The sequence below is a fragment of the Gossypium hirsutum genome, chromosome A07 (genome assembly GCF_007990345.1).
Source record: "Gossypium hirsutum isolate 1008001.06 chromosome A07, Gossypium_hirsutum_v2.1, whole genome shotgun sequence".
Classification (NCBI taxonomy): domain Eukaryota; kingdom Viridiplantae; phylum Streptophyta; class Magnoliopsida; order Malvales; family Malvaceae; genus Gossypium; species Gossypium hirsutum.
Genome location: NC_053430.1, coordinates 7,091,898 through 7,163,986, shown reverse-complemented (window position 1 = coordinate 7,163,986; position 72,089 = coordinate 7,091,898). Strand labels below are relative to the sequence as shown.

Below are 72,089 nucleotides of genomic sequence, written 5' to 3'. Positions count from 1 at the left end.
AATTTTTAATTTTTTTTTTTAAAAAAAGGGGGTAATCGACTTTTGAAAATCAAATGCATGGAGTTGCCACCGATCTTTTGTTTTGGTGTGATCAGATCACCTAAGAATAAAAACATTTTTAGTTTACTAAAATGACGATTCTGGTCTACGAAAATATGAGAAAACGGGCTCGGGAGTCGGTTACTATGAGGAAGGATTAGCACCCTCACTACGCCCAAAATTGGTACCAAATCAATTAAATACTGTCCTTATGTCTAAAATTAAAAATATTTTTGAAATGTGGTTCATTTTTTTTTAATAATGTTTGAATAACCCGAGTTGGTTGCCAAAACTTTCTTGTTTCGATGTCCGAAAGTTTACAATTTGAACTTGACAAAAGGATGCCCAACTATTCGGTCCAACGAAAAACTGAAAATCAGCACAGTAAGGCACGGTTCTTCGAATTTCTAAACATCGAGTATTATCTCTTTTTTAGAATTTTTTAAGAAACATGAGGGAAATTCTAAAGGGGGTGTTCGATTATTTTGAACCGACAGGAAATTGCAACCCAGCACGATAGGGCACGATTCTCTAAATTGTCGAACATGAACATTACTTCATTTTAAAGAGTTTTTAGAATACATGAATGGAATTCCAGAGGGACATTTGATTGTTTTGAGCAAACGAGAAATTGCAACCCAACACGTTAGGGCACGATTCCTCGAATTGTCAAATATCGAATATCACATTTGTTTTAAAGAATTCTTAAATAATTGTGAAACTAGCTAAAAAAATGCCTTAATATGTTTGAAATAAGATGAAATCAATCATAAAAAAAATGGATTTTATAAAGCCATATTTCATAAATCGAGTGGAAAAACAATGATATGGAATATTCTCAAAAATAAGAATGAATTAATGAACTCGCTAATAGTTTATATGATTGTTGAAATAAACCTTATGAAATAAAAGTTTGAATCAAATTATATGCATATTATTTTAAATACCAATTCATCTAAAAAATGACAGAATACCTAATAACTTAGATAGTGTATATAAAAAAAATTAAAGTAATTATAAAATACATGATAAGATATAATATATATAATATCTTCGTAAAACCCATATGTATATATATTTGGAAATATTTGTTTTAAAAAAATGATATGAAATTGATAATGCATGAAAAATTAAATAAATATATTAATACATAAGCAAATTTAAAAACATCATCATATACTCAAAAAAAGGGGTAAAAACATATTTACAAAATACTTTGATTAGTAATATGTATCTATATGCCTATATTTAATAAGAGAACTTTGAGAACAAGTATAATATAATCTTATATGTAACAAATTGATTTGGGAGTGATGGAACATATAAATAATACATACATAAGGGTAATAAAATATGAAAATATATACAATAAGTGAATTATGCAATTTAAAATATGGTCCTTAAAAATATATATTATACACATGAACAAATTTAAAAGATGATATATGCATAAAAATATTTACGTAAGTTACACGAAATTAATAACTCATATTATCATAAAAATAGTTTAATATGTATTATATTCATGTGAACACATTTTTTAAAAGAATTGAATATTAAAATAATATAGAATAAATAAATGAATTATAAAATTAACTTAAAGTTAGTATAAATTATATATATAATAAATAACATAAAAAAACAATTATATACAAATTTGCTAAAAATTATATTTATATAAAAAAATATTGCTTTGATAATGTATGCAGGTAAAATATAAGTTTAATAATAATTTAAATGATGTATAAAAATAGATGAAATTCTCAAAAGAATATAAACCTTAAGATATGTAAAAAACATAGAATTAATAGCATACCCAAACCAAAATAAATTTTACTTCAAATAATACACTCATTACTAAAACAGTAGAACAAAAACAGAAAAGATTACAAAATTCAACTAGCTAAAACAACCCAAAATATCACGACTAATGATTAAGCATGTAAAAATATACAAAAATAATATTTAATTGAAACAAAATTAAAACAGAAGAAACAATTTACAAATAAGATAATTATAAAATAGGATCAATGTGCCACGTGTGCAAATGTACGGGGACTAGAAGTGAAAATATCCTGCGCCCATAATACTAAACTGGATCGTGGATCAAAGTGAAGCAACGCATGAATTAGCGAGCTAAATTTTAAAACATAAGGGAGGGAAATTGGGGCGCAAATTGAAGGTTGTGCGCAAGGTAAGGATTCAGCGCGCAATTTCCCCATTCACACAACATGGCGCAGATCCATTTTTCTATTCGGGCCCACGCGCGGACCCTCATGGGCAGCACTCTTTCGTATTTCAGACTATTTTAAACCATTTTTCCCTTCCTTTCCTTTCAAATACCCATCCATTTTAACAAAAACCAGCAGCCTTGAAATTAAATTTGCTAGGGTTCCTTTTACAAGCAGCTGAATCTCCATCGGATTTGGTGTCCAGCGGCGCGCAAAACAATTCCTGGTTCTGTTGCTGTAAGTATTCGACCATGCCTTGAGGAAATTAGTAAGTATTTTCTTTTTTACTTGAGAAAAAATAAAACTTCAAATCTCATACATTTTTAAAAAAACGAAGAAAGTTCATAAAATAGAGATTCAACACCACTTGACCCCTCTCCCCTACTTTTGTATCTTAAAGTATTCGGGATCTCATTGGAGTCGATTTACCTACTAAAAGACGATCTAAACCAAACAAAAAAAGAAAAAAAAAGAAAGAACGAAAGAAAACTTGAGATTACCCTTGCAAATTCTTAATTGTTTTTTTTATATTTCTGTGCGTGTATATTCTGTGTGCGTCTGTGTTCGTGTTCCCCTTTTCTTTTATTTACTCTCGAAATAAAAAAAAAAGAAAATAATCACAAAGAGAAAGCCCAGAGATTTCGATCGGAGAAATCACCTTCCAATATTGCTTTTTTTGTATTGCCTATTGTGTATTCGTTCGTAAAAATATGCCCCCCCTTTTACAAAGATTAAAAGCTGGGCTTTTATAATCGAAAAAATATACAATATTTTTGTTTCCATTCGCTGCTGTTTTTGTTTCTTTCTTGCAGGTACAGAGTCTGTTGGCATGCGCACGGGGTGGGGGCGTGGCGTACAAGGGCTGTGGAGGTATGGGACTGCTGTAGTGGAGGTATGGGTCTATTGCCCAGTTGCTGTTGCGGCGCAGGAGAGAGGGGTGACTTAGGGTTTGCCGAAACTTGGCTCAATTTTTGGGGCCGTTTGGGTCTGTTCCAGTTATTGGGCCGTTGTATTAGGGCTATGGGGCATTGGGTATCAATATTGGTTGTAATATTTGGACCTTTATGACAGACTATTAGTTCGGTTTTATTCTTTGGACTTTTGGTTTAATAATTTGGTATTTATTTTGGGTTTTGGTTCTAACATGGGCCCGGGCTAAATTGGCCCATTACAAAATTATTTCTATTTTATTTTTAAAAATTAAAATCAACTAATTTTTTCAACATTAAGTGATAAGTAGCTATCTACATACTTATTTTATTCTATTTTTTTTTTGCTAAAAAAATTGAATTAACTAAAAATTTATTATGGTTATTAAACATATATATAAATTAAATGTTGAAAATTTTCATTTTCGAAAAAATGAAAATTGTCAATGTTTTATCAAATACACCCAATTAACATGACTAAGTTAGTACCCAATTAATTTGTGACACTAAAGATATATTGTATCAACCAGTCTTCTTTTGTGGAAAATGGTGAAATTTCAATTTAGTTCCTATGCTCCAGTTAAATTTTTTATTATATAATAATGGTGAAATTTCAATTTTGATAATTGTGCTACGTTCAAATTTAGGATTCAATCTTTATACTTCAAACTTTTAACATAAATTGGTACATTTGTTTGTTTGTTTGTAATTTATTTATTTATTTATCATTGATTAGTTCAAATACTTTATTTTGATTAAAATGATGATGTAACTTTTAAGAGTTATTGACACTATTACGATTATTTGTTAAATTTAATTCCATTGTAATGCCATTTTTATTTTGTTACATGACTACTAAGTGAATATTTTTTTAATTCAAAATGTCACATAAACAAATTTACCAGAAAAATTTAAGGCATTAACAACTGAATTTGAATTATTAAATTCAAAAAAATTATAACACCCCTCGCCCGACCCAATTGTCGAGTCCGAACTATAAGAAACTACATTCAAATACACAACAATTAATCATTCACACATGCAATTAAGCATCAATTGTTGTCGAAGCAACTACATTCAAATACACAATAATTAATCATTCACACATGCGATTAAACATCAATCATATTCAATTTATGTTAAATAACCATTTTCAGGTCTTATACAAGCTTACGAAAGCTCTTTTGTAAATCTGAATATGAAATAAGACCAAATTGCAAAGTTTTCAAAATTTAAGATCGGCGTTGCGACTTCATCACTTCCACGTCGTGACATTGCCAACACAATAAGCCATATCACAATTTCATGTCATTTGATGTCACGTCGTCACTTATTGTCAGCCGACGTTGCAATGAGAGAGGTTGGTCATCAAAACATGGCTCTTGTTTTTGGAAAAAAATGTACAAATTGATACCTAAACCAAAGTTTCCAACAAAACCTTTCAATATGTTCACCTATTATTCACTACTACTTGATTCAAAACATACCAACACATACCAAACAAGTTTAAACATTCAAATTCAACCTATTATTAAGACATTCAATACTTATTCATCAATTAGATTTAAACAATTCAATGTCATTAAAACATACCAGCTAAGTCATTTAAATACCAGTCTTTACCTATAAAATACCATATTAAAACATTCCATTTCATTTTAATTACATACACGTGTACATTATACATATCAAAGGCTTATAGGCCTTAAGCATGAACATCAAACATACCATTTCAACCTGGCATCAACTTAGCTATTTTACTTATCTCAATCTACCAACTCCAACATACCAAGTTTAATTAGGTTCATGTTTCTCCTTTCTAAAAGCATCAACAAATTGTCAAATCATGCATTAAATAAATCACATGCTAAGACCAACATTCAAAATCAATACATCAAGACACTTATACACATACCACAACCCTATACTCAAAATGATCGCATAACTATCGATTCGGTGATAGTGTGAACTTTAAGACAATCCAACTTGACGAGTTCTGCAAAGAAAGGGAAAACAAATAAGGTAAGCATATAGGATGCTTAGTAAGTTCACACGTATTATACAAAACTTACCTTATTTTTACCTAGCATTTGTAAGTTACTTTAGCTTGACATAAGAATTGGCTAGACATGGCAATCAAAAACACCAACATTGTAAGCATTGACTTATAATCAAAACCATTTGATACCACAGTTACTTAACATGTCAATTCGTGTCACTTTAGGTAACTAATCTCAAAAACACATTCAATCAATAGATAATACAATCACATACATGTCAAAGGCATTACTCCAATCAATTTTTCATACTCAACTCATTCAATATTTTTCCATTTGATATCAAGTTCATTCCATCCCATTCAATTTCTCATTTTCATATAAATTGTATTGCCCGATGAACCCTAGTAAACAAACTTGGATACACAGGTATCTACAATACACCAATTGTTCATCTGAGTTGAATATATATACATATCAGGTTACCCGTCCAAGCTAAACCTTTATAGCGACACATCAAGTTACTCGTTTGAGTTAAATCTGTGCCACATATACTTGAAAATCCGCAACGAATGCTGGGCCTCGATAACATTTGTAATAAATCCCATACAAGTGTGAACAAGATCCCATTGGCATGTCAATCGTATCCCAACTTTTACTAAGTTCACACGAGCATCTTTACACATATAAGCGTGTTTAATTTAGTCTAATTCTAGCCTTTCATATCAATTCACAATTAATTAATCCACAATCAAACATAAATAAAAACCTAAGTAAATAGATATCATATGAACTTACCTGATCAAAAAACCAAACAAGTTAATTCTTTAGGGACTAATCATTAATTTTAGCTTTTCCTCGATTAACTTCGCTTTGATCTGGTTCTTACTCTAAATAATTATTTTATACAAACCATCAATTCTAAAAATTTTCATATTATGATATGCCATGAATGAACCTATATAATTTTATTTTTATACCCTTAAAGTTTTACATTTTTTTCATTTTAGTCCCTGAATTCGAAATAGCCATAACTTTCAACTTTTAGCATTGGTTTAAAATTTGACTTCACATACATTCATTAGGGACCCTTTACTTTCTATTTATACCAAAATTTCATAATAATTTCAAATTTTATTCACTTTGGTCCCTATGTACAAAACTAACAATTAAACTTTACAATCTAGTCCTTTTTTATAATCTAAACTTAAAATCTATCAATTTCAAGCCTAATTATTCAAGAAATAAATAACGACAACTTTAAAAAACTTTAACAGATTTACAAATTGGTACATGGGCTAGCTAAATCAAGCACCCATGGCTTCAAAAACATAAAAATTTAAAGAAAAAGACTTGAATTTACTTACCTATTAGATGGTCGAATGTTTGAGCTTCAAAAATGGTTTTTCTTTAGGTTTTTATGTTTGACCGGTTAAAAAAGAGAGGAAGAAGATGGAATATCCCACTATCATAGGTCTTTTATACTTTTACTAGTCATTAATTAACCTAAATTAATTAAATTAATTAAATTAATCAAACTTAATTAACATAATAAGCTTTTAAATTTCCAACAGTGGAGAACACCATCATCAAGTACTATCTATAACAACTTATTTTTTAGTGGTGTAGGAAACAGTGGTTTTGGGGCCATCAAATCCGACGAGTAAGTTCGTAAATATTTTTATTTAATATTTACGAGTCAAATGTGATTTTTAAAAAATATTTTTGATTTGATAATTTATGTTATATAAGTGATTTATTAAGGTCAAGTGATTTTAGAAAATGAGGCATCGGGACATTGTTTTTATAAACTGAGCTGTAAATATTTTTATAAATATATACGGAGTGTCATTAAGGTGGTTTTAAAGTTTTGTTAATAAATTTTAATGTTTCGATAGTTAATTAATTAAAAAGGACCAAATTTAAAAAATGCATTCTCGGGACTCCGTTCCCGTAAATCGAACTCGTAAATATTTTTAATAAATATTTACAAATCTAGTTGTGTAGTTAATTAAGATTTGGTTAAGTGAATTTACTTGAATTAAAAGTAATTAGGTATAATGACTAAATTGCATATAAAGTGAAAGTTGAATTATAGATTAAAAAAAATTAAAGGGACTAAAGAAGCAATTGTGTGCCATTGACATTAATTGAGGCTAAGTAAGATATTTATGAATTTATTATATATATTATAAAATAAAAACCTTTAAGTATTAAGTATATATTATATTATATAATAATAAATTAATGTACAATAAAACAAAATAAAAGAAATAGAAAAAGAAACAAAGTGAAACGAAACAGAAAGAAAAAAGAAAGAAAGAAGGAGAAAGGAGAAATTTAGGGTTTTAATTGTTCAAAGTTTAATTGATTAGTCAATTTAGTCTTTTTTTTGTAGTTTTTATGTTTTTGAAATCTCGGTATTAAATACTACCCGACCTATGTCAAAATTTTAGAAATGATTGAGTTTTTAAATGTTGTCTATGTTGAACAATTAGAGTATTAGGGACTAAATTGGTAGATTTTTAAGTTAAAAATGAAAAAGGATTGAATTGTAGAATAAATTGTAAATTTTGAGTAATAGGGATTAAATTGTGAAAAAATTGAAATTTAAGGATTTAGTGAAATTAGAAAGTTAAATCTAGTTTAAAGTGGAAATTGAATGAAGATATAGAATTGATTGTGAAGAAATAAAATTAGTCTCGATTTAGGGACTAAATTGGAATTTAGAAAAATGTTGAGTAAAAATTGAAATATGCAATATGAAATTGAATTGTATTGTATTGATGAATTTTAATTGTTTTAATTCCGTAGCTAACGTTGTACCAGAATCCTCGACTAAAAAGGGGAAAGATAAAACGAGGAATAGCTCGAAATTGTGGTTTGTATTTCTATAATCTGAATCTAGTTATTAATTATTATATTTTGATTTAATGCTTATGGTAAGTGGTTGAGGTGAGTATTTGGTATTTTGACATTAAATTGAATTGAATTAAAGTTTATTGAATGGATTGAAGTGATATATATATTGGTTATTGAATTGAAATGAATATATCTATGTGTGCAAATATAATAATTGAATTTTGGTTGTATTTGGAAAGTGAAATTAAACCCTATTAATTGTATCGGGTTGAGTCAAGTATAGATGGCATGCCATAGGATTAGAAGAGTTTAGGGATTTCTTCGAACTTAAATCGATGAGACATTGGGTGTCAAATTATTATTTCAGATTAATTCGATGAGGCATTGGGTGTCAATTTACTTCGGTTTAGCAGATGAGACACTGGGTGTCAAATTATTACTTTGAATTATCCGATGAGGCACTGGATGCCAAACTGGTGTGTTTTGGTTGGATCCGTGTATTTGTCTGAGTCTGAGTCATGTTAATAGGGGTAATTAAATGAAATGACACTATGATCGATGTTGGATGATATTATATGTGAAATGAAAATGGGACTGTGAATTGAAATATAGATTGAGACACATGAATTGGACATGGAATGAGGATTATTGTTATTTAAGTGAAATGTGTATCATATTGTGAGAAGTTATTTTATGGAAAATAATGAGAATTGAGTATGGTATGAATGATATAATTATGAATTGAATATTGAATGGTTAATGCTATTGTATAAATAAATGTGAATTTTAAATATTCATGTGCTTAATACTTAATTGTGCCTATTATATTATTTTGTCTTTAAGTATTTGGATTATAGAAATACCACTGAGTTTTACTCAGTGTACGGTTTTGTTTTTCGTGCGCAAGTTAGGTACTTAAATTTGATCTCCGATTCAGCATCCAACAACGATCCTAAATTCAAATGTGGTGATGTTTATCATTTGTGTTAGCATGAACCTAGAGTGTCTAAATAATAATTATTTTTGTGGTTTGATTGTAAATGAGGTTATAAGTTTAATTTTGGTTGGTTTTATACATATAAATGTAACACCCTTTACCGGAACAGGATTACAGAGTATTACCAGTCATTACAGTATATTTGCACATAAACAAATATAAATGCAATATTATCCATCTAAATATAACTTTAATGGGTCCACAGTACTTTACAAATGTAATTAAAACAAATCAGGATTCGATCCTAAAGCTTAGTAAATTTTTCGTGAAATTTTAAATTTTCTTCTTTTAAACAGTACCACACGCCCGTGTGGCTAATTTAACATGCCCGTGCGGCATGGGACACGTCCGTGTCTTCAACCCGTGTACAACACTGACTTTTAAACACGGCCATGACACACGTTTGTGTGGCCTGCCCGTATACTAAACTGACTTTATGACACGGCCGTGGCAACCAAGGCACACGCCTGTGTGATAAACTATGTGAACTCAAAATGAACCTTGTATTTTAAAAATTTACCAATCCTGTAAATTTCAATCCACAACCAATACAAATACCAATATTAAACCAATCCAAACGCATTTTATATATTATCTAATACTTAAATTTAAACACTTATCATGTATTATTATCAATTATCAATTTACTTATTTCACTATTACAATCACAATCCAATATAACACACTGAAGACATCCTAGGTACATGTCATTACCGATAATTAACATGCTTTACCTTTTTAAGTTCGAGATCGGCTTATGATGGTGATTCGACGATCTGTCTTTAACCTAACCTGCGCACGGAAACAAACCGTACGCTGAGTATGAACTCAGTGGTATTTCTATAAATCGATACTTAAGTCAATAATAAATCATATATCAATGAACCTTGAGAATTCAATCTATTACTCCTAATAGTTCAATCATTTGTTTTCGAAATATAATGCTAAGATCTTGTTAATCACTTTCGATGAAATGTATACAATTTCAATGTTTGTTCATTATCCGTCGATTTTTCATATTTATTCAGTAATAACCTGTGTTCAGTATCATTCAGACATTCAGTAACAGACAATTATTCAGTAACAATTAGTTTTTCAGTACTTTTATTTACAATTCATTTGAGTAATAATATTATTCACCTTTCATTCAATATTCTGTACTATCTCATTTCAATAACAGTCAATATTCTTTAGTAACAACCAATTAATCTTTATCGTTTAGTACCAGTCAGTCAACAGTAATAATCGGTTAATCAGTAATATTCATTTATTTAGTATCAGTCGTTTATTCTGTAACAGTCAATTATTTAGTAGCAGACAGTCTTTAATACTTTTCATTACCCCTATTAACATGACTCGGACCTGAACGGATACATGGATCCAACCCACACACCGGGGATAATATACAGAATAAATGAATATTACTGTATATTCATCGGGTGAAGCTGGAATACACCGTACGGGTAACAGTAACAGTAACAGTAGCAGTACACAAAGTACCTCATCGGAACAAATCTGAAATAGTAACAGTAACTGTCAAGTACAGAGTACCTCTTCGGAACGAATCCGGAACGGAACAGTCACAGTAGTCGACACATATAGTGTCTCATCGACACACAGTCGGAATATCCCTGAACACTTCCAATCCTATGGCATGCCAATTATATCTGACTAGCCCGACACTGTTAATAGGGTATTCAGTAAACTTTTAAATTTTCAATTTCATTCGTAATTTAATTTCACTTCATTTCAATACCTTTCTTTATCAATTCACATGTAATTCAATTTTAATACAATATACCTTTTAATTCATTTTCCAATAATCACACATTCAAATATTTCATACTTTAATTACTTGTCACATATCAATCATGATACAACAATTAATAATCAAATTCAATAAATTATAAAACATTATAATTCTTACCTTAGCATTCCATTCTCAAGCAATTCAAATATTAACATAACAATTAACTATTAAGTTCAATTTATAGAAATACAAACCGTAGTTTCCAAGCTAACTCCCATTATCTTTGTCTTGTCTTTGCTTAGCCGAGATTTCCCAAGACAACATTAGCTATTAAACTTATTTCCCCTTTTTCCTTTCTTTCCTTTCTTTTTCTCCTTCTTTCTTCCCTTGTTTCGTTTCTTCTCTGTTTCTTTCTATTCTTTTTCTTTTTACTTTGTTTTGTTTTTATAATAATAATAATAATAATAATAACTTAATAATATACTTATATAATAAGTAAATATACATGTATTTTAAAAATGTACATAAACTAATATTACACATGTCACTATACATACCATACATTTGTCAACTTTTTATTTATTTTTCACAGAAAAATCTTATAATATAACTATTTAATTAATAAATACCTTTTATAAATAATAAATATCTATTAATACTTCAATACAAGAATTACAAGTGTATGTATTTTTATTAATACACTTATACCCAATTATTACCACACATTGTCTTATTTTTATTTATTTATCATATAATATCAATTTAATAATAAAAAATATATTAATATTTACTTAAATAATAAGCAAATACATACATGTATTACAAATGTGTGTATTATATTTATTACACTTATATTTTATTTTTGCCATACACTTGACACTCTTTTTGGCTTATTTACTTGTTTAGTCTTTTCAATTTTCTTTATTCTATAATTAAACTTTCACACTTCATTCGATTTAATCCTTTTATCCAATTATCATTAATTTAAGCTAATTCACTTAATTAAACTCTAATTAACCACTCGATTAACTTCATAAATATTTTTAATAAATATTTACGAATCCATTTTTCAGAAATGGAAAAATTCTAGTCATTACAATAAATATATGTTTATTTTTGAAGCCATATTATGACATGGTAAATTGAACTAAATTTAGATAGGTGCATGTGAATTTAATTCTATGTTTAAGTGCTCATGAACTAGGCAAATCGATTTAGATTTGGTATGTTTATAATTTGGATTAAAATGATTCTTTGATGACTTGTTTTGATGATATGAAATGTTTGAAATTTCTGTCTGTTTGATCTGTAAATTCCGGTAATACTCCGTAACCCAGTTCCGGCGAGGGATACGAGTTAGGGGTGTTACACTATCTCCTAATGAAAAATGGATTATTTACCATTTTGAACATTTGGCTAATTGTAATTTAAGTCTCTAAGCCTTTGGTCAATTAAAAACTTATAATAATTAATTTTTTACAATTTAATCATTATATCTTAATTAAGTAATTAATAGGCCAAATTGATGGGCCAAACATCAATATTATTTTATACTAACTTTGTAAATATTCGTATTTAATATTTTCGGACTCGATTTACGGAAATGAAGTTCTGAAACTGTCTTTTTCGGCACCACTAAAAACCAGGCTGTTACAAAAATAGAAGAACTAAATTTCTAAAAATAAAAGTATAAAGACTAAATTTAAAATATATAAAGTGTACAAAGACCTGAAATATATTTTAATATTCATATATATACCTTATAATTTGACCTAAAAATAATTAATAATTAACCCTAAGGCTGAGCAAGAAATACCGAAAAATTGAAAACCTACCTAAACCAATGTATTTGCACAGTTTATGTAATACAAGTTTAAAAATTACAGTTACCTGAAATTGAACCGAATTCTATTTTTTTTCTAATTTATAATTAATTTTAATTTTTTATGATATAAAATAAATATTTTATATTTAAATTAATGAAAATAATTTAAAATTTCTTAACAAATATTATTTTTTAGAAATATTTATGAAAAATATTTTGAAATATTATCAAATAATATACAAAAACCATAAAACAACATAGACGAAGCCAAAAGTTTATCTTTGAGGGGCCAAAATTAAAATTTAAAATTTAAAAGGGTTAAAGTACTTTTTTTTAATATGGTTGTCAGTTTAGAATTTCAAAGGGATGAAATTGAAAAAAAAATCATCTTTAAAGAATCAAAGAGTAATTTTACCATTAAATTAACTTATAATTTTAAAATTTAAAAAAAAACTAAATTAATAATTTACTATTTTAAAGGCACTTTAATGTCCTACCTATAAACAAAGCTTATTTTGTTAAAATAAATTTAAAAATTCTAAATAAAAAATAATATAAAAATGGAAATAAAAAATGGAACCGAGCCCAACAATAAATAATTCAGAAAATTAAAGAAGACCCAATGAATTAACCCAACTCGAACCTAGAGACACTCACAGAGGGGAAGATCGCTTTAGTCCGTGCCGTGTAGTAAAGATGCCACGTGGACTCCAAAAAACCGTAGCCTCCCTATATATATTATTATATCCCTTCTTTTTCGATCCCTTCTTTTCTGCCCTCATCCATTTCCTGTTTCTAACAGATTATCCGACCCGAAACTTGGATCCGACGACCCTTTTCCTTTGATCTAGGGCTCCATTTTCCTTTCTTCTTCACATCGCCCTTTGTTTTCGTGAACTGGAATCCCAGCTCCGGTTCTTAGATCCGGTTTACTCCTGTTTTGGGCTTCAGATCCGGGCCACAAACAGAAGGGATCGGATTACGTCTCTTTTACTTCATTTTTTTTGGAATCAGGTCTTTTTTTGCTCATTCTTATCTTCTTCTTTAGTTTTTGCTTTTTGTTGTTTTTGTTTGCCGTTAACTTGTTTGGTTGCTCGGAAAAATGGTGGGAAAAAATGAAGTAGAGTGTTCAGTGTAACCGTTACGGTTTTTAATAGAAGACGATTTATCTTTACTTAGTTGACGAGTTTTTATTGTATTCTACTGTTTTGTTTTCTCAGTTGCTTTTAATTTTTTTTAAACTGCTACTCAAGATTTGTTTAATTAATTGTTTATTCGAATTGAACTTAGTTCATCAGATAACAGTGTAATACTTAGTCGATGTGATTGTATTGTATTTTACTGTTTTTCTTTTTCTAATTGCTTTTGATTGTTTTTCACTTCTAATCCAAGATTTCTTTGATGAGTTGTTTATTCCAATTGAACTTAGTCCATCAGATAACAGTGTAATACTTAGTCGTTGTGATTGTATTGTATTTTACTGTTTTTTTTTTTCTAATTTGCTTTTGATTGTTTTTCACTTCTAATCCAAGATTTCTTTGATTAGTTGTTTATTCCAATTGAACTTATTTCATCAGATAACAGTGTAATACTTACTCGATGTGATTTTATTGCATTTTGCTTTTGGTTTTTTTTTTCACTGCTAATCAAGATTTCTTTAATTAGTTGTTTATTCAAATTGAACATAGTTCATCCAAAAACAGTGTAATACTTAATCGACGAGATTGTATTGCATTTTACTGGTTTCTCTCCGTTGCTTTTGAAGTTCTTTTACTGCTAATCGAGATTTCTTCAGTTAATTGTTAATTCCAATTTACCTTAGTTCAACAGAAAACAGTGTAATACTTAGTCAGATGTGATTAATTGCATTTTGCTTTTGATTCTTTTTGTTCACTGCTAATCAAGATTTCTTTAATTAGCTGTTTATTCAAGTTGAACATAGTTCAGTCAAAAACAGTGTAATACTTAGTTGACGAGATTGTATTGCATTTTATTGGTTTCTCTCCGTTGCTTTTGAAGTTTTTTTTCACTGCTACTCGAGATTTCTTTAATTAATTGTTTATTCCAATTAAACATGGTTCATACGAAAACAGTGCAAACTAAGAGTATTTTACTTGCAGGTTGGTGAAGAGTAAATGGCATCGGGTGAGGGATTTCTTACTGATGAACAAAGGGAAGTCTTGAAAATAGCGAGTCAAAATGCGGAGACCCCTTTACCATCTCCTGGATTGTCATCATCACCCAAATCCCCTACTTCGTTGCTTTCCGATCACCAATTAAAGGATCCTGCTGGTGGTAAGGCACCAACTTGTGGTGTTGGAGTGAGGCATGTTCGTCGGTCTCACTCAGGGAAGTTTGTCCGTGTAAAGAAAGGTGAGCCTTCTTACTGCTTTGGCTATTTGATTTCATTTTGGTTTTATAATTATTTTTATGTATACCTAGGTTTTCTTTCATCATATTGTATTGTTGGATAAGTTGCATTCAAATCAGTAACTGGTGAAGCTGACTTTTACTAAATAAAGTAGGGTTCAAGGGAAAAATGGCAGAGTACCAAAAAGTCGTATAAGATTGACTACTCATCATCAATTCACCTTAAATGTGTAACTTGATCGTGAAAGATTTATTGAAGTTACTGCTGGACGGTGTGATATTTGTAATTTTTGTAGAGGTTGGTATGCACCTTTCTTAACTTGCTGAGCAAGTAATTCAGAATGATTCCTATTATATGGTTTACTTACGCTGGAATTGTAGTTAGCAAATTGGGGCCTCAGTAAGATGAAAATAGTTTGGGGAAGTTTCAAATTTTGTTTGTTGATTTTATACCTATAGGTACATTAGCACTTAAAAGCGTTTCATCTTGTGTTCTATTATCCCATGATTTGGGTTTCTTCTCTCCCTGTAATTCATTTAAGCTTAATGGTGTAAGCTCGGATTGACTTATGGTGCTATGCTGCTATGCTGCTTCGCGTCTGCATTTTTGTCAAAGAACTTAGCTGAAATGTAGGAGAGTCACCAAGGAGTTTTTATATTTTTTTTTCTTACTGATTAATTGTTATCCTCCTTAATAATGTTAAAACAGATGGTGCTGGTGGAAAGGGAACATGGGGGAAACTGCTTGATACTGACAGGGAATCACATATAGATCGAAATGATCCTAACTATGACAGTGGAGAGGTATTTGTATCTTTTAGTCTGTTGTATTTTTCATACTTGCTTTTTTACATTTCTTTATCTGGTAAACCACAGTTGTTCATAGAGTTAATGCCACTTGTACCCGCCGTTGATGGTTATTTGTTAATAAGTTCTGATGATGTTTAATTTATTTACCCTTGTCTTTGCCAGGAACCATATCAACTTGTTGGTTCAACTATTTCTGACCCTCTAGATGAGTACAAAAAAGCAGTTGTCTCGATAATAGAAGAATATTTTAGCACTAGTGATGTGGAATTGGCAGCATCCGACCTCAAAGATCTTGGCTCAAGTGAATTTCATCCTTATTTTCTTAAGAGGCTTGTCTCCATTGCCATGGACAGACATGATAAAGAGAAGGAAATGGCCTCGGTTTTGCTTTCTTCATTATATGCTGATGTCATCAGCCCAAACCAGATTAGGGATGGTTTTGTTATGCTTCTCGATGCTGCGGATGACCTTGCTGTGGACATACTGGATGCAGTCAATATCCTTGCTCTGTTCGTAGCTCGTGCTGTGGTTGATGAGATTCTGCCTCCAGCATTCCTCACAAGGGCAAAGAAGACACTTCCTGAATCTTCCAAGGGATATCAGGTTCTTCAAACTGCGGAGAAGAGCTATCTCTCGGCACCCCACCATGCTGAACTTGTAGAGAGGAGGTGGGGTGGTAGCATTCATGTCACAGTTGAGGAAATGAAGAAAAAGATTGCTGATCTTTTAAGGGAGTATGTGGAGAGTGGTGACACATTTGAGGCCTGTAGATGTATAAGGGAATTAGGTGTTTCGTTCTTTCATCATGAGGTTGTTAAGAGGGCTTTGGTTCTTGCCATGGAAATTCAAGCAGCAAAACTGCTAATGCTGAAACTCCTAAAGGAAGCAGCTGAGGAAGGGTTGATAAGTTCGAGTCAAATGGTGAAAGGGTTTGCTCGGTTAGCAGAGAGTCTTGATGATCTTGCCCTTGACATTCCATCTGCGAAAACCTTGTTTCAATCCATTGTCCCCAAAGCTATATCTGAAGGATGGCTTGATGCATCATTCTCAAAGTCCTCATGTGAAGATGGAGAGGGTCAAAGTGAAGACAAAAGATTGAGACGGTACAAGGAGGAGGTTGTAACTATAATTCATGAGTATTTTCTCTCAGATGATATTCCGGAACTCATCCGGAGTCTTGAAGATCTAGGGTTGCCTGAATTTAATCCTATTTTCTTGAAGAAGCTTATCACTCTTGTCCTAGATAGGAAGAACAGGGAGAAAGAAATGGCGTCGGTTTTGCTCTCTGCTCTTCACATTGAAATCTTTTCAACCGAAGATATAGTGAATGGGTTTGTCATGCTTCTGGAGTCTGCAGAAGACACGGCCTTGGATATTTTGGATGCTTCGACTGAGCTTGCTCTGTTCTTGGCAAGAGCTGTTATCGATGATGTGTTGGCCCCGTTGAATCTTGATGAGATAGCAAGCAAGTTGTCACCAAATTGTAGTGGAAGTGAGACTATCCGCATGGCACGATCACTTATAACCGCACGCCATGCTGGTGAGCGGCTCCTCAGATGCTGGGGGGGTGGAACTGGCTGGGCTGTAGAAGATGCAAAGGACAAGATAATGAAGCTCCTCGAGGAATACGAAAGTGGAGGTGTTGTAGCTGAAGCTTGCCAATGTATCCGTGACCTTGGAATGCCATTCTTTAACCACGAAGTGGTTAAAAAAGCACTAGTGATGGCAATGGAGAAGAAAAACGATAGGATGCTGGATCTGTTACAGGTATGTTTTGACGAAGGGCTAATTACCATTAATCAAATGAGCAAAGGCTTCACCCGAGTAAAGGACGGCCTTGATGATCTAGCTCTTGATATTCCAAATGCAAAAGATAAATTCAGTTTCTATATGGAGTATGCCCAGAAGAAAGGGTGGCTTCTCCCATCCTTTGGGTCATCCGTAATGGAAGCTCCATCAATCGCCACAGCACCCTGAGATATTGATGTGCTTCTGTCTATACAATTTCTTGCGTATGCTGTTGCTGTTCTGGTACTCTCCATGCTCATAGCCATCTTCAAGTTCGATTTCCTCATGTTTTTTCTTTTAATTCCTTTTTCAGTGGTCATCCGATGGGAGATTCACACATCCCGGCTAGCCATTGTATAAAGTTGGTTCTTTCCGTCTGCTATATCGAAATAGCTTTAGGTTCGTATTCTAAACAGTGTAGCATGTTGGTTAGGAAATGATATGATATGATATGCGTGCTGGTACTTACCACCATATTATGATGGCATATGATGGTCAGGATGATGGTTGTATACTTCCAAAAAGGATCCATATTAATGTAATGCTCCCATATTAATCTTTTAATTGAGAAAGTAAAAAAAAAAAAGTGTTGGGGACGATATTGAGTTTTGGTAAAAGATGAAACTATGGTTGTTTTGGATCGAGAATTAATCAGGGTATTAATTCGAAGAAAGAGTACTAGACTGGTTGACCTGTAAAGCAGTATGAGTCTGTTGGATTCGTCTCTAATTTAATCCTTCAGCCCTCAAGTTTTTGTTTAAGTAGTTTTTTATTTTTATCAATCGTTCTCACCACCCAACTGCTCTTCTTAGCAGGAATGAGGGCTTCCCCTATTGCAAAAAGTGATGCGTGTATTTTGTCTTCATAATTTATATTCCTACAAAACATCAAACGTGTATGCATATCTCTATCAATTAATGAGCATGCAATACTTATACCTGTTTGTCTCCGTTTTACTTCTATTATTCAAGTACAATTATAATCTCAAGGTGGATGTTTTTTAATCTCAACTCTCTATTTGATGAAAACTTTATTGACTTTATACTTTTATAATTTGAAAAGGCTTTATTCCACAACCGTCCTAACTCCATTGCTTTATATATTGTACTGTCCACCCTTTCTCCTGTTCTTTTAAATACACATTCATTTCTTTGAAGCCAAGTGTTCTATAAAATACTCGCCATTGATTGAATGATTTCATCCTCGAGTGGTACCTCTTGAGCGTTCTCTCGCCTACAAATACGAGTTGTTTTATGTAGAATTAAACACCTAACATCATAATCATCAACTTCATGGGTTTTGATATCTAAATTTGAGCCAGACCAAATAGCTCTTGAGAAAAGGCAGTGGAGAAACAGGTGATTACTATCCTCCTCATTCGAGTTGCAAAGGACACAGTTCATGTCCACCCCATTGATTCTTCTGCCAATCTCTTTTTTGCACGGTAACCCGTTAACGCGCACCTTCCATAGAAATAACACAGATTTGAACGGTACTTTGATTTTCCATAAATCACTCCAATCTTGCTTAGGCCAATCACAATGAAAGGATTGTCGATCTTGTATATTCAGATCATTTAATAATGCCTTGTATCCTAATTTCCTAAACTCACGATGTACTCCCCATCATTTGTGAACTTCCGTACCTGCAAGTCTCTACCGGCAAAGATAGAGAAAGATTTTTGTATCAAGTTTCTTTCTGACTCACTTTTCACGCAAGTGTTTATGCGATTCAAATTCCAATTTCTATCATCCTGATTTATCATTGTTGCGAAATGATCATCCATGTGAACTGCAAATTGCGAGCTGCAAATAACGAACTCACCAAATATGCAAGCTCTACAAAATTGCAAGCTCACCTGCTAGCTGTTCACTCTGCAAGTTGCTAACTTGCACTGAAACAATAATAACTTTTTTATTAGAAATTGTAGCAACTGGATTTAGACAAAAATCAGCCAATAAAAAAGAAAGTTATATGAATCTAGTCATTAGATTAAGTCAATATTTTATTATTATTTTCAGCCTATTTAATCTTTATGATTCATGTAATCTTCGTATAAACCTTTCATGTTAATAAAACAGTAGTTTATCCTGTTTTCACTCAATCTTTGATCTGTTTTTGATTCTGGTTCAATCCTTCCCTTCATTAAATATCCAGCAATCATGTTCGTCAACATCATACTATCAATTTCGCCTCCCTGTAGGGGCATATCCTTTTCGTCCAGCACACCATTTTCAATTTTAAGATCGTTCCCACTCCATACTTGCTAATCAAGACCTTTTTTACACAGATTATTTCCATGTAAAATATTTTTCCAAATCCACGAATCAAACGGCTTAACTTGAATTCTATCAAAGTTTATATTGCGACAGTATTTCTTGACAATTGTATTCTGAACAATCGAGTTCATACCTCCACGTATTCACTGTACTTGTTTCGCTACTCCAAATATTTACCTCGTTCAATAAGAACCTTTATTCCCAAAATTTCCCTTAACATTCTCTTGAATCTATTATGATAGTTCCTACTGACCATAAGTTTCGATTTATCAAGATTTATGATTTGACCTGACAGTTGACAGTAGTCGTCTACAATCCTTTCGACAACCCTGCTTCCTCTAAATTGGCTCTGAAGAAGATGAAACTATCTTCTGCAAAGAACAGGTGAGAAATAGGAATGCTATTTCTACTCACCTTAATTATCCCCTCCGCTCTCATCAACACGCATGAAAGAACATTATGACGTAGAATGAAAACGTAAGGAGAAAGAGGGTCACCTTGTTTAACCCCACGCTTCGGGAACAGATGTCTCAATTGGTATCCATTGATAAGTAATTGAGAGCTTATAGACGATATGCATTCATTAATAATATGGATCCATATACTATTAAAGCCCATGTTCTCCAACACCACCTAAACAAAGTTCCAACTCAGCCTGTCATAGGCCTTATTCATATCTAATCCTTCTCTTCCATATAGTGTTCATGATCTTCCCCCCAACTATTACATTAACATGAATTTGTCTATAGCTGACAAACACATTTTGAAAAGGAGAGATGAGATTCTTAAGAGTAGGTTTCAACCTGTTTACCATTATTTTGGAGATGATCTTGTAAATGGTTGCGCTCAAACTGATTGGTCTGAAATCCCCGGCTGTAACATTTTGCTCCTTCTTCGGTATGAGAACTATGAATGTCTTATTGAGTTCTCTCAGCATCCTTCCCTTATCAAAAAAAAAAATTTACCGCTGTTTCCACAAGGAACCTTATGGTGCCCCAATTTTCTTCAAAAAAAATTGCCGAAAAACCATCAGGATCTGGGCGCTTTATGAGGCTTCATTTAGAATGAAGTTGCTCTAATTTCGTCGCTAGTAACCGGCACATTGAGAATTCATCATCTTTTTTCGTAATCTTAGTCAGGCTCAGCAGCTTAAATACATTTTAAAGGAATCTTTCGATCTATTGTCTTCATAACCAAAAATGTTGAATAAAATGTTTCTCAATTTCAGCATGGTCGATGATTATGTTACCTTGATTGTCTTGGATGATATTGATGTGGTTTTTGCATCTTCTTTTAATCGTTGCTATGTTCGCGTTTCTTTCCCATTAATTATCCACTCATGCCTCCATTTTACTGCCAAAATCTTTGTTCCTGCTCTAAAACACTTTCTAACTTATTCCATAAGTCCTTTTCCAATCTTGTCATATCCTTTTCATCAATAAAGAATCTTATCATATCCTTTTCATCAATAAAGAATCACCACTAATTCCCATTATGTAGGATTTACATCAATTTAATCGATTTTAACACTAAAGAAAGAGAGAAATTGATTTCTAAAAAAACAAATTGGTTTTTGAGTAAGAATAGTTGGCTTGTCTACTTTTAGTAGGCTATGAACTCATCCATTAATAACACTTGTACAAAATAGATTTAGTATATACACTTAGCCTTCTCTATAAGAGCTACGTAGCTGTTATAACAATATTTCGCTATAACAACTAAGTTTCTAGAAGAATCGATTTTTTATATTTTATTTTAACCCTTTATAATAGTAGCATTTATAGTTATGAAGTACATTCTTTATTAAATTAGTTTTCTATAACAACATATCATCTAAATTAAATATTTATTAACCATATTTTATTAAATGAAAATAACCTTCTATGAGTGAAAATAAAGATATTAATTCAATAAACTATTAAGTTCTATAATTAAATATTCTACTATGAATTTGGAATACTATAGATTTGGCACATCATAAACTTATAAATTGATTACTTGAACTTAATAACTCATTATAAATTGATTAATTTAATTTGATAATTCATTGGTTAATTAAACTTGATAGATTTATGAATTTTATAATTAATCATGTGAAAAAATGTAAAATAAAATATTCATTAAAGGAATAATACATGCACATGTTATACTTCGTTTAATTTTGTTAGATTTGATTCCCTAATTCTTTTTTTTTAACATAATTTTCACTTTTTTTATTTAATGAAAATTCACAATATAAATTTATGGTAAGCTTACAACAATATCTCTCTATAACAGTTAAAATCTTAACAAACGAATAAGATTATTATAGAGAGTCTTGATCTTCTCATAGGGATGGGACTCCTACTTTTTCCGACGGCAACAAAATATCTTCGTCATATGTAGGCTTTTCTCAATATTTTATTATTAAGTATAGTTATAATTTTTTCACTCGATCTGTCTATTCAACAAATAAATGGAAGTTCTATCTATCAATATGCATGGTCTTAGACCATCAATAATGATTTTTTTTTCGAGTTTGGCTACTTTATTGATTCACTTACTTTTATTATGTCAATATTAAACACTACTATTGGAACTTTTTTTATTTTATTTATAGCGACAATTATATGTCTCATGATGAAGGGCATTTGAGATTTTTTGCTTGTATGAGTTTATTCAATACTTCAATGTTGGGATTAGTTATTAATTTGAATTTGATACAAATTTATATTTTTTGGGAATTAGTTGGAATGTGTTCTTATTTATTAATAGGTTTTTGGTTCATACGACTTGCTGTGGCAAATGTAACTAATTGAATAGGCGATTTTGATTTATTATTAGGAATCTTAGGTTTTTATTGGATAAAGGAAGTTTTGAATTTCAAGATTTGTTCAAAACATTTAATAACTTGATTTATAATAATGAGGTTGATTTTTTATTTATTACTTTATGTGTCTCTTTATTATTTGTCGGTGCAGTTATTAAATCTACGCAGTTTTGCCTTCATGTATGTCTACCTGATGCCATGGAGGGATTTAACTTTGTAACATTTTAATTAAATAATATTTTTATTATATTTAATATTTATTTAACATTAAATAATTATTTAAATATTTGAAAGTTCATTTAAATAAATTTATGGATTCGAACCCAATTAGTTTAATTTACATTTTCATGTGGGTGTGTTATATCACTTACCAGTCCTGTCGGCCAAAATTCCCCAGTTTTCGTGAGGATTTTTTTATTCCATAAAACATTTTATTTATTAAAGAATATAATGAGCCTCAATAATAATAACAAAATAAAATATTAAGAATGAGATCAATATAATTATTTTTTAATTTGATGTTCTAAAATTATAAATATAAAGTTAAATTTATTTAGTTTTTGCAAATATATGTTTTCTACAAACTTTATATATTAAAATAGATGAAATATAAATCTTACTAAGTGATGATTTTCACCGTAATTAAAAAATTTATATTTTTTTAAGTTAAATTATAAAATAAAAATTTAAAAGTTTTGTATACTTTCTACATATTTGAAATTTACTTTCATTTTTTTTATTTTAAAATTTTAGCATCTTTGCTTTTTCGAATTTAAATATTTAAGTTTAGCTGTTAACATTATTAAATTTTTTATAATTTTTATAAGGTGTAACGATTTTTATAGCTATTTTTCGCCTTTTTTAACTTTTAAACTTATATTTTTTTTCAAATTACTTCAAAATTAATAAAAAAAATTAACATTTATTAACTTTATTAACATAACAAACACATAGATTACCATATGTATGTCACGAAAACAATTAATCTAATCGTCAAAATGGCTCAATTTCGAACAATGGTGATCTTTGTCTATGCTATCTCTTGATCATTGAATGAAGACTTAAAGCTTCTAACCCAAGCTCAAATTAAGATAAGTCTTTCTCTGCTTTCTTTCTTTTTTTTTTTTTTTAAATTCCTTTCTGTCTCTTACTTATCTCTTCTTCTTCTTCTTTTTTCCTATTATAGGATATTCGAAAGATTTTTTTTTTTGAATGGGTATACAATTGTTTCAATTTTTTTGGTAGTGTGGTGGTGTTGGGTGGCCAATAGTAGGGTGAGAAAGATTGAGGGAAGGTCTTGAGTGGTGGGCAATGACGGAGACGATGGTGGCGGTTTGGGTTTGAAGGAAGGGGAGGAGGAAAAGATTTTTTTAAAATATTTTATATTAATAAAAAATTAATAAATAAATGTGAAAAATTGGAGGCATTAATAAAATAATTTTGACTTTCATGTTAGCAATTTTAAATCCATGTCGTTTTATACTTAGCGTCTTAGTGACTAGCCGATTAAGTTTTAGTTCAATTAGTATAAGTATTGTTGTCAATATAGGAGGACGTGAGTTCGAGTGCGCTAAAACGCATTATTCTCCTATTTATGAGTTGAGGAGGAGCTATAAATAGTTATATTTATTATGTCAAAAAGAACGGATATAATCAGAGTCTATAATGAGATTATGACTAAAAAACTGAATTAAGATACTTTAGTGATTAAATTGGAAATGCCCATAACTGAGTGACCAAAATAAAAAAAATATTAAAAATTTAGTGACTAATTAAATAGTTTACCCAAATTGACCAAAAAAAGAAATCTGCACCCAAAAATTTAAATTTAAACAATGGAAAATGGAACATTCAGATTTTGGTTGGACGAAAAAAAAGTGATACGATGGGCTACAACATAACCAAAATTAATTAACCAATGAATGTATGACACGCAAATCCATGCACTTCAGGAAAATTTATATATAATAAAGTCTCATGCGGTTTGTTTTCTTCTAGACTCTGTTTTGACTATCGTCAAGTCAAAATCAAAAAGTAAAAACCGTAAAAATAAAATTTATTTGTTCATTTATTTGATTTTTCATTATTTTTCCTAACTAAATTTATATAAAAAATTGAAAAAAATTTATTTAAACATATTACTAAGAAAAAATTTTAATATTATCAATAAGTTGATGTATTGTTTTTATTTTGATATTGACTTATATTGGTTTTGATATGTTTTAGTGTATTTTTTTTATAGTTTGTGATATTTTTAATTTAATTTTCATTTTTTTATTTTTTAATAAAATATAATAATATACATGGAATATATCTCAGTTATGTAATAAATACGTTTTATATGAATATAAATATAAATTTTATTAATTAAGTTAAATAAATGAATTTAATAATTATACTTTGTTTTTAATGTAATAAAAAAGTGAAGATAAAAAATTAAAAACTAATTTCAAATATTAATATATTGTACCAATTAAATATGAGTTGGTAAATATGTATCCATAAAACTCAAACAGGAAATTTTACTTAAGAAATATCAATTTTTTAAGCATTTAATCTAACAAGTATTGATAATATATATATTTGTTATACCTCTCTGTCACTTAGACACGTGTCAGCACTTGACTCATCTTTAATTTTATTGTTGACTTCATGTGAAGTAATGATTCAACAAACCACCCACTCCTCTCAAAAGGAGTCATCCACCAGCTTTTTAGGTATGAATAATCTCTAAGTGTGAATACAATCTTAATATGATAAGGAATCCACTTAGGCGCAACAACCTAATACTGATAGGGTCATATGATATACGATCATAATTATCCTTTACACATTTTTGCGGGATTGAACGCTTATCATGCCACATCACACTAATGGACAATTGGACCTTTCCTATAAATACCCTGATGAACGATGAAGAAGGGATCAGTTTCCCGATAACCTAAAGTTATTCTGAGCAATTTTCTTATTAATCAGTCTGTCCTATTGTCTTTGTTTCGGTTCTTAGCCTCCTTAGGGGAACTGGCCTCCTCTATACCACCATGATCTCCTCATTGTCCTTCTCCCTTAGTATACACTGTATCAACAATATTCTTATAAAATAAAGTCTCTTGTTGAGTTTATTATTATAAGTCATCTCGACATGAATCCGATCAAGGAAATTTCTTAAAAAAACATTTTTAAGAATGTAATAAATATTAATATAATGGTGTTTTTTTTCTTTTGTTATTTTTATATAAAATATTTAAATAAAAATATCCAAAAACCACAATTTAAGGAAAAATAAATCTTATTGATTGAGCCTTAGCTCAACAAACAATGTTGCTATTATAGATATTATGAGAAAGTGGATTTAAGCATGTTTTTTCTTCGATTTAAGGATTAAAGAGGGGTTATAAATAGAAGTAGACATAATTAACTCAAAAAATATAGTAAAAGTATTATGGAGGCCTTTATACTAATAATCAAATTACATTTTGTTCATTTTACTAAAAAGTGGGCAAATCAATCACTATATGTTATATCAAAGAGCAAACTTATTCTTCTGTTAAAATTTCTATTCATTTTTATTGATCTAATATACAATAACTAATATACCCCTTTTTTGAGTAAAGAGGACAAAACACAATTTGTCACTTAATACAAGAGTCTCCATGATACTTTTACCTCAAAAAATACTACACCAATTGGGTCAATATACACGGAGATACCTGAACTTGGCAACTTGTACCTATTTGGTACCTAAACTTTTGTTTGGGCTTAATTGGTGCTTAAACTTGGAAACTATAAGCCAACTTGGTGCTTTTTTAGGCACATGACTAACACTGTTAGAATACACTAACCTGACATAGATTGGTATAGTATGACAATACATGGTGGCCTCACATTTTAACAAGTGCCAAATCTTTTAAATAAAAAATTAAATTTTATTTAAAAATTTTGTCACATGTCCATATTAGCTTTTTTTAATAATGTTAGTCAGGTATCTAAAAAAGGTACCAAATTAATTGATGGTTTTCAAGTTTAGGTACTAGTTAAATCCAAAAAGAAGTTTAGGTATCAAGTAGGTGCAAGTTGCCAAGTTAAGATATTTCCATATATATATATTAACCCTCACCAATTTATTTATCAAATAAATTTTTTATAAATATATTCTTAATATAAGGGTTTATATATCAAAAAGGCTATTAAGAAAATGCAAAAAAAATCAAATAATCCACTATATTAAATTTGCACCCAATTAAGCATTTGCCCTTAACTAAAATAATAAATTAAGCCACTCCATTAAAGGTTTCCATGTTGACCATTAACAAAATTGACGAGCCAATTAGATGATGACACATGGTAGTGTTTGGTTTAATCTAATATTTTATCATAAAATTATTAAAAAATTATAAAAATAAGAAAAAAATATAAACACTTATAAATATTATAAAATACAAAAAACAAATAAATTATTATAAATTACAAAAAAATAAAAAATAAAATTTATTTAAAATATTTAAATTTTTATAAAAAATTAAAAATTATAAAAAATTATAAAAAAAAATCATAAAAACTTGAATTGAATTGAATCAATCAGTTGGACTGATTAGCCCGGAATCAGCAATGGTACCAGTTCGGAGAAAGTCATTTGACTGGTTGACTTGGAACTAGGTAAATGAAGTTTTTATTATTTTAATATTTTTTATCAAACCAAAATTTCATTATCCAACTATAGCATATGTCAAAATATTCTGTCCCGGGTTTTTAGAGACCACCGATCAGGTCGTCAATTTTCTAGTTCGACTAGTTCGTCTAGTTCAATTAAATAAAATATTAAAAAATAAAAAATCAGTTCAACCATCCGGTTCTCAAGTTAACGATCTAATGTCTTTTTTTTTCGAATTGATACTCTTGTCGATTTTGGTCTAACTGGTCCAACCGACTGATCTGGTCCAGTTCAAATTTTTATGATTTTTTTAATAATTTTTATAAGTTTATATCATTTTAAATATTTTTATTTTTTATAGAATTTTTAATATGTTTTTATAAAATTTTAAATATTTTAAGCATATTTTATTAATTTTATAAAAAATATAATCTATTAAAGATTATTATATTATTTATGGGCAAAGCCAGGAAAAAAATTTAGGGGCAAAATTAAATTTTCTATATATTTACAATTTTTAAAGAATTAAATAAAAAATTTATCATTTTTAAAGGGTTAATGTATAATTTTATTTTTATTAATTTAAAATTTTTAAAAATTTAAAGGGTAAAAATAATAAAATTTCTATTTTAGAACTAGCCCCGTAAATTCACCTCTATATTATTATAATATTTTATATTTTTATAAGTTTATATTTATTTTAGCATTTTTTTAATATTTAATATTTTTTTATATTTTTGATTTTTAATAATTCTTTAAGATTTTTTAATCATTTTTTATGAAAAAATATTATAGAAGTTATCTTGTGTTATTATTTAATTGGTATGTCAATTTATTTTAATAAATTTTAACAATTAGTGTGATCAATGACAGAAACCATTAACGAAGGGACTTAATTGATTATTTAATTAATAAAAAATAAATTTAATTAAAAGATTTATTATTATTATTATTTTTTGACATAGAAGCCTAAAATATAATTTCTTTCACATAATCTACCTATTAATGGAAAGTTTAATCAGCTCACACAGCCCCCCAAAATTTATTGTTAGATTATCCGGAATAATAAAATAAAATAAAAGAGACAGTGGTAGGAAAGTAAATAAAATAAAAATGGCTGTCATTTTCATAACTTTCTTCCAAACCCAGAATAAAACCCATCCAATTCCCCCATAGTTTGTCTCTGCCCCTTCCTCTGTTATTCATAAAATAAACATTTTAATATTTTTCACTCTTTTACTCTGTAATTTGCTAAAGAGAAAAAAAAAAAGCAGAGGAAAAGAAAAGCAAAGAAAACCCAAATTTCAGAGTATAAAAATAAAGAAAATGGAAGCTTAGAAGAATCTTCAAAACTTTTTTTGTTTTTTTTTCTGAGCTCTTTTTACAATATGAACCTTTTTCAATGATTACCCAAACCTTACCCACAATTTTTGTTCATGGCTTGTTCAAGTCACCATTCATTGGAGCAAAGTCAAGAAGCGTTTTCATGGCTGAAATCCATGCCTTTAGCTCCAGAGTACAGGCCTACTTTAGCAGAGTTTCAAGATCCAATTGCATACATTTTCAAGATCGAAAAAGAGGCTTCCCAGTATGGAATCTGCAAAATCATACCGCCAGTACCACCTGCTTCTAAAAAGACAGCAATTGGGAACCTCAATCGTTCCCTTTTGGCTCGTGCTGAAGCTAATGCAAGCTCCGATTTGAAGCCAACACCCACATTCACTACTCGTCAACAACAGATCGGGTTTTGCCCCAGAAAGCCCCGACCTGTTCAGAAACCGGTATGGCAAAGTGGGGAGTACTATACTTTCCAAGAATTCGAAGCTAAAGCCAAAAGTTTCGAAAGGAATTACTTGAAAAAATACAGCAAGAAGGGTACCCTTTCAGCTTTAGAAGTTGAAACCCTTTTTTGGAAAGCAACGGTTGATAAACCTGCCATGGTTGAGTATGCTAATGACATGCCTGGTTCAGCTTTTGTGCCATTGAACCCAAAGAAGAGTAGTGGAGGAGGGAGGGAAGCAGGGGAAGGGGCTACAGTAGGAGAAACACCTTGGAATATGAGAGCTGTTTCGAGGGCTAAAGGGTCATTGTTAAGGTTCATGAAGGAGGAGATTCCGGGGGTTACTTCCCCTATGGTGTACATTGCAATGTTGTTCAGTTGGTTCGCTTGGCATGTTGAGGATCATGACTTGCATAGCTTGAATTATTTGCATATGGGTGCAGGGAAGACTTGGTATGGTGTGCCGAGGGACGCTGCGGTTGCTTTTGAGGAGGTCGTCAGGCTTGATGGCTATGGAGGAGAGTTCAATCCTCTTGGTGAGTTATAGTGAACTATTGATTGTGTTTCCTCTGTTTTTTAGCTAGCTATATGTGAAATATTTTGTATGGACTCTGCATGTGTAAGTAATACTTCATTTAAGATTAACCCATTGGTGTGATCGACTTGTTTGAGCAAATCAAAACCTTAAAAGACTAGGACCAGCTGGTGCTTGAAATTGACTTCTTCTTGAATGGTGTCAATGGCGCCTATAAGAGGTTTTAATTATTTGTTAGCACTATGTGTCAATGGAGGGGAGTTCAGTCCTCTTGGCGAGTTTAGTGAATTATTAATCGTGTTTTCTCTGTTTCTTCACTAGCTGCGTGTGAAACACTTGGTGTTGGCTCTGTATATGTAAGTAGTAACCCATATAGGATTAACCCATTGGTGTGATTGACCAGTTTGAGCAAAGGAAAAACTTAGTAGACTAGGACCACTAGGTGCTTGAATTTGACTTATTCTTGAATGGTGTCCATGGCACCTTTTAAGGGGTTTTAATTATCGGTTAGCATTTTGTGTCAATGGAGGGGAGTTCAATCCTCTTGGTGAGTTTGGTGAACTATTAATTGTGTTTCCTCTGTTTCTCTGCTAGTTATGTGTGAAATACTGTGTTGACTCTGCATGTGTAAGTAGTCCATGTAGGATAATTTGGCATTTTGGTGTGATTGACTAGTTTGACCAATGGAAGAATTAACCTAGTAGACTATGTGCTCCAATTTGACTTCTTGTTGAGAAGTGTCAATGGAGATTTTTAAGGGGTTTTAATTATGGATTAGTGTTGTGTCAATGGAGGGGAGTTCAATCATCTTGGTGAGTTCAGTGAACTGTTAATTGTGTTTCCCCTGTTTCTTCACTAACTAAATGGGAAATTCTTTCTGTTGACTATGCATACGGAAGTAGTAGCTTGTCTGGGATATGTTGATGAGATTGACTAGTTTGAGCAAAGGAAGACTTAACTTAATAGACTAGGTGCTCAGATTTGACTTCTTGTTGAGCAGTCTCAATGGAGGTTTTTAAGGGTTTTAACTATCTGTTAGCGCTGTGTGTCAATTGGAGGGGAGTTCAATCCTCTTGGTGAGTTTTGTGAACTAGTTTTCTTTTGTTTCTTTGCTAACTATATGTGAAATACTTTGTGTTGACTCTGCATATGTAAGTTGTAGCCCATGTAGGATGACATTGGTGAGATTGACTAGTTTGAGTGAGGGAAGAATTTGACCTTATAGACTAAGTGCTCAAATTTGACTTCATGTTGAGCGGTGTCAATGGGGCTTTTTAAGGGGTTTTATTATGGCTTTGCGTTGTGTGTTAATGGAGGGGAGTTCAATCTTCTCGGTGAGTTTAGTGAACTGCTAATTGTGTTTCCTCTGTTTCTTCCCTAACTGAATGGGAAATACTTTCTGTTGACTTTGCATTTGGTCGTAGCTGCTTATATAGGATGCTTTGATGAGATTGACTAGTTTGAGAAAAGGAAGAATTAACTCAATAGACTGGATGCTCAAATTTGACTTATTGTTGAACAGTGTCAAAGGAGCCTTTTAAGGGGGTTTTTGATATCAGTTAGCATTGTGTGTCAATTGGAGGAGAGTTCAATCCTCTTGGTGAGTTCTGTGAACTAGTAATCGTGTTTCCTTTGTTTCTTTGCTAACTATATGTGAAATACTTTGTTGACTCTGCATATTTAAGTTGTAGCCCATGTAGGATAACATTGTTGAGATTGACTAGTTTGAGCAAAGGAAGAATTGACTTTAGAGACTAGGTGCTTGAATTTGACTTCTTGTTCAACGGTGTCAATGGAGCCTTTTAAGGGGTTTTAGTTATCGGTTAGCGTCGTGTGTCAATGGAGGGGAGTTAAATCTCTTGGTGAGTTTAGTAAACTATTAATTGTGTTTCCTCTGTTTCTTTGCTTGTGAAATACTGTGTTGACTCTGCATATGTAACTATTAGCCATATGGATAACATCGGTGAGATTGACTGGTTTGAGCGATGGAAGAATTAACTTGATAGACTAGGTGCTCGTGTTTGACTTCTTCCTGAATGGTGTCAATGGGGCCTTTTAAGGGGCTTTAGTTATCGGTTAGCTGTGTTTAGTGAGGCTATGCTGTTACACATGTATACTGTTTTTGTTAGATTGAATCTACATTCTATGGTATAATTTTCATTGTGTTATGTTATGTATAACCACGAGTCAACATTTACTCTTCAATTTCTGTTAATTTAAGTGTTGGGTTTTAGGATTTTAGGTTTCTAGATCGCTTGACTCATCAATATCATCCATGAAATTTTTTTCTTATATTTAATGTAGATTGTGCTTATGCAAGTATTTCGTATTATTCTTATCCTTTTATATCCTTTAATGTAGTGTGGCTTATGATTAGAATGGTACTAATTGACTTTCTAGTGTATCAATGGTTTTTGAATTGCCATTTTGGATAAATTTAATTTTATTCCATGAAATTTCTTTGTGATGTTCTGGTTTAACTAGAAAAGCAATTGGATCTCTCATATTTAAGTGATGGTGTTGATATTGTATCTTTTTCCAAATATTTCAATTCATTTTACTCTGATTTTTCATGTATTAGTTACCTTTTCTACACTCGGTGAGAAGACCACAGTGATGTCTCCTGAAGTATTTCTTCATGCCGGTATACCATGCTGCAGGTAAGTTTACCTCATATTCTTTTGCACTCTCGAGTGATCTTAGGTTCAATAAAAATCCTAAATTACCACTTATGATCTTTTACATTGCACATTTCTTGTCTTGCTTTTCATTTTTCTTTTGTGCTATAAGTATTTTAATACTATTTTTGGTTCTTTTAATTAAACTTATGGCCCATCCATTTCTCCTTTTTTTAGCAAAGATGATATATTGAGAAGTTTCTTTGAAATTCTTTAAACTTCTATTTATTATCATAGTGTCATCGTGAGGAATGGTTATCTATCACTTTCTGACATTAACAGTATTCTGAAATCAGGTTAGTGCAAAATGCTGGGGAATTTGTTGTCACTTTCCCGAGAGCTTATCATTCAGGGTTCAGTCATGGTGAGATTCCTTCCAATTACTATTAGTTATGATTTTAGGAGGGCGCTAATTTCATCCATATGTTTTTTGCCATTAGGTTTTAACTTTGGCGAGGCGGCTAATATTGCAACTCCGGAATGGTTGAGAGTGGCCAGAGATGCTGCTATTCGAAGAGCTTCAATCAATTACCCTCCGATGGTCTCTCATTTCCAGTTACTTTACGATCTTGCACTTGAATTATGTTCAAGGTATGACTCATGTGTCTGGTAAAAAAGCAGTATCTTCCTTCTCTATCAAATGTGGCTGGAACTCTTGTAGTTTGCTGCTCTTACTGTGAATGTTAGCGCAACTCATTTGAATATGCATATGAAATTTAATCGAGTAATTACTCATTTCTTGCCGTTAGTTGTGACCGGGATTTGTTGCCTTTTTTCAATGTTTTTTCCTGCTCCTTTGTTGCTTTTACTTGGTCTCGAATGCCAGAGATAGGTATCTTTGACTTTTTGCTAGTTTTTCCTAGCAATACGTAGACAGTCACAATGTCATGCCATTATGTCATATATGTGGTCAACGTTGGTACATTAGATTTAACTATGCTGCTCATACTCACTTTTCTTGAAGAATCTGTGTCCAATATATGGATATGGGGATATGACATCCTCCAAATACATGGAGAAACTTGGCAAAATCAAACGATACCCATATCCAATACACTCAAGTCTGAGTAACTTAGCATTAGAATTCTGAAGAGTCTAAGAAACATATCCCTTTAGTTTTTATTTCTTGTTGCTTTGAAGTTAATGACTGGACATTGTAAAGGGAAAAAAAATCTGTGAATATCTATTGGAAAGCTCAAATTTTATACCCAAAGTTGCTTGTAGGATGCTTGAAGTACAATAAATTAAAGAGCAATAACTTATATTATGCACCTTTTCCTTATTCTTGTTAAGTTTGTCTTTGCAGGATACCTATGAGCATCAGTGCTAAACCTAAGAGTTCTCGACTAAAGGATAAGAGAAAAAACGAAGGAGAAAACTTGGTTAAAGAATTATTTGTGCAGAATCTAATACAGAACAATAACTTACTTCATATTCTCGGAAAAGGATCTTCAGTGGTATTACTTCCCAAAAGTTCATCTGACATTTCTCTTTGTTCTGATTTACGATGCCAATCAAGAATAAACCCAAGGATGTCACTCAGTTTATACAAGGATATAATCAAATCATCAAAAGATGTAGGTTCTGATGAGACCGTCATAGGTGGGAATGAAGAAATCAAGGGAATAAAAGGTTTCTATTCAGTGAAAGGAAATTTTGCTTCTATGTATGAAGGTAACCAAGATTCTTCATTTAGTGGAAATGATTATTCATGTAGATTTCCATCGCAGACTTCGAACACAATCAGGGAAAGAGACAGTGCCATTCTAGGTGATGCATTGCCCGATCAGAGGCTGTTTTCATGCGTCACATGCGGAATATTGTGCTTTGCTTGTGTTGCTGTTCTTCAGCCAACCGATCAAGCGGCTAGATACCTCATGTCAGCTGATTGTAGCTTTTTTAATGATTGGACCGTTGGTTCTGGAGTAACCCATGATGGGTTCAATGCTGCTCATGGGGATGCAATCACTTCCGAGCAAAATCCTTGTTCAAGTAGGTTAAATATGGAAACTTTCTCTTATTAGCCGACCTTCATGTGATTTACATGCTAGTGGAAGTAAATATATTTTTACATATATATATTTATTGTTTTGTTTAACGTTTTACTTGTGCTTGACGAACAATAGCTTTGTCTTTATGATGCATATAAGCAGTCTGGTAAGTAGACTATCTTCGAATTTGGCTGAAGGCCATTGGCTTCGTACAAGATGTCATATTTAACGAGTGATAGGGATGATAACTCAAATATGTTAATTCGAATTGATGCTTCTGTTTTATGATACTCTCATGGCAATTGGCTTTTGTTTGGGGCCAGTGAAATGAACAGTTGCTCATATACTTACATCTGAATAGAATGTGATAGCTTTCATGTTTGAGTTAAACCATGTATACTGTATGATATCTTGATCGATCATATGCTTATCTATAGATGAGGATTCTTATCCGAGCTTCTGGAATTAATATTTTATTTGCTCTGGAAACATCATTAGCCCTTTTTTTTTTTTTCTTTCTATTACAGGGAGAATGAATAAAAGTGCTCCAAATTCTTTATATGATGTCTCTGTTCAGCCTGTTGACTCCAAGTTTCGGATGGGAGATCAGAGCACCCAGGTGCTGGAAGATACTGAAAAACGGGGAGAGAGTTCTGCTCTTGGTCTATTGGCTTCAACATATGGAAATTCATCTGATTCTGAAGAAGATCGTCCTGAACCAAATGCTACCATCTTTCATGATGAGACAAATCCCACAAATGTTTCACCAGAAAGGAAAATTCAGTATACTGATTCCGGTTTTTCTCCTAGTGAGGTGAACACAAGTCGTAATCCTTCATTATCAAGGCTCAATTCTGAGGAGGAATCTCCATTTGACATCAAGAATGGGAGCCCTGAAACATTTGACCCTGATCTTGAGTTTAAAACTGATAATCTTATTTTAAGAAGATCCAATGGTTTGGAGGATAAGTTTAGAGATCCAATGACATCATCACATGTTAATCCGAATTACTCTCGAGCTGCTCATGGCATAGAGAAAATGAGGTTTAGCATGGCTGTCTTACCAATGGAGAATGTGGATATTCCATGTGTTCAAAGGACAGACGAAGATTCTTCTCGAATGCATGTCTTCTGTCTTGAGCATGCTGTAGAAGTAGAACAGCAACTTCGCCAAATCGGAGGAGTGCAAGTATTTCTCCTTTGTCATCCAGGTACATTCTGGCCTGGGAAAATGAATAAACATTAACTGTTTTAGGTTCTTTTCTTTTCCATCTTTAACAACTATATTATCTATGAAACAATGCAGAGTATCCAAGAATAGAAGCAGAAGCAAAGTTGGTAGCTGAAGAACTTGGAATTGATTATCCTTGGAATGACATCTTATTCGGGGATGCTACTAAGGATGACAAAGAACGGATCCAGTCAGCTCTTGATAGTGAGGATTCTATACCTGGGAATGGGGACTGGGCAGTAAAGCTTGGTATAAACCTATTTTATAGTGCCAATCTCAGCCGTTCTACGTTGTACAGTAAACAGATGCCATACAATTGGATTATATACAGTGCATTTGGTCGAAATTCTTCTGATAGCTCTCCGAAAAAGTTGAATGTGTACGGGAGGAGGTCAGGCAAGCCGAGAAAAGTAGTGGCGGGAAAATGGTGTGGTAAAGTTTGGATGTCAAATCAGGTTCATCCCTTTTTAGCTCAAAGGGATCCTGAGGAACAAGAGCAAGAAAGAAGCTTCCATGCTCGGGCAATTTCAGATGAAAATGTTGAGAGGAAACCGGAAAATGTTCTGAAAGCTGAAACAATGAAGGTGGTTAATAGAAAGAGAAAATCGAGGGCAGAGATCACACTGAACAAGAAAGTGAAACGTGTTGAGTCAGAGGGTGCAGTTTTGGATGATTCATTGGATGGTAGTTCTCTTAGACAGCAACAGATAGTTTTCAGAGGCAAGAAACCTAGACTGGTCGAGAAAGAAGAGACAGTTTCATGTGATTTGCTCGAGGATGATTCTCTTCTGCGTCACTGGAATCTCTCAAGAAATAGAAGGGCTAAATTTATTGAAAGAGAGAATGCAGAATCAGAGGATGCAGAAGAAGATTTTACCCATCAGCAGCAACGGAGCAATCTCAGAGGCAGGCATAACAAATATATCGAAGAAGATGATGAAGTTTCCGGTGATTTACTCAATGAAAGTTCTCTTAAGCAGTATAGGAGAACTCCTAGAAGCTTGCAGGCCAAATTTTCGGATGGAGAAAATGGTGTATCTGATGATGAACAAGAGGAAATTTCACATAAGCTGCATCGGAGGATTCCAAGAGGCAAGCAAATCAAGTCATCCAAGAGGAACACAGCTGTCTCGGATGATTCCCTTAAGCAGTATAGAAGAATGCGTAAAGGCAAACAAACAAAGTTTTTCGAGAGAGATGATGCAATGTCAGATTATGCATCAGACGATGATTCTCAGTATCAGATTAGGAGGATTCCTAGAGGTAAGCAAATGAAGTGCATGGAAAGAGATGATGCCTTTTCGGATGATTCAGTAGAGGATAATTCTCAACAGCAGCATCAGAGGATTCTTAGCAGCAAAGCGGCCAAGTTTACTGAAAGGAGGAGGGTTCATAGAAGTCAGCTAACTGAGTTTATTGAGATGGAAGATGCAGTTTCATCTGATTCTCCAGATGACAACAGTTCTCTTAGGCAGCCTCGGAGGATTCCGAGAAGTAAGCAACCTGAAATTCTTGAGAGGGAAGATGCAATTTCAGATGATTCGTTGGATGGTTCTCATCAATCAAATAGGAGCCTTAGAAACCGAAAAAAGAAAGGCCCGACACTATGTCAAATGAAGCAAGAAACTGCTCAGAATGTAAAACAAGTGAAACATCGGTCAACGGAACAGGTTATCTCTCAGCAAGTGAAACAAGAGACTCCTCAGAATTGGAACACCAAAATTAAGCAAACTGCCAGACACTGCAGTTCATCATCTGATGAAGATGAGATAGAAGAAGGTGGACCGAGCACACGCCTAAGGAAAAGAACCCGAAAGCCACCGAAACGGCCGGAAACAAAACCAAAAGAGAAGAAGCAAGCCGGTAAGAAGAAAGTGAAGAATGCTTTGAATTCGAAAACCTTATCTGGTCAAAACTCTGCAAAAGTAAGAGACGAAGAAGTGGAATATCAGTGTGACATGGAAGGCTGTTCAATGAGTTTTGGCTCGAAACAAGCTCTGCTCCTGCACAAAAGGAACATTTGTCCAGTCAAAGGGTGCGGGAAGAAGTTCTTCTCCCACAAATATCTGGTTCAGCATCGTCGAGTTCATTTAGATGACCGACCTCTTAAATGCCCATGGAAGGGCTGTAAGATGACATTCAAGTGGGCATGGGCTCGAACCGAACATATCAGGGTTCACACAGGTGCTCGCCCTTACGTATGCGGTGAGGAAGGCTGTGGCCAGACATTTCGTTTTGTGTCGGATTTCAGTCGTCATAAACGGAAAACTGGGCACTCTGGGAAGAAAGGTAGCTGATAAATTTAGAAGGAAGGGAAAACTGTAATTTTAACATTGTAATGAACCTGTTATTGAATGGTAGGCTAGGGTTAGGATTTCACCATTGTTGTCATTCAGGAAACTGTTAATTATGTTCTGTCTTGGGATTTCATTAAGCCCCATTCATTTACTCTCAAATTAGAGCAATTGGTTGGATCTTGAGTCAGATTATTGCCCCTTCATTTCTGATTTAATTATTACATTCTAATTTTAGGGCTTGATTTGCAATTTGATTTACTTGTGGTTTATTATTATTATTATTATTAGGAATGAGACTTTGGCAAAGCTGGCAGAGACAGATGCTTTGGTTTTGAGTTTTCATGTTTGAGATTATTATGCAAGGTTTTTGAATTTGATCATATACTATTGTTATTAGTTTGGTTAAAGTACCTAAGAGCCTTTGTATTGTAGGGGTTTGATTAAATTAGTCTCTATTATTAAATGAATTAATTTAGTCTTTATATTATTAAAAAAAATCAAATAAATGTAAATTATCATAAATTTAACATTTATTGTATACAAAATCTCATTATTTTTTTAATTGCTGTTTAAATGTAGACAAAGATTTCATTTACAAAGCGATAAAAACTTCAAAAATATTAACTTTATTAATGGTAAGTTATATTTTTCTCAAATCATAAATGTTAACTTCATTTTAATTTGGTCTTATTTGATTCTTTTTAATAGTAAAACTAAATCGATCCATTTAATAATAGAAGATTTAATTTGACTAGGTTCCTATAATAGGACCTCTCAAGTCGATCTTAATTTGTAATTCTCTTTTAAAAAGAAAAGGTTTGATTTGAAAGTTGACAAATTTAATTGGTGACACGACGACAAGGCCTTATATATTATTATCTTTGTTTTATATTTTTAATAATGTCTATGTTTGAGATTCATGATTCACTCTTCTAACAACGTTATCTTTAAAGTTTAAATTTGCATTCTTTAAATTGCTAAGGTATGTATTGGTTCCTCAAGAACAAGTGTTGATTCATGCCTCTTTAGTTTGTTTTGTGGCTGACTTGCAATGTATGGATATCAAACCCCTAGTGTAACACCCCTATATCCATCCTTATACCGATTCGATCGTTGGGTCAAGATATCGGGATGCTACATTTGTTGCTGAAGCAACGATAGTCAAATTTAATTGGTTCTGAATACTTATTTAATAAATTTGATCAATTTAAGCTTTTGATATGCCTTAATATCATTTCCGAATCTTATATGGGTTTATTGCAGCCTTAAAAAAAGTATAAAGAGGAATAAGGACTAAAGTGAAAGATTCTCAAAATTTCGGGGTGACATCGGGGGTTCCTCATCACGACATCTAGTCATGACGTCACACACTGACTTATGTCGTTGCAACATGGTTCCTCTGTCGTCGCGATGTGAATACTATTTCACATGTCTTACCATATTTCAAGTTTTTAATATCCAAGTCCTTTAAAGCTCAAAAGTCAATCAATTCAATTCATTTCACATATTATTCATATTTACCCATTTATAATCTCAAATCCACGTAATAAAACACGATATTCAATCAAAAATAGTAAAACTATTAAAAATGAACACAATTAGCACCTTAATTCATTAGGACTACTTTAATTCATTTTATAATCATCACTCACTTAGCACATTAACAATATATTTGAACTTCTCTTATGTACTAGCAAATCCATTATTTACAGCAACTTCTTAGCAAAACCACTTTTCTATCATTTTTTCCTCCTCCTCCTCCTCCTCCTCTCCATTCTACTTCCTTAATGTTTATATATATATATGAATATTTGGTTTTTAACATATCGTGCTAATATGAAACATTAATTAAGGTTTTTGTAGTTACACACATACTCTTATCAAGGCTGTCCATTTGAGTGACAGTCACTAATTTATTTATTTCTTGGCCTATAGAATTTGAAATTAAGACCCGCTTATTGTGTTTGAAACTAAACTCAATGAGATTTATACCATAAAAATTTCAGAATTTCTACTTAATTCAATTAATACAATTTTTTCTTTAAATATTTCCCTGTTCTACTGCTAGGCAGCTCTATCCCTTATTCACTAAAAATTAAATATCTTTCGGTACAAGTCTCATATTACGTTTCCGTTTGTTTTTCTTGAAAATATATTCATTAATATTTTATTCATATAAATTTCATATCCTAAATATTTTTTTTACAATTTATAATAATTTTTCAAAATTATAACAAGGGAACCTAAAATCATTCTGATATTGTCTCACAAAATTTATTACATCTATTAATCTACAATTTCATTGCTTACAAATTTTATACTATGAAAAACTAGGCTCGGTAATATTTAATTTAATATTTTATTCAACCTCTAACTCGATTCTTAAAATTTTTGGTGAATTTTCAAAGTTGAACCACTGCTACTATCCATAATTGTTTTAATGTTAATTTTTACTCTTTCATGGTTTTTGTATTAACTTTCATTTAGACATACATAATTATTGTACTTTTAAATTATTGTCCAATTTAATCCTTAGAAGTCACTTATCATCAGCAAATAGTTTTATCATAACTTCTCTTATTTCAATTATAAATTTCACAAGTTTACAATTTAATCTCCAAGATCATGAAAATTCATTATTTACTATAATTTCACCTTAACATCACTTTTTAATTAATTCACTAACACTCAACATTTCATTTAAACTTCCTAACACAATACTTTATTTCACACATAAATTTATGCACACTTTACAATTTAATCTCTATTATAAAAAATTTAATGTAACTTGAAATTTTCCCACACATTCACTTTTTATGTCATCACAATTTCATCACACTTCATTTGTATTCTCTTTTCAACATTCAATTTCACATAACCTATTTTGTTTGCTTTACAATTTAGTCCATTTTTCTACTACTTCAATATACCAATTTAATTTTCATACATAATATTTGCACATTCACAATTAATTCAACTATTTTAGCATACTCTATACTTGATTAAAATTAAATAAAAGTAAAATTCTTGAAATACTTACCTTATCTCTTTAATTTCCTCGCTTTTTCCACCACTTTCTTCACTTCCACTCGAATTTCTTTCTTCCAATATGATATTCTAACCCTCTAATGTCTCTACTTCACTTCTCCTTTTGGATGGCTATGGAAATTTTTAAGGAATTTAGGAGAAAAAGTAGGATTTCATGGTAAATGATCAAATTTTAAAGAAATGAAAACACCTCTACATCTATTTATAATTAACGTGACATGCATGGAAGATGAGGGAATTTCTACACTTTTCTTCAAAAATATCTCATTTAATTATTTAATTAAAATATTAAAATATACTACAAAATAATAAAATAATCAACCAATCACAGTTGAACACCTTTCATCCTTAATAATTATACCATATAATTACCTAATTTGAGTCATTTTACCCTTCACATTTCTTCAAAATTTAATTATTGAGTCACTAATCACTTTTGATAAAATTACAATTTAGTCCCTCGTATTTCTTTCACTTATTCAATTTGGCCCCTACATCGCAATTTCATATATTAATAAATTGGGCTATTTACTTTTAATTCTTTAACTTTTCTCATATTTACACTTTAACCCATTAAATTTTGAATAACTATACTCGTGTCTAAAAAATTTTGACATTATTACAATCTAATCCTTTCCTTAAAACATTCTTCTTAATTTGAAATTCACTTTGGCATCACTTACCCCTTTTCTTTTATCATCTTTATATCTTCTTCTCATTTTACCAGTAAATCAATTATACACTATTTCAATTTAATACCACTTTTTTAATATATCAACTTTAAGGGTGTTACACCTAGTATCGATATGTAGCATTTAAATTGTTTTAAAAACATTTTTAACACTTTAAAAAACTTGTAAATGACTCAAAAATTTTTGGTACATTATAAAATATATATAAAACATGTTTTATAATTATATAAAGTAAATATGAATAAACAAACAAATTACCTTTTCTTTTTTTAGTTTCCCAAGGTATCTATTGGACCGAACCCAGTAACTAATCATTCGCATTCGGTGGGCCCATTAAGGGGGTAGATGCTAGCCATAAGTTTTAAACAAATTATCTTTTCATATGCTTAAATGTAACACCCCTCGCTTGTCCCCATCGTCGAGATCAAGTTACAGAATGCTACAATACAAAAAAAAAAACAATTACAAACAATTAATAGTCAAATTACATTAACTTCGATCATACCAAGCATTCAACACTATTTTAAACCTTTTTACGAGTCTTAAACTAGCTTACATAAGCTCTAAGATAGACCCAGGAATGAACAGGGATCAAAATACAACATTTTCAAAAGATAATGATACTTTTACAAAACAGGGGTCACACGGCCATGTGCCCAAGTTGCGTAACAAACTGTAACTGTGTAGAACTGGAGTCACACGGCTGTGTGTCTAGGATATGTAACTCATTGTGGCCATGTGGGTCAACTTGTAAAAATTCATCAAATGTCACACGATCGTGTGGTTGGGTTGTGTAACTAACTGAGACCATGTGTGTAACAACCCTATACCTGGTCCAATTATACAAACCCGATATAAGACTATTACATTTGGTGCCAAAACGGCTATGGCTAGATACTGTTTAATTAAAACATTTGTACATAGTATTTTAACTTACCAACCATATTTGCAAATATACTTATAGTTTCATTAATTCATTTCATATATACCAAAATACTTCAAGTAACTCAAAATAGATAGAATTTCAAGAGTTTACATTTTAGTCCCTAAAACATGGGAACACATTTGGACTACCTATGTACATGTCATTTTAATTCAAAATATGGTACCTACTTTTGAAGCTCTTGAAGATGTGATGAGATGAGAGATCTTCTAACCCGACTCTACCTCTTCAAGTCTAATTGTACCTACGCGTTAAAATTAAACGCGTTAAGCCGGTGAAGGCCTAGTAAGCACTACAATAATAAATAGGTAAATAAATCCTAATAAAATATTTTAAACCTATTCCATTAATACATATTTACACACATATAAGTTTCTTTAGCTATGCCTTATATTAATAAAATTTAATTTATCTTTTTGTAAGTTATAAAACTTACCTTAACACATTAATGATTCGCTTTTATTCACAACTCATATTCCTGGCCCAAAGTAGATTTTATAGTACACACCGAATATACAGAACAAATACAGAGGTGCATTATTATGCACTAATGAACATAGAGCATAGATGTGCTAAATAGAGAACACTAATCGGAGAGCACTAACGTGCTAATAATCAGAGAGCACTAATCTCCTAGTAGTTCTAAATTCCGTCTATTTGGGCATTAAAACTAAATTTCATACATTTAAATACTTTACATTAATATTTTGAAAAAGATTTCTTATTTCTCCATCTTTACAATTTAGTGCACATTTCACAATTCACAAATATCACACGTTTTTCACAAATATCACACGTTTTTCACATATATACTTTTTGTCACAACATTATTACTTATTCTTCGAACAATATACCATCTTATATTCTCCATCTATAATTTTCTTTACAAATTTCATAATTCCATAATATATATTTACAAATTTACAAATTTAAATATATATTTTACATTTTTATTTCTAAGTATTTCTATACTACAATATAAGAATTTAAATAAAAATAATTTAAAAATCTTGTAGTACTTACAACAAAAAGGTTGAGATAATGTCTTCCTTCACTCCTTAGCCTTTTCTTTTCCTTTTTCTTCAATTAAGTCTTCTCCTTTCTTTTCTTTCTCTTCAATTTCATATAAAACATATAACGTTTATATGTTAGAAAAAAAAACCCAATCAAATGACTTTCGTATACTATTTAATAAAAATAAACATGTATGATATAATAATTTCATCATTTCTTACCTTAGCTCACATTTCAATTTAATCTATTATCAAAACTAACTTTATTTTATTTGAAACTAATTTCGTATTTTCATTCAAATTCCACTTTAGACTAATTTCAACTTTCAAAATTTACCATAAACCCTAATTTCAAAATTCTCTCAATTTAGTCCCTATTAATTAAAAACCTATAATCTATTTTACTATTCAATCCTTTTCTCATTTCTAACTTGAAATTCTATCAATTCAAACTCTAATATTTCAATTTATTCAACATGAACAACATCTAAAAATCCATTAACTTTCAAAATTTCAACATAAATCAAGTAGTATTTTGTTCTAGGATTCTAAAAACTCAAAAATTACAAGAAAATGGACTAAATTGGCTTACTAATCAAACTTTGAACCTTGAAATCCCAAATTTTCTTTCTTTCTTTTCCTTTTCCTTTTTCTTTCCTTTCTCCCCCGTTTGCTATTCTGTTTCTTTTTTATTCTTTTTGTTTTTTTCCTTTATATTTTATTTTATTATAATAATATAATATTATATTAATTTCTTAAATAATAAGTAAATGTATATAATTATTACAAGTATATGTATAATATTTTTACACATGTATTTTACAATTACCATACACTTGTATTTACTTTTTTACTATACAAGTGTTATATATATGGTTCATTTACTAATTTAGTCCCTTAACTATTTTTTTCTATTCTATAATTCAAATTTTAACCGATATGTAATCTAGTCCTTATACCGAATTACTCTTGATTTAAACAAATTCACCTAATCAAAACCTAATTAACTACACAACTAATTTCATAAATATTTTTTTAATAAATATTTACGATTTCGTTTTATGAAAATGGAGACCCAAAAATACACTTTCCAATTACCCGACTATCGAGTCATTACAATGTGAAAAACTAAATAACCAAATCTACAGTAGTCATACAGGTGTATAACCAGCCTATGTGACAATTGGGAGCTGTGTGATTCTAATACTTCATATTTACCAATGGATACACGGTCGTGTCACTAGTCCGTGTGTGACACATGGTCGTGTGGTACAAAAATAGGTCACTTGAGGTTTGTTTTCAAAACTAACCATAATTAGCAATCCCAATAAACATTTAACCACATATGACCTATTCAAAAGGCTTCAAAACCACGCTAACACAGATCATTCTCTAAAAATTAAACTAATATGCCGTTCAAGGCACCACAACTTACCCAATTCAAAATGGTTAAATCAACACTTACCAAAACTTAATTATAACTAACTATATGCCATCAAACACCAATTCCAAACACATACAAGTAGCCACATTTCTAAAACCAAACAACATGCCAAGTTTGACATAAATGCTACAATAACGTCATACCTAATCATCATACCATTTCCACATCACAAATCATTTTCAAAATGCACTTAGAAGCAACATAGAATCTACATTCAAAGTTGCCATTCATGTAACACCCCCTAACCCTAAACCATCGTCGAAATAGGGTTACGAGGCATTACCGGACAATCAGACAATTTACGATTAATATTCAAATAATTATCGAACATATTATAATATAATCATAAATTCATATAAAAGTTTTGCTAATGGGCTCTTTTTTTTATTTAAAAAAAAACTCAACATAACCCCTTTATAAATATCTAACCTTCCATGCAATTTCAAACCAGGACCAATCCAAAACCAATATTTCAACCAATGCAATTTCATGTTTAACTGTATTAAAATCATATCTATAACAATAATTTGATAATTTTACCTATAACAATAATTTGATAATTTGCTCTATGAACATTTATGTTACCATTAAAAATTAGATTAGAATTTCATTCATCCATTCTAAATTTAACACCAATTATACCATGCATATCATGTAACTTTTCATACCATTTCATTAGTTTAAACACCAAAATACCAAATACCATTCTTTACAACAAAAATTATATAGCATTTTAAAGTGATTAAAATAACACTTATATACATGCCACTTTTACCAAAAGAAGAATACATCACCGAGTTTTGCGCTGGAGTCAGGATCGCCTAGATGCTGAACCGAGACTCTGAACACCTACTGATCTGCGCATGGAAACAACCGTACGTTGAGTATTTTATACTCAGTGGTATTACTATAATTCAAATTATAAATAACCAAATAAATTTTCACATAATCAATCATATAATACATGAACACATATTACATTAATTTATACGCTACTTTCATTCCATATCAATAACAATTCAATTTAACCAAATAACAACCAAATATCATAACAATTAGGTACTAATAACCTTTGAAACATTTGATTTATCCATTTCATTCTCATTTCTCAATTTCATCACATATCACTTATATACATCAATTTTTCATTTCTATTCAATTTTTCTTTTTCACGTTATTTATTCTTATTAACAAGATTTAGACCTTGGCAGATACACGGATCCAACCAATACACCAGAATGCTAGTGCCTCATCAGATAGTTCGAAGCAATAAAGTGATACCCAGTGTCTCATCGGCCTAGCCGAAGTAAAATGGTACCCAATACCTCATCGAATCTATCCGAAGTAAAATAGTGACACCCAGTGTCTCATCGACTCGAGGTCAAAGTATCCCTCAACACTTCTAATCCTATGGCATGACAACTATATCCGACTCAGCCCTACTAGTTAATAGGGTCTCCAAATTCACATTTCAATTCAATTGCACTTTTTCACTTTCAATCACAATTCAATTCAAAATTCACTTTTCCATTTTCAAGTCAATATTCAATTCAATTCCACACATATATTCATCATTCAATTGAATTTCTTTCAACTTAATAATAATACTTACTTTATATTTCACTTACCATACACATAAATTTAAATTCAAAAATAAATAATAACTAAATTTGAATTATAGTAATACAAACCGTAAATCTCCTATTTAGTCCTCGATAGCTTTCTCCTTTCCCTTCGATGCCAATGCCTTGGGTTCTTTGTTAGCTACGAAAATAATAATAATTTGCACTGATTAATACAACATTAATTCATATTAAATACTTAAGTTTCTATTCAATTTCTTCTTAAATTTCAATTTAGTCATTTTTACTATTTACATTAAATTAGGCTAAATTCACTTAATTAAATCCTAATTAAGCACTCGACTAAACTCATAATTATTTATAATAATTATTTATGACTCGATTTACTAAGACGGAGGCCCTATAACTCACTTTTCCAGTGCCTGAATTTCGGGTCATTATATTTCTCCCCCTTAATAAATTTTGTCCTCGAAATTTACCTGAGAAAAGATGAGGATATTGTGCTTTCATCGTTTCTTCCGTCGCTTCTTCTACACTATGACTCCTCTATAAAAATTTTACTAAGGGAACTCGTTTATTTCTTAATTCCTTTACCTTTCGTGCTAAAATTTGAACCAGCTCTTTCTCATAGGACAAATTAGGTTGAACTTTAATATCTTCAGTAGAAATTATATGAGAAGGATCCGATCTATATCTTCGAAGTATAGAAACATGAAAAACATCATGAATTATCTGTAGTTCTAGAGGTAAAGCTAACCGATAAGTGACTGGTCTGATTCTTTCTATAACCTCGTACGGCCCAATGTAACGAGGGCTTAATTTTCCTTTTCGGCCGGATCTCAATATTTTTTCTAAGGAGAGAATTTAAGAAATAATTTGTCTCCGCTGAATACTCAATGTCTCGACGCTTCAAATCGGCATAAGATTTCTGTCTATCGAAGGCTGCCTTTAATATTTCCTGGATCTTCTTAACTATCTCTTCCGTTTCTTAAATTAATTCCGGTCCAATCACTTTTCTTTCATTCAATTCTGTCTAACACACTGGTGATCTACACTTTCGACCATATAATGCTTCATACGGGGCCATTTGAATACTTGACTGGAAACTATTATTGTAAACAAATTTAGCTAATGGTAAATAGCATTCCCAACCTGATTCAAAATTGATGATACAAGCCCGAAGCATATCCTCTAATATTTGAATTACTCACTCTGACTGCCCGTCAGTTTGCGGATGAAATGCAGTACTAAAACTAAGTCGTGTACCCAACGAATCATGTAATTGCCTCTAAAATCTCGATGTAAACCGAGGATCACGATCTGAAATTATCAATATTGGAATACCATGTAATCTCACAATTTTCTGAATATATATTTCAGCTAGTTTTTGCAATGATCAATCGGTTCTGACAGCTATGAAGTGTGTTGACTTGGTAAGTTTATCAACTATCACTCAAATGGCATTCTTTTTGCTTGCTAACAGTGGTAATCCCGTAATGAAATCCATCGTGATATGATTTTATTTCCACTCAGGAATACTAATAGGCTGAAGTAGTCCAGTAGGAATCTGATGTTCTGCTTTTACCCGCTGACATGTCAAACATTTACTAACATACTCAACTATGTCCCTTTTCATTCCAGGCCACCAATATAATTCTCGTGAATCACGATACATTTTCTTACCTCCGGGGTGTAAGGAAAATAGACTATCGTGAGCTTCTAGAAGAATTAACTTTTTAACCTCGGAATTAGCTGGAATACAAATCCGATTTCGGAATCTCAAACAACCATGATCATCAACACTGAAATTTTCTACTAAATCCTTCTGTACCATTTTTCTTTTCCTCATCAACTTATTTTCTTCTAGCTGTGTTGATCTAATCTGATCAAATATTATCGGCTTTACTCTCAACTCGGCCAAAAGACTCCTATCATCACTGATACTGAGTTGTGCAAACATTGCTCTTAATTCAATTGCAGCTTTTCTACTTAGTGCATCAGCTACAACATTAGCTTTTCCCGAATGGTAATCTACAACACAATCATAATATTTTAGGAGCTTTATCCGCCACCTTTGTCTTAAGTTCAATTTTTTTTGGGAGAGGAGATATTTCAAACTTTTATGATTGGTATAGATGTAGCATTTCTCACCATACAAATAATGTCTCCAAATCTTCGAGCAAAAATCACAGCTGCTAGTTCCAAATCATGAGTTGGATAGTTACGTTTGTGTGGCTTCAATTGACGAGATACATAGGCTATTACTTTTTCATCCTGCATTAGTACACAACCCAAACCACTCAAAGAAGCATCACTATACACTACAAAATCTTTTCCCGACTCTGGTAATGTTAGAACTGGTGCATCTGTTAACATTTGCTTTAACTTTTCAAAACTTTCTTGGCACTGATAATCCAACACAAACGGTACATTTTTTTGTAGCAGCTTGGTCATCAGCAAAGCTATCTTCGAAAATCCATGTACAAATCTTCTATAATACTCAGCTAAACTAAGAAAACTATGTACCTCTAATACGTTTCTTGGTGGTTTCCACTGTACAATTACTTCAATCTTCTTTAGATCAACTCAGATTCCATCTGCAGAAACTACATATCCCAGAAATACAACCTCTGACAACTAAAATTCACATTTGATGAGCTTTCTATACAACTGTTTTTCCCGCAATATCTGTAGTACAATCTTGAGATGCTAATCATACTCTAACTCTGACTTCGAATAAACCAATATATCATCAATAAAAACTACTACAAACTGGTCTAAATACGGTTGAAAGATACGATTCATGAGATTCATAAAAGCAGCTGAAGCATTTGTCAACCTGAATAGCATTACTAAGAACTCATAGTGGCCATACCTCATACGGAAAGTTATTTTCGATACATTACTTTCTTTTACCTTCAACTAATAGTAACCTGACCTTAAGTCAATCTTCTAGAATACAGAGGCTCCTCTCAACTTATCAAACAAATTGTCAATGCGAGGTAATGGATATTTATTCTTGATGGTTATCTTATTCAACTGTCGATAATCGATACAAAGTCGCACTGATCCATCTTTGTTTTTAACAAATAACACTAGAGCTCCCCACATTGATATGCTCGGTCGAATAAAACCACGATCTAATAAGTCTTGCAACTGTATCTTCAGCACTTTTAACTCTGTAGGTGAGATTCGATACGGAGGTATAGAGATTTGTGCTATGCTCGGATAAACCTCAATAGCGAACTCGACTTCCCTATCTGGTGGTAAACCCAATAATTCTTCAAGAAATACATTAGGAAACTCACAAACTGTCTGAATTTTACCGCACTAGCTTCCAACTGAATCTGAATTAATAACAATGCCAAATATGCTAAACAACCCTGCTGAAGTAATTTATTAGCCTTTATTGCTGAAACAATTTGTGCTGGCCCACTAGTACGAATACCATTTACTTCAACCCAATCTTCACTCTCTGTCTAAATGCTGAATCTCTTTTTATAGCAGTCCCAAAATCACTCCATGTTCTGATAACCAATCCATTCTTAGTATTATATCAAAATCCCCAAATGGCATAATCAACAAGTCAACCGGAAAAGTTTTATTCTGTATAATCAACGGGCATATTGGACAGACTTGGTTCACTAACACTGTTTGTCCCAACAAACTCGACACCTCAATAGACACTCTAAACATTTCAGATTTTAATTTCCCCGACTCAACTAATTTTGAATTAATATAGGAACGTAAAGATCCAGGATCAATTAAAACATGAACAGGCTAAGAATATAATAGAAATATACATGTTACCACATCATGAGCAACGCCTTCTTCACGAGTTCTGACCATATAAGCTCTGGCTGGTACTTTGGCTTCATACTGCTGGGTAACAATGTCACTGCTTCTCTTAACTCCACCTCTTCTAGAAATCGAACACCTCTACTAGATCCCCTGCCTCTAGCTGTAGATACTAATCTCTGTGATGTTACTGGTGCAGCACTATCAGTTTTTAGGCAGTCTCTAATGAAATGATCGATAGAACCACATCTGAAGCAGCCTCTAGTTAATTTCCAGCATTCCCCCTATGTTTCTTTCCGCAATGCTGACTGTAACGGCCCAAATTTCAGTGATATCAGAATAGTGATTTGAGATCACTAAATTTGACATGTGAGTTTAGATATTAGTAAGTAAAAGTTAAGTGTGGTTTTAGAAATGATTTCGAATTAGTGAAATTATGAATTAAAAGAAATTTATAGATTAAATAAAATAAAAACGAGGTATCGAGACCTCGAAATCATAAAATAAGCCATAAATATTTTTATAAATATTTATGGAGTGTTAGCAAGTTAGTATTAAAGTTTCATTAAGAAATTTTAAGGTTTCGGTAGTCAATTGGGTAAAAATGACTAAATTGAATTAAGTACAAAATTGTGAAATATGATTAAATAGCTCTAGTAATAATTAAAGGTGGACTAAATAGGCAATTAAACACATATTATTGGGCTGGACGGCATGAGTGTGCAGGAAAAATAAAAATCAAGTGTGAACAAGGGGCAAAATTGGAAATAGGGTAAAAATTAAATTGTAAAATATGATATATTAGGTAAAATCTAGAGTTTTCTTCATTTTTCTTCATCTTCTCCAGCAAAAACACCATTGAAGGTTTCTTTTAAGCTGGTCTTTCATATTTTATTACATGTAAGCTCAATTCTTGATTATTTCTTGTAATTTTTGTGATTTTGAGACTTTCACAGTTAGGTCCTAATATCTAATTCATTAGTTTTTGCTTTTATGAATATTTTAGAAAGTTACCATGAGTAAGTGCTGAAATTTTATGATGATTTATCATGGAATTAAGGTTTTAATTTCATTATATGATGATTTTATGAAGAGATTTGCATAGAAATTTATTTTAGGACCTAATTGTGAAAGTTGTTGGAATTAGAGTTTTGTGTTGAATCTTGGAATGTCAAAGGCTGTGAAGTAGTTTGTATGGTTTAGATAAAACTATATTTGAAAGGAATTAGTTTAATTTATGAATGAATTGAGCAGGGACTAAATTGTAAAAATTGAAAAGTTTGGGGTAATTGTGTAATTTTTAAAATTAAGGGCATAAATTGTGAAATAGAATGGAATTGAAATAGATGCTAATGAAGGAATGATTTTATAATTATAGATCAAGAAAAGGAAGTGAATCGTAGAAAGGAAAAAATTCAAGAATAGTCCTTGAATTTCTACGACTTTTGCAAATTAGCCCAGGTAAGTTCATATGGCAAAGTTCAATGTTTGATATGAAAATATTATGATTGTTAAAGTTTTTTATTGTAGATGAATATTATCAAATTGTATTAACTAATGAATAATGTGTAACTAAAAGAACAAATTAGTTGGAACAGTGGTTTGAGTGCTTTCATTTTATGACTATAATGAATTGACGGAAAAGATGTGATATATGATTCCGTATAAGACCATATTCGGGCTATGGCATAGGTACAATGTGATTCGTGTTTCCGTATAAGACCATAGCTACGGTATGGCATCGGTGTGTTGTGATAATGTGATTCCGTATAAGACCATATCTGGGATATGGCATCGATATGATATGTGTTCCGTGTAAGACCATGGCAAGGCTATGGCTTCGATGTATGATGTGTGACAATGTGAAAGTTCATAGTTTACTATGGCAATGTGATAATGAAGTACTCAATTCCATTATTCTTAATTTGACAATGGAAATAAATAAGAAATGGGCCCAAAAGAATTAAGTTCGTGAATAGTAACATGGAAATTATTCAAACGAGTTTATTATGAAATTGTGATTTGCAGGATGAATTAGATAAGCTAATAAATATATGATTGTGTACAATATTTGGTAAGATTTGTGAAATTATGCCTATGAGCTTACTAAGCTTCTATAAGCTTACTTGTGTATGTTATTTGTTTTGTAGATTGACTTATATACATACGGAGGATCGGATCTACAACAAGGATCACACTATCCAGATTTACTCCGGTAGATTTTGTTAAACAAATTTTTGATTTATATGGCATGTATAGGATTTGATTTAGTAATGTAATTATATGAATAATTAAGCATGCAAACTATGTTGAATGTGATGTTTTGTGATTGGAAAATGAAATATACATGTTTTGGCTTGAAATAATTAATTGGTTGGATTCTATTAGTGTATAATTGTATTTAGGTACAAGAAATGGATAAAAAGAATGTTATTTGATTAAGATATACAAGTAAATGTTTTTGGCATGAATAGGGTGTGTTTAGTATGTGAAAATAGTTTTAAAATGGTCAAAAATTATGTTTTCACACGGCCAAATCACATGGGCGTGTGCCCAGGCCGTGTGGAAAAGTCAGAATCTGCCCATGGGCAGGCCACACGGGCATGTGCCCCTATCTTCAAGCAAAAATTTCTAAAGTTGTCAGTTTAGTTTCGAATCACTTCTAAAACATATATAGGGCCCCGTAGGCCAATTTTAAGGACTTTAAGATGAAATTTGATAAGAATTCATTGAAATGTAAAGTTTATGACTCGATTTTGTATAAATGTTAGTGTATAAGTCCGGTAATGCCTCGTAGCCCTATTCCGGTGACGGCTTGGGGTTAGGGGGGTTACACTGACAGTCTTTAATTTCTATTTCCCGAGAAGGATCTCTCACACTGCTAATAGATACTGTTGTCTCTCCCTCTGCTTCTACCGCCTCTATCAGATCTAAAACTAGATCTCCATCCTCATTGAGATTCTTTTGATCCTTTTGGCTGCGGATTTGAGTTGGTAGTTCCCGCATGTTTCCCAGTTACTCTGGCACTTTTAGTCTTTTTGTCGAGACCCAACACTTGATCTACCATTTTGGCTTGCTCAATCAAATCTACGAACTCAGTAATACGATGAGATACTAACTGTACCTTGATTTCATCCCGCAATCCCCGTAAAATCTTTTACAACTATCTGCTTCGGTTGGAATAAACTTGGAGGCATATTTGCTGAGTCTTGAAAACTCTCTCTCATAATCTATAACTAACATGTCATTCTACTGCAGCATTAAAAACTCTTGCTTATTGTCTTCAGTATACATCTCTCCAACATATTTCTTTTGAAATTCCTTCTGAAATAGGTCTCATGTTATCTGATCTTCTGGTAAATGTGGTACCACTGATTCCCACCATAGATAAGTTTCCCCTTGTAGCAACGATACAACACAAATCAAACAATCTCGAAGGGTACATTCCAGTTGTTGTAAAATTCTCTTAGTCGATTCCATCCAATTTTCAGCAGTTGATGGATCGGCTCCTTTCAGACCCATAAATTCTGTGGCACCATAATTCTTCAATTCTTTTATCGGGCCCGTCTTTGAACAAGTGCAGAGGTCATAGCAGGAATAGTTCCCACTACTATTTGTAAGGCATCAACTATCACTCTTAATATATCATAATCATCTCTATCATTTCTTCTGTTAACTCTAGGTAGTTGATTTCTTACAATATTTATGCTAGGTGTTACCAACTCAGTATCATCTAGTCCATACGACTCTTCATCACCAGTATACATTTCTTGATCTGTATCTTCTATTTTTTCATCTGACACTTGTAAACGGGTCAATTTGCTCGAGACCACACCAAAACCAAAATACAAAACAATAATAAACCAAACTAATAAATAATAAAGTCCAAGTCCAAAGTCCATAACCCAATAACAAAATATGACCCAATATTATTAAAACCAGACCCAACTAAAATACCAGTCCCGAATTAAACCAATGTTCAGTAAAAGGAGCCCTACCAGCTGCTGCTGCCACTCCCAGGCACGACTCCACCTCCACGTCGGCGCTCCCACGTACGGCCTCCGTACGCCCAGCTAACCCCTACCTTCGTATCTGCAGAAAAAGACAGCAGCAAACAACAACAAAAGGGACAAGAAAAAAATAACAGAAATGACAGCAAAAAAGAACAAAATGTATATTTTTCTTATTTTCCTTTCGGCTATAAAAGCCACGAAGGATGAATGTATTTTTTTTTACAGATAGAGAGACAAAATTTTAATACAAAGAAATCAAATACACTTGAAGGTGGTTTATTTTGTTCATCCTTTGTTCTTATTTTTTACTCCTTATTTTATTTTGAATCTATTATTCAAATACAAAAAAAGATAAGGTTTTTACCTGTTGCTCAGTGTCGACTTAGTCGGCGTACGCTTCTCCGGTCCAAAGGCCGACGGATCCTTGGGGATCCGGTTAGAGCCACAGCGGAGGAGGCTGAAAGTCGAGAAGCTGTTCCCTTTGAAAGAGTTTAGGAGCTCGGTCATTTTTTTCGGTCTTAGATTTGTTTCCATTTGAAAAAGGGGTTTAGATCGGGCTTTGAGTGTCTTTCAAGCCACCACCGGTGGTGGTCACCGTTGCTAAAGAAGGTGGATGGCTGGCAGACCTTGGCCAGACCCAAGAACTATGCCCAGAAACAGAGAATGTTTTTTTTTTTGCTTTTTGCTTTTTGCTTTTTGCTTTTTGAAACAAAACAGGCATAAGGTTTTTTTTTTCTTTCTCGAAATTTTGGCCTTATAGCTTAGTTAAACAACACACTTAGGGAGTGAGGGAGGGATAATTTCATGCTTACCCCCTAGTTTTTTTTAGCGGAAGTCGCTTTGGCCCTCTATTTTGGTTTCATTAGTTTCTTATTTTAAAACTTTATCTCTTAAGTCTCACCTAAACTCTATTTTAGCCCTTAAATTCGTTGTCCATTTAATTTCGGATTTCATCGATTAACTTTCAATTCTGTTTTGTTTTTTATTGATCGATTTCTTTGCTGCTCACTTAAAAAATATTATTAGATTCTTGGTTTCTTACCTTTAAAAAATGTTTAAACTTAAAATAAGTATGTTTACTCCATTTGCCTATTATTTTATTACCCTTTAAATATGCATTTATTATTTCACTTGTTTATGCAATAAGATAGTAAGGTCAATATTTTGACAGTAATATTTGTTGAATCATGAATCTTCATACTTCTAAAATTTACCTATTTGCCCATTTTGTTTGTCATTATTATTATTATTCCCCTTTTGTTTTATTTTATTTTATATTTTTCTTATTTACTTGCCTGTTTTCAAACTTTTGTTTTATCTAATTACTTAAACTTTTATTGATTTTCATTTGTTCACTTAACATCTCTTTTATTTTGTTGTTTATATCGGACCTCTCTCACATTTTCATTTTATTACCCCCTTTCATTTATTTATTCATTACCCCAAGATTTAGATTCTATTATTATTATCACCTTTATTACCTTTTTTTTTTGTATTATCATCATTATTGTCGTTGTTATTATTCATCTCATTAGTTACTTTGTCTTATTATTCTTTCTTTTGATTGTCCTTATTAGTGTCAAAATCTAGTATATTATGTGATATCGTGAATCATTTTGTTAACGTATTTATATTTTGGTTATTTAGCGCAACAATTTTATCCAAATTATTGTTTTAAATAAGAAATTACGTTTTGCCCGATTATTACACTCGTTATTTCTCAAAGATATTTAATAATAAGGCAACATTTCGTATTTTGGGAATTCGAGAAATTGTACCCTAACTCACGGGGTTTCGATTTTTTCGTTAAACCAAAATAGCAAAATATCCTTTTAAATTTCAAAATACATGATTTTTAGTGAAAAATAAAGGCAAATTTCCGCGTTTAGAAACTCAAGAAGACCGTACCCTAACTTACGGGGTTTCGATCTTTTTTGTTGGATCTAAATAACCGAATATCTTTCTAAAGATCAAAGCACAAATTTTAAATAAAACAATTAAGAGGCAAGCTTACTTTAGAGGGTTCAAATGTCGTGTCCTAACTTACGGGATATTTTTTTTGTCTCGAAACGAGAGGGCCTTTGATGCTAGTTTTAATTCATTCAATCGTTTTTTTTATCAACATTAATAAAAAAGGAGGATCGTATTTTAAATTCTTTTTAGGTTTTCAACTTTCAATATTAAGACATTAATTAATCAATAAGGTACCAATTTTGGGCGTTACGAATGTGCTAATCTTTCTTCGTACGTAACTGACTCCCGAACCTGTTTTCTCGAATTTCGTATACCACAATTGTTATTTTAGTAAACCAAAACGTTTTATTAAAATGATCAATCAAAAGGTGACCCGATCACACCTCATAAAAAAGGATTGGTGGCGACTCCCATCTTTCGCTTTCCTTTTCAAAATAAATGTCGACCCCGTTTTCATAACAAAAACTGGTTTCGACAACATCTTTAATCTATAAAATAGAAACAAACAAATAGTTCAGCATCCAAAAATCTCGACCCAATTTTAACTCAAAAGTGGCATGTATTTCTAGACTCAATTCCGAGCTCGATTTAGGCCGAGAATCGGCTAAACCTAACAACTCTGATACCAACAACTGTAACACCCCCTAACCCTATTTCGACAACAGTTTAGGGTTAGGGGGTGTTACAATTCATCTAAACAATTAAGGCATACCAAAATAACTACATACACATTCATAACCATTACAACCATATTAGTACCAAAAGTCATATAAAGACTAAAGTGACAAGTATCAAAACCAACATATCCACAACTACACCTATGTACAAGACATATAGCCATTCATGTTGGACCAATACAACCACCTAAGTACATGCCACATCTAACCGAGACAAAATGATCAAAACTCTACCAAATCGAATAGTGGATAATGTGAGCTTTGATGTGATCCACTCAATGTGTTCGACAACCAACAATCTACAAAAAAGAAAAGCAGAATAATGGTAAGGATTTTTGGATGCTTATTAAGTTTGTAAAGAAATCGATTTAACTTGCCTTGACATTAAATATTATAAGTAAATGAAATCACATTACATAAGCAAGGGTGAAGCCAAAAAAATTTTTAAGGGGGGCCAAAATTAAATTGTAATTTTTACAATAGTAAGAATGCAATTTCATCATTTTAATAGCCTATATCTTTATAATTTTCAAATGATTAAATCACATTTTTATCACTTTTAGGGGAAAAATTGTAATTTTACCTTTACTAAATTAAATTTTTAAAAATTTTATATAAACTTAGCATTTCATACATATAACCATTGGTTTCACCTTTGACATTGCCATTCGATTCAACTTCATTTAGTTACTATTTTCACTCGAAGAACTATAGTAAATTAACCTCGGATACACGAGACTTAAATTGCTCACACGAGCTATGAAATATATTGCTCACATTAGGGGTGAGCAAAATTCGATTCGATTCAAAAAAATCTAAAAAATTCGAATTTCGAATTATTCGAATCGAGTTAATCGAGTTAATCGAATTAATCGAATCAACTCTAATTTTTTTTTCGAATTTCGAGTTCAAGTCGAGTTTTCTCGAATTCGAATAACTCGAATAATTCAAATAAACTGAATATAAACTATATTTTTTTAAAATTTTTTTAATTTTAGGCTTTTACTAATTACTTAACTCAATTACCCCTAAGCCCAAATATTTTATTTTATCCCATTTCCCCACCCCAACCCCAAGCCCGTCTGCCCAAAACTTTATTTTCCAAAACCCAATTCCTCCCCAAAATCCCCCCATGTCATGCCCCAGCCAATTCCATCTTCCAAAGTCCAAACCAAACCCCAAATCAATTTTCTTATTCTCTACAAACAACGTCCATACCATTTCCACGAAAATCAAATTTTAAAATCTATTTTTCTCAAAAAAACCCTAAAATAAACACTTCTTCGGTTCTTCCTTCTTCTTCTTCTATTTCATTCAAAGCTTCAAATCAAAATCCTTAGTCCTTACCTCCAAATCGAGCTGTTGTTCCTTCTGACAGAGGCACTTTGTTCTCTTCCATTTTAAGCTCGAATTTTTTGCATCTTTAAGGTTTGTCTTGACTCTTGAAACATTTGTGAATTATTGAATTATATTTGCTCTATTTGCATCTGTTTCAGTTTCGCTTTCGCTCCATTGAATGATTTTTGGCTCGCTCTATTTTCCTTCTCCATTTACCTGTTTACTGTTGTGGAGAAGGTTACAATTCATTTAGGGAAAAAGAAACTGAATTTGTGGGGATTTACCATTTAGAAAGGGAAAACAAAATCTTGAAGACTGTGTTTTGATTCAATGGTTTTTATCTGGATTTACTTCTGGAAAGGGAAAACCCAGACCCATATGATTTTTTTTTATCTGGATTTAGTTGATGAATCTACTGGAAAAAAAACTGTTGTAATGTGTTAGTAAGTGTTATCTAAAGAAGTAAAAGTACCTCACATCAATTTTTACAGTTTGATTGAAGCTTTATTTCTTGAAACTCGTATGATTTTCTCGTTAGAGTTTTACAATATTTAAATTAAGAAATTATTAATTCATAAGGATATTACTGTTTCCTAGGGGTTTACTAATTTGTAAGAATTTTTTTTTAAAACTTAGTTAATTAATTTTGTATTACTGGTTCAAGTTGTAATTAGTAAATTCTCGTATGATTTTTATCCTTATGAATTAGCTAATTTTTCTTCAATGATTGAAGAAGAAAAAACCTACAGCAGTTAGGGGTTTACTAATTTATAAGAATTTTTTTTAAAACTTAGTTAATTAATTTTGTATTATTGGCTCAAGTTGTAATTAGTAAATTCTCTTATGATTTTTATCCTTATGTAATTGGTTCATGTTTAAAAACTTTAAAGAAAAATATTTTTTTTTAAAAATTACATAAAAATAAAAAAACGAGTCATTTTTTTTTAAATTTAACTCGAACAAATATATTCGATTCGAATTCCATCTCACTCGACTCGATTCGAGAAAATTTCAAATAAAGTTAGGATGATAAAATAATATTCAAAAACTTGATTAACTTGAAAATTTTCGATTTGATTCGATCGAATGCTCACCCCTAGCTCACATGAGCTGTGAATCAGAACTTTGAACTTTATACGATGCTGCTCACACGAGTTGTGCAGAATCCACAACACATGTAGCATCTCAACCATTGGTACTAGTACTTGTTACCATTTAGACCCTAATGGCATGTCATTCGTATCTTAATCATTTACTAAGTTCACACGAGCCTTAAATCAATCCTCGTATCCTTTTCATCATTATAAAAATCCATATTCATTCCATATCATCTAATTATTCACTCTAGGCACATATACTGTACCTTGTAATTTAGTCCCTTCAATATGAACAATGGCCATTTTAAAACAACTCAACTCACAAGTAATAATTAACACAACAATAATATGTATTAACAAGGGAAATCACGTACGAACTTATCTAAACAAAAAAGCAACAAGTACGACTCAGGGGACTACTTCGCAATTTTTCTTTTTCCACATTTATCTTCTGGTTGATTTAATTCTTGATCTATATAATAATTCATTTCAAAATTTCAGTTCCAATTATCTTAAAACATTTAATTCTATGCATATGAAAACTTAATTTTATCTTTCACAACTTCTCTAAAGTTTCACATTTTATTCAATTTAGTCCCTAAAACCGAAACTATATCTATCACATTTAAGCTTTGTTTTTCAATCCATTTTGCAATTTCATCCATTTATAACTCTCTAAAATTCATAATTATAGAAATTCCACGACAATTTCTAAATAGTGACATTTTAGTCCCTAAACTCAAAACTAATCAATTTTCAGTTTACAAATTAGTCTTTTTTCATATCTAAGCTTCAAATCTAACAATTTAGTACTCAAAAGCTTTAAGATTCATCAATAGAAACTTTTAAAATCTTAAACAATTTTGAGCAATAAAGTGCGAGTTAGTTGAATTGAGTTATCGCGATCTTAAAAATATAAAAATTATAAGAAATATGTTGAAAATCACTTACCAATTTGAAGATCAAACCTTTAAAACTCAAACCCTAACTTTCCTTAGCTATGGACGATCAAAGAGGAGAGGAAAAGATGAAAATATGATGACAATGTCATCTTTTCTTTTTATTTTAACTTATATACCATAATTAACACTAATTAATTAAAGATTAAACTAATTAAGCTTTGTTTAATTATCAATAATCATAATTATCTATATAAAAAAATAGGTCTAATAGTTTATTTGGTCCTTTAACCAAATAAAATTCCATAGCAATTAACTTTTTACGATTTAGTTCTTATACCTTAATTACTAATCATTCATTAAAATTATCGGATCAAAAATCAATATAATATTTGTCGAAACTATTTTTTGAAAAATGGGAATCGACTTTTTAAAACAAAAGTTTAGAGTCGCCACCGATCTTTTTTCGAGGTGTGGTCGGATCACCTTAAGATTGACCATTTTAATAAAACATTTTAATTTAGTAAAACAATGATTTTGGGTCTACGAAATTCGAAAAACGGGTTCAGGAGTCGATTACATGCGAGGAAGGGTTATCACCCTCGTCACGCCCAAATTTGGTACCTAATTGATTTTTCAGTGTTTTAATGTTGAAAATTGAAAATTTGACAAGAGTTTAAAATACGATCTCTCTTAGTGTTAATGCTTTTTTAAGGTATTTGGACGAATTGAAACGCATGTCAAGGACCGTTTCATCTCAAGGTAAAACGTTATATCCAGTACGTTAGGACACAACACCTCGACCCTCGAGTATGAGCTTGCCTTCTATTTCATTTAAAACTCATGTATTTAAATTTTAAAAAGGATATTCGGATATTTAGATCAAATGAAAAAATCGAAACCCAATACGTTAGGGCACGACTATTCGAATTTCTAAATACGGGATATTGCCTTTATTTTATTTAAAACTCATGTATTTTAATTTAAAAGGATAACCGGTTACTTAGATCAAACGAAAAACCGAAACCCAGCACGTTAGGACACGATTTCTCGAATTTTCAATTACCGAATATTGCCTTTACTTGAAAAATCCAGACAAAAATAATAATAAGTAAAATAATATTGAGATAAAAAAATGGAATAAAAAAGAAAATTCGAATGAAAATTTAATTTAAACAGGAAGTGAGCAAATAAACACATGTATAACAAAATATTGAATGAAATAGTTTAAAAATAGGACGGATAATAAAAAAAATAGTAATAATAATAATAATATAATGGTAATAATATTTTAAAAAAATTAAATATAATGATGATAATAGTGTTAAAAATAATAATAATAATAATAATAAACAAACGACATATTAATGATAATAGAAAATAACGATAATAATAATGGAAGTAATGAAAATAATAATAATAGAAACAATAGTAATAAAAGTAATAATAAAATAAAAAATAACAATGACACATTAATAATAATAATATACGTGCTAATAATAATAACAATATATAAAAAAATAATACTATATTAATAAAAATAATAATAGTAGGTTAATAATAATAGTAATATAAAAAGGTAAAAATAATAATAAAATAATAAAAACACTATTACGTTACTACTAGAGCTGGGCCGCTCGGCCCGAAGGCCAGCCCGAAAAATGGGAGGGTTTGGGTAAAAATATAGGCCCGAAAAATAGGCTTAGGCAAAAAAATGAGGCCCATTTAGAAAACGGGCCTAGCCTCGGGTAAGAGTTTTTTGGCCCGGGCTCGGCCCGGCCCGGCCCGAATTATATATTATTATATTTTTTATTTTATTTTTAATCATTTTAAATTTTTAATATAACCATTTTTTATTATATTGTTAATTTGTGTATTGTTTTAAGAATTGTTTTAGTATTATTTTTATTTGTTTTAATATTTGTTTTTATGTTTTTAAATATATTTGATTTATTATATTTTTAATTTTTTTATTTAATGAAATAAGAAAAAAATTAATATGGGCCGGGCTCGGGCTTAGCAATTTTATTTTGGGCCGGGCTTGGACAAATTTTTAGGCCCATATTTCGGGCCGGGCTGGACCCGGGCCTAGTATACAGGCCTAAAATTTTGTCTGGGCCCGGGTCGGCCCATGATCACCTCTAGTTACTACTAATAACAATAAAAAAGAAAACAGTAATAGTATATAGATTAATAATAATAATAATAATTGTCGAAATCATTTTTTTATTTCGATTTAAAAATGATGGATCGACTTTTTGGAGAGCGAAAATGGAGTCGCCACCAATCTTTTCTTGTTTAGGTATGATCGGATCACCTAGAAATTTGAGTTGTTTTAATAAAACATTTTGGTTTACTAAAACAATGATTTTGGTCTACGAAAACATGAGAAAATAGGCTCGGGAGTCGGTTACGTATGAGGAAGGATTAGCACCCTCATTACGCCCAAAATTGGTACCAAATCGATTAAATACTGTCCTTTTGTCTAAAATTAAAAATGTTTTTGAAATATGGTTCTTGTTAATAACATTTGAATAACCCGAGTCCATTGCCAAAAATCTTCTTGTTTCGACGTTTGAAAATTTGCAATTCGAAAATAACAAAAGGATGCCCAACTATTTGGTCCAACGAAAAATCGATACCCAGCACAGTAGGGCACGATTCCTCGAATTTCCAAACATTGACCATTGCCTCACCTTGGAAGATACGAGTGAAATTCCGAAGAGACATTCGATTACTTTGAGCGAACGAGAAATTGCAACCCAACACGTTAGGGCACGATTCCACAAATTGTCAAATATTGAATATCGCCTTCGTTTTAAATAATTGTGAAACTAGCTCAAAACGTATTAATTTGACTTGAAATAAAATGGAATAATTATTTTAGATTAACAAGTTTAAAATCCCAACGAGTCAATTGCAAGTAAAAGGCGAAGTTATAAAGATGAGACGATATGCATGGATAGCGAACTCTATTAATGAATAAAAATAGTGTAAAGATGAATAAACAAATAAAAAAAAAACTTAACGTGCATAAAATAGCAGTAAGCTCACATCCAAACATTAACAATCAAAATCATGAAAGCTAAAAATATAACCAAAGAAACAAATCAAAGTACGAACTCCAACAAGTTTTCAAACCTAGATAAATAAAATTAAGATAGCAACACCAAGTACCAATCGCAAATGTAATGTAATAACTTATAAAACGATAAAAACAACAAAACACTCATGATATACAAAACAACATGGGCAAACTACAAACATATAAATAATTATTGAAATAAAGATTACGAAGGAGGAAATTTGAGTCAAATAATGTGCATAAACATTTTAGAGATGATGTATCCGTTTAAAGTTAACAAAGGAATATATATAAAAATAGTATTTAAATGTGAGATTTAAAATCAAAACAATATGTAGTAAAATATGTTCTAGAAAAATGACTTATGTACATAAAAATATATTAAGATAAATTTAAAAGAATTCATAAAAGAAATTAGTATGGGACTAAATAATAATAATAATAATAGTAAAATCGAAGAGCATCTAAAAAAACATAAATAAATGAACTTTTTAGTATAAAAAGTTAAAGGAATAAAGAAATAAGTAGATGAACAAGATAATAAACAAAACAATTTAGTTTGAAATTATAAACAGAAAATAAAATAAATAGAACAAATAAGACAAAAATAACAAATAATATTGATGGAGCAAAAAAGACAACGTGATAAGGATATTAATAGTAATAATACAATGAGCAGTTGTCCATGAATGTAAAAATAAAGGCAAAAGAATAGTACAAAACAATGGTGAAATAAAAATAAAGAAAAAAAGAATGGAAACTAAAAGGATTTGATTTAACATAAAAAAATGAAGTCTAAGGCGTAAAATATAGGTATATCAATAAATATGAAAATAAAATAAAATATAAGGGGTTGAATTTAAAAAGAGCAAGTAAATAAAATACTAAGGGAAATAAAAATAAAAGCAGAATATTGAAAATAATAAAAAAATGAAAAATAAACAAGATTAAATGGTCAAGGAACCGAAAATAAAAAAGAAATGAACTTTAAGGGATAAATTAAAAAGTTAGAATTTGAGCTAAAATGAGATACATGTAAGGGAAGAGGGACTCATATTGTAAATAATGAAAAGAAGGCCATCAAGGATCGAAATGAATCACTCTAAAACAACGAGGGACTAGTTGGGAAATATTCCTAGCCTTTTATGCGCAGTGTTTCAAAGGACCCAGATGTAACCCAAACGAAATCTAAGAGCTAAATTAAAAAAACAAAAGAAAACAGAAAATAGGGTCTAGTAGAATAGAGTTGCAAAGGAGAAGGACTAATCTAGAAAATCTCCCATTTAGGGATAATGCACAACCCCACTAATCTAGAAAATTTTGAGTTCTGTCTGTGTTTATTATTAGTCGCTGTTTATAAAAGCAGAGCCACTTCTATCATGTCATTGAGCAACATTTTGTATTCAAAGTACATAAATTACCTTCCATCTACAAGACTCTTCTTAACTTTTAAATTGTTAGAATGCTGACTCCATCACCTTTCAACTACTTGTGTGTCATTCTGATGTTGTTTTACATGATATGTAGAATCAAGCGGCAAAATGAAGGTGTATCATGGTTATTTGGCCAGTTCTTATCATACAGCAATCATTTCTGGGTTTTCTCTGATTTCATCCTATTTGGAAAGTGTGGCATCATCAGGGAATAGGGTAACGCTCATTCTCTTTTCTTTGTGGAATATTTGGTAGATTTTTGCCCTCCACCTATTTAGATATCTGTAATTGCTGTTTTGCTCGTCTTCATCAGATGTTGAAAATTTATGGTTGCCAGTTTTAAGTATATTTGGTGGTCATTTGATGTGATTGTTGTGTATTGGGAATAGACCTACTTTAGCCAACTTTCAGATTTGGAGGTCTAATCTTTGTAGCATAATGTTTGTCTTGTTTCAAATCGTTGATGCTTATTTTCTTTGATGCCCTGCACTACTGCTCATGTCAGAAGTCATCTTTCTCAGGTTAAAGCAGTTGTGATAGGTCTTGGTGCGGGCTTACTTCCTATGTTTCTTCATGGATGTATGCAATCTATGCAAATTGAGGTAATTCTTACGTTACCTTGTCAAAGACATGTTAAACTGTCTTTCAAAAGGAATTGCTTTGTTAAAAATTTTATTAAATCTTCTGATTGATTTTGAAGTTGACTTCACTTGATGGAAATAGTGCAATGGAATTTTTATGCACAGGGAGTGGAGCTAGATCCTGTTATGCTTAACCTTGCAAAAGACTATTTTGGTTTTACTGAAGATAAACGAATGAAGGTATCTGACTGTATCTCAGTGCATTTTTAGTTTGAAGTGATTAATCCTTTCCTGAAAAATTAGTACCATTGTCACTGAATAGCTTGTTTCCAATAATTATCAAATTGTTTTTGTTTCATCCTTAAACCTGGCTTCAATATAACTCAACTTGGGAAATATTCTTGATTCATAATTTGACCTTCATAGGCGTTTATGGTCAATGATGCCAAACCTTCCAATTATTGTCATTAGAGGCTGGATTGTTTGGTCTAATTAGGAAACCTGTGAGGCCCTGAATATTATCAAGCCTTAACTAAAAGTTTCTTATGAACTTTCTTAAACCCTCTTAGGTCAATTGTCTAACTACACACAAATATTTATGTTATTATCAAGACGTCAGCCGTATAGGAAGTATCTTCAATTAAAATTCGTTGGAGATTTTTTCTCCCTTTCACACAACAAATTAAGGATATGTTTGGTTCAGAGTCACAAAGAAGCCGCCCAATTCAGATTTCGTACTTTCCCTTACTATGACCAGCTTACTACCATATACGCAAGAGATCCAGCAACTGGGAGAGATGCTCAAACAGCTGCTGATGTTCTTGAAGAAATACATGCTGATGATGTACGTACTACAGATATGAATGAAGAGAGAGCTTCAAATTTATATTCAGCCTTATGGTCAATTGAAGGTTTAACCGATGATCAGCAGTATGATGCATTGAGTAAAATTCCCGACCATCCAACTCAAATGATCGTTTTCTTTAGTTTACCTTCAGTTGCCCGATTGGAATGGGTTAGGAGATTTCTTTCTTACCATTAAATATCAATGTTCAAACTTTTTGATGTTGTAAAACTATATAACATATGGATTTTAATGTACAATTTCATTTTCATCTAACCTTTTCTTAATATAAGTTAATTATGTTTATGCATAATATAATTCTCAAGTTATATATTGATTTTAGTAAATTCATATAAGAACATTTTATTATTAAGAATTTTATGAAATTATATATCACTATATAATTATATTTAATATTAATTATTTTAAATTGTATAAATTCATATAAGAAAATTTTTATTATCAAGAATTTTATGAAATTATATATTATTATTAAATTATATGTAATAATTATTATTTTAAATTATACAAATTCATAAACTATAATCATATTAGTTATAATAATTTTAAATTTTATTAAATCATATATTTAATTAAATCATATTAGTTATAATCATATATTATGATTTGAGTAAATTCATATAAGAATATTAATTATTAAGAATTTTATTAAATTATATATTTTAATTATATTATATTTAATAATAATTATGTTATTTTATATTTTACAGTATCATATATTATGGTTTGAGTAAATTCATATAAGAATATTAATTATTAAGAATTTTATTAAATTATATATTTTAATTAAAATATATTTAATAATAATTATGTTTAAATATGATTAAATTATTTATTATTGATATTAATCTTATTAAAATTTAAATAAAATAATTTACCAAAACAAATTTCTGCTAATTATTAAGAATTTTATTAAATTATATATTTTAATTAAAATATATTAAATAATAATTATGTTTAAATATGATTAAATTATTTATTTTTGATAATAAATAATCTTATTAAAATTTAAATAACAATAACAATAATCATTTACCAAAACAAATTTATGCTAAGGGTATTCTGGTCATTTTAGTTTTCTCCATTATGCTATTACACCTCTATTACATTCAACCAAACACAGTTTTACTATTACGCCTCTATTCCATTACATTCAACCAAACAGTTGATTTGCTATTACACCTCTATTCCATTACACCTCTAATCCAATACAGCGAACCAAACGTGCTCTTAGTTTCATCATCATCATTTAAACCAAAAAAACCCCTTTTTTTTATTTCATTACCAGCCCCAATTTTAAACAAAAACAATAGAGAGCTTCTCTGTTCTCTCCCCCTCCCCCTTTTCAGCTAGAATTTCGGAAACCCATCATCGCCGTCGTTCACCGTGCCGAACGGAGAGGAGGACTCCGACGACGCAGCCACGGGGTGGATCCGGTAAGACTCTCTTTTCCTCTTTTTTTTTTTTTTTATGCCCACTCTTGTTTAATATATTTGTAAACAAAAATAAAAAAGAAACTAAAGAACAAAATGAAAACCAAGAGAATACGATCGGAAATCAACCCTTTTTTTGTTTTTTTTTCTCCTTTTTATTTCTGAAAAATCCTTGCATACAAGAATGGGGATCCCCCTTTTACGATTGCTTTCGGCTTCTATTTTTAGCCGAAAAATGAGATAGAATCCAAAATCCCCTCCATTACATTGAGATTGTAGGTTTTTCTAACATTTTACAACTTGTTCTTTTTTTAATTTATTTGCCTTTTCCATTGCAGGCAAGTGGAGCAAAATGGGGGTGGGTGGCCAACTATGGAGTAGGTTATGGTGGCAGACAGTAGGGCGGCACACCTAGGATTTTTTTTTTGTTTGGGTTGGGCTAAGGTTGGTTTAAGTTGGTTTGGTTTTATTGAGCCCCGGGCAAAATTTGGGCCTTACAATAATAATAATAATATTAAACACTCTCCCCCTCCCTTCTAAAACATCGGTCCAGCCTTGCTCCAGTCGCCGGACCTCCACGCGCCACCGTAGGCGCCACCATATACGGCGGCCAGACCTAAAAAAAAAACCCTCTTTTGCTTTGATTTTTGATTAATCTTGTGTATTTCTTGTATTGAAAGTCTCTCTTTTTCTTGTATTTGAATCTCTCTCCTTTTTTCTCCAAAAAATAGAAACTCGATTACAATGGTTTTGAATGGCTTTTATAGCCAAATTTTACAACTTGTTTGCTAATCGATTGCCTCTTTCTTTTTGCAAGCAAGTGGGGTGATGGAGTTAGTGGCAAGTAGGGGTGTGCAAAATTCAGGTAAAATCGAAAAAATTCGGTTAACCGATCGAATTCGGTTAATCGGTCGGTTAACCGAATTAATTCGGTCGGGGGACGGTTAATAATTTTTTAAGTTTTCGGTTAACGGTTAATTCGGTTCGAAACCGGTCGGTTAACCGAATTTTTTCGGTTTAACTCAAAAAATAATAAATAAAATTATAATATATTAATAGCCCACTATTCACTCAAACCCAATCCAACATAAACCCAAATACCCAATCTAATATATATTAACCCAAGTACCCAACTCAATTATAAAAATTACAAATAATTTAATAAATAAAAATAAAAACCTAAAACTAAAAATAAAAAAATAAAAAATATATAATTTTATACAAATAATTTGGTTAATTCGGTTAATTTGGGTAATTCGGGTAATTCGATAAATTCGGTTAATTTTATACTTATTTTAACCAAAAATAAAAAAATATATATAATTTTCGGTTAATTCGGTTAACCAAAAAAATTTCGGTTCGATTGACGGTTAAAAATTTTGAAGGGTCGATTAATTCGGTTAATGTTATTTCGGGTCGGTTAACCGATTGAACACCCCTAGTGGCACGTAGGGTGATGAAGTTAGTGGCAAGTGGGGTGATGGAGTTAATGGTTGGTTTAATGGGGTGCTAATTGGACTGTTAACTTATTTGGTGTTTTGAGCTTTGCTTGTTGGGCCCGGGCAAAATTTGGGTCCTACAATATTATACTAGACTCGTAAATATTATAAATAATATTTACTGACTCGATTATTAGAACACGAAATTCCAAAACTACAGTTTTCAATACCACTAAAAATGGATTGTTACATTGAAGATTAATTTGTGATTGCAACCATGTAATATTATCCTTCTAATAAAATGTATAGTCACAATTATCAGTCCAGCTAAGGTATTAAATATTAGTAAAAATATAAAACATTTATACTCTAATACATTTTATAATGTATGCTTATAAAAAATGTGTTCAACAAAATGCTTATGATAGTAAAATTATAGGATAAATTATGGTAGAGGTCACTCAACTATGGGTTTTTTTTGTCAGTCAGCCATGAAAAGTTATAAAATGGTCATTTAACTATTAGTAAATTTCTTTTTTGGTCATCCAACTATGAAAAGTGACAAAATAGTCAGCCAACTATTCAATTTTGTCTTGTGTGGTCACTAGTTGGCTAACGTAAAAATGAAAACACCCAAAAATCTAATATAGTCAGAAGAGCAAAAAAGAAAAATTATTAATAGTTGAGTAACCATTTTGTAACTTTTCATAGTTAGATGACCAAAAAAAAAATCATAGTTGGGTGACTACTAATGTAGTTTACCGAAACTTACAAGGCAACCATTTATCTCTATGCTCTCCTATTTGCACGCTATACATGCACTCTACATAAACATGCCAAAACAACATACCCCTAATTATATCTTGTGATCATTCAGAAATCAACTAACAACGAGGCATATATTACATGAATTATTATTGTTGAATATTTTTGGCATCAGCACACCTCTGATCATTTGGAGGATGTAAGATGTAGCATTTTGAAGAATTTAAATATATGTATCTTATAGGAGCTCATTAAATGCCTCATCAGCCATTTAATCAATAAACCCATGTAATCAACCTTAGTGTTAGTAAACATGTTGAACACATTAACGAGTAATATTCAAGAATTGAATGTAGAAGTTCTTGTGATTGATAGATTATTGATTGAAAGCATATCAATAACATTACATATTTTATCGTTATCATACATTCACCTCGTGAGAAATGAAAAGTACGAGTCTCTATCATTCAATCAAAATAGAAATAAATACAGGTAAAAATGACATATTTCTAGTTTGACTAATGTGATGAAAATCAACTTCTTTTATGTGATCAAGGACCAAGTTGTGACATACTTTTATTTCCATATTATTGTGACATTAATTGTTCGCATATTGGGCAATAGATCCTTTCGATCACAATAAAAATTAAGTCAATTTAAAACTTTAAAATTCAGATTTAGTTTAAATGAGAAATTAAAAATCACATCGACATGTCGTGACGTGACGTTTAGTTATTAAAATGAAGAATGATTGGGAGGAGGGTTTTTTTATTATTGTAATAAAATTTTGATTATATAAAATGAAAAAAATAGAAAAGAAAAAAATTATTAGTAGAATTAATTTACCGAATCTCAAAAAAAATTACCCACCCAAATCCTTGGTTCATTCAATTCAACAGCCAAAACCAAAAAAGAAAAAAAAAAACCTTTCAGTCAAAAGAACCCATTGATTTTGTGTTCTTCGTTTCAATTCCTAAACCCATTCAATCGATTTTCGATTGTTGTTGATTTATTTTGTGTTCTTCTGAATCGATTTTATTTATTGAAATTTTAAAATTGATTTGAGAACCTTAAACTTTCAAATCGATTCTGTAATAAAAAAAAATGCAACTATTTTATTTTTTAAAATCGATATGACTTAAGAAAAAAGTCGAAATCTTCGAATCATTAACTTGTCTTGGTAATTTAAAGATATGTATGTATGTTGTTTGGGTTTAGCACTGCTTAGTGCCTTGTATATGTATCGAAATATTTGTGATAAATTAACAATTTGTTATGTGAAATATACATGAACGAACACAATGCTACAGGGGAGATATATGAAATATTTCGGTGATCAACATGGTTGCTCTAGGTTCTGCTATGAAATATTTCAATGACTAAACAATGAAATGTTTTAAAAACTTGTGTTAAAAGATAATTTTTTAATATATTTTTTAAAAATCTCAGATGCCACATGGCAGATAACGATTGGCTCCAAAAAAATTTTAGACCAACTATGGTAACAAAAATTACCAAAAAATAAGGTTAAGAACCTAAATGAAAATACGTTAAAGTTTGGGGGCTTTTTTTGGTTTAAGCCTTATTGAATTATTATTTCTATATTATGGATTCTTTTCTCTTAACCTTTTAGCGGCCTTTTCGTCATGTTCAGACACGCACTTTAGCACTTGCATGCCATTTCCCAATAACAAAGTCTCTATCCTTTTTAGTTTATTCTTTATTTTTTCTCTCCATTTTTTTTTGCAAATTTTAGGGTTTTTTTTTTTTGAAATGTTGATTTACGATGTCACAATCTGAAGAAACCACTCACACCGATTCCGCCCTTCTGAGTTTAGGGCTTAACTCGACCGATCCGACTCCGATTCCCCTCGACGACTCACCGTCTGATCTCAATCACTCGGTTAAGGAAACGGACCACCACGAAAACAATCTCGAACAGCAGCTGAATAACCTCGATTTGAAGGAAGAGGAGGAGGAGGACAAAGTTGACGTAGAGACACAAAACGACGTTGAAGAGGAGGAGGAGGACATAATCGAGAATGAGAATGATGATGATGTGAAGAAGGATGAAGAAAGGAGGACGAATTATCCGGTGAGACCGGAAGCAGAGGATTGCG

General features: G+C 31.2%; 4 protein-coding genes and 2 long non-coding RNA genes across 9 annotated transcripts in view; 5 read left to right on the top strand and 1 right to left on the bottom strand.

Annotated features, from left to right (window-relative positions):
* Positions 1-13,394: 13,394 nt before the first annotated feature.
* Positions 13,395-18,535, top strand: LOC121232066 (MA3 DOMAIN-CONTAINING TRANSLATION REGULATORY FACTOR 1). Of its 3 annotated transcripts, none has more exons than XR_005930274.1 (5): positions 13,395-13,644; positions 14,751-15,003; positions 15,710-15,804; positions 15,973-17,997; positions 18,414-18,535. XR_005930274.1 is itself a non-coding variant. In XM_041117440.1 (4 exons), exons 2-4 carry the CDS (start codon positions 14,766-14,768, stop codon positions 17,785-17,787), a joined length of 2,148 nt encoding a protein of 715 aa, XP_040973374.1. In that variant the 5' UTR covers positions 13,395-13,644; positions 14,751-14,765; the 3' UTR covers positions 17,788-18,197. The 3 variants fall into 3 exon arrangements, 1 of the variants encoding a protein (XP_040973374.1); XR_005930275.1 differs by having other exon boundaries at positions 18,411-18,535; XM_041117440.1 differs by lacking the exon at positions 18,414-18,535 and having other exon boundaries at positions 15,973-18,197.
* Positions 18,536-28,414: 9,879 nt separating this feature from the next.
* Positions 28,415-38,036, top strand: LOC121232065 (lysine-specific demethylase JMJ705). Of its 2 annotated transcripts, none has more exons than XM_041117438.1 (7): positions 28,415-29,653; positions 32,234-32,312; positions 32,627-32,694; positions 32,771-32,921; positions 33,637-34,322; positions 34,849-35,532; positions 35,628-38,036. In XM_041117438.1, the coding sequence occupies exons 1-7, from the start codon at positions 28,774-28,776 to the stop codon at positions 37,847-37,849; spliced, it is 4,770 nt and encodes a 1,589-aa protein (XP_040973372.1). In that variant the 5' UTR covers positions 28,415-28,773; the 3' UTR covers positions 37,850-38,036. The 2 variants fall into 2 exon arrangements, with proteins under 2 accessions (XP_040973372.1, XP_040973373.1); XM_041117439.1 differs by lacking the exon at positions 28,415-29,653 and adding an exon at positions 31,215-31,252.
* Positions 38,037-52,998: 14,962 nt separating this feature from the next.
* Positions 52,999-55,308, bottom strand: LOC107953567 (uncharacterized). Its single transcript, XR_001699249.2, has 2 exons — positions 54,748-55,308; positions 52,999-54,462 (listed from the first exon to the last, which is right to left on the bottom strand). It is a non-coding gene; the product is annotated as an uncharacterized lncRNA (long non-coding RNA).
* Positions 55,309-58,184: 2,876 nt separating this feature from the next.
* On the top strand, positions 58,185-58,862 carry LOC107956561 (uncharacterized). The gene is made up of 2 exons (XR_001700158.2): positions 58,185-58,462; positions 58,610-58,862. It is a non-coding gene; the product is annotated as an uncharacterized lncRNA (long non-coding RNA).
* Positions 58,863-64,959: 6,097 nt separating this feature from the next.
* On the top strand, positions 64,960-65,976 carry LOC107956562 (eEF1A lysine and N-terminal methyltransferase-like). Its single transcript, XM_041117437.1, has 3 exons — positions 64,960-65,102; positions 65,408-65,488; positions 65,633-65,976. Exons 1-3 carry the CDS (start codon positions 64,995-64,997, stop codon positions 65,735-65,737), a joined length of 294 nt encoding a protein of 97 aa, XP_040973371.1. The 5' UTR covers positions 64,960-64,994; the 3' UTR covers positions 65,738-65,976.
* Positions 65,977-71,556: 5,580 nt separating this feature from the next.
* Positions 71,557-72,089, top strand: part of LOC121232064 (zinc finger CCCH domain-containing protein 67) — a 4,849-nt gene continuing 4,316 nt past the window's right edge. The window contains exon 1 of the mRNA XM_041117436.1: positions 71,557-72,089. This exon is cut by the window's right edge and continues 77 nt beyond it. Coding sequence (XP_040973370.1) covers positions 71,756-72,089 — 334 coding nt within the window. The 5' untranslated portion in view covers positions 71,557-71,755.

Coding starts and splice junctions, on each gene's coding strand:
- LOC121232066 (XM_041117440.1), top strand. CDS start 14,766: ATGGCATCGGGTGAGGGATTTCTTACTGATGAACAAAGGGAAGTCTTG. Junction 15,004..15,709: donor GTTTGTCCGTGTAAAGAAAG/GTGAGCCTTCTT, acceptor ATGTTAAAACAG/ATGGTGCTGGTGGAAAGGGA. Junction 15,805..15,972: donor CTAACTATGACAGTGGAGAG/GTATTTGTATCT, acceptor TGTCTTTGCCAG/GAACCATATCAACTTGTTGG.
- LOC121232065 (XM_041117438.1), top strand. CDS start 28,774: ATGGCTTGTTCAAGTCACCATTCATTGGAGCAAAGTCAAGAAGCGTTT. Junction 32,922..33,636: donor GCACTTGAATTATGTTCAAG/GTATGACTCATG, acceptor TTGTCTTTGCAG/GATACCTATGAGCATCAGTG. Junction 35,533..35,627: donor ATTTCTCCTTTGTCATCCAG/GTACATTCTGGC, acceptor GAAACAATGCAG/AGTATCCAAGAATAGAAGCA.
- LOC107956562 (XM_041117437.1), top strand. CDS start 64,995: ATGAAGGTGTATCATGGTTATTTGGCCAGTTCTTATCATACAGCAATC. Junction 65,103..65,407: donor TGGCATCATCAGGGAATAGG/GTAACGCTCATT, acceptor CATCTTTCTCAG/GTTAAAGCAGTTGTGATAGG. Junction 65,489..65,632: donor TGCAATCTATGCAAATTGAG/GTAATTCTTACG, acceptor TTTTATGCACAG/GGAGTGGAGCTAGATCCTGT.